General features: G+C 33.3%; 4 protein-coding genes across 4 annotated transcripts; 2 read left to right on the top strand and 2 right to left on the bottom strand.

Annotated features, from left to right (window-relative positions):
- Positions 1 to 7,858: 7,858 nt before the first annotated feature.
- Positions 7,859 to 12,531, top strand: LOC132609118 (inactive protein RESTRICTED TEV MOVEMENT 1-like). Its single transcript, XM_060322972.1, has 2 exons — positions 7,859 to 8,009; positions 11,792 to 12,531. The coding sequence occupies exon 2, from the start codon at positions 11,804 to 11,806 to the stop codon at positions 12,332 to 12,334; it is 531 nt and encodes a 176-aa protein (XP_060178955.1). The 5' UTR covers positions 7,859 to 8,009; positions 11,792 to 11,803; the 3' UTR covers positions 12,335 to 12,531.
- A 4,826-nt stretch (positions 12,532 to 17,357) lies between these two features.
- Positions 17,358 to 22,104, bottom strand: LOC132610252 (armadillo repeat-containing protein LFR-like). Its single transcript, XM_060324565.1, has 8 exons — positions 21,777 to 22,104; positions 19,692 to 19,861; positions 19,439 to 19,581; positions 19,049 to 19,305; positions 18,301 to 18,406; positions 18,080 to 18,218; positions 17,859 to 17,986; positions 17,358 to 17,775 (listed from the first exon to the last, which is right to left on the bottom strand). The coding sequence occupies exons 1-8, from the start codon at positions 21,973 to 21,975 to the stop codon at positions 17,520 to 17,522; spliced, it is 1,398 nt and encodes a 465-aa protein (XP_060180548.1). The 5' UTR covers positions 21,976 to 22,104; the 3' UTR covers positions 17,358 to 17,519.
- A 13,097-nt stretch (positions 22,105 to 35,201) lies between these two features.
- LOC132609320 (GDP-mannose 3,5-epimerase 2) lies at positions 35,202 to 39,941 on the top strand. Its single transcript, XM_060323232.1, has 7 exons — positions 35,202 to 35,389; positions 36,639 to 37,049; positions 38,105 to 38,198; positions 38,284 to 38,413; positions 38,499 to 38,631; positions 39,209 to 39,416; positions 39,506 to 39,941. The coding sequence occupies exons 2-7, from the start codon at positions 36,640 to 36,642 to the stop codon at positions 39,659 to 39,661; spliced, it is 1,131 nt and encodes a 376-aa protein (XP_060179215.1). The 5' UTR covers positions 35,202 to 35,389; position 36,639; the 3' UTR covers positions 39,662 to 39,941.
- A 17,067-nt stretch (positions 39,942 to 57,008) lies between these two features.
- Positions 57,009 to 59,416, bottom strand: LOC132610144 (uncharacterized). The gene is made up of 3 exons (XM_060324426.1): positions 58,465 to 59,416; positions 58,190 to 58,379; positions 57,009 to 57,873 (listed from the first exon to the last, which is right to left on the bottom strand). The coding sequence occupies exons 1-3, from the start codon at positions 58,918 to 58,920 to the stop codon at positions 57,293 to 57,295; spliced, it is 1,227 nt and encodes a 408-aa protein (XP_060180409.1). The 5' UTR covers positions 58,921 to 59,416; the 3' UTR covers positions 57,009 to 57,292.
- Between the last annotated feature and the right edge of the window lie 12,673 nt (positions 59,417 to 72,089).

Genomic DNA, 72,089 nt, shown 5'->3' with positions numbered 1-72,089 from the left:
CAGATTCAGTGTACTACATGCGTTGCTTGTTTATGCTTCATGATTTCAGCTTCAGCTTCAGCTTCAGTGTTTGTATATATTTAATATACTTGTATTGTTTAATTGCTTTTATGCCTTATCTGGGATTTCCAAGACTTGCCCCAGGGTAAGCTGAGAATGTGTCCATGATCTTGCTGGGTCTTTTAGTCTCACGCTTGTTGATGTTCGGCGACTAGGTGGCCGATACTCGATCATTCCATCTTTCTTCAGTTCAGTTCAGTCGAGATGAGCATGGCGGCTTCTTCTTCTTAAGGCGACTTAGTGGTATTCCGAGCGATGCCTCGTACTCTTGTATTCAGAATAGTAGTTCCATGACTTAGACATTTTATGAGGTTTATGGGCAGACTCAGTATTTGTATTTCGCTTCCGCACTTAACTTATATTATGAGACCTTGAGTATTATTCTTCTTTGTCCTTTCATTATTCGCATGCTTAGTTTAGAGGGTTCGTCTTATGGGTAGAAGCTCGTCAGATGCGTTATCGCGGCCTAAGTGTCAGATTTGGGTCATGACAACAATAATAACATATGATTCTTTACGGGTTCTCGAAACACTTTAACAATTGAACATCAATTATATTTTTCAACCGTTAATCGGCATATATAATCGTTTATTCATTTTAATTATGTATTTCTTCTCTTGTTTCTTCTTAATAACAATGCATATTTTATTTGTATTTGTTTCTTCTTTAGATAAAATGGATATTTATTTTAACTGTGATTTATTGCTTTTCGGACAAAATCTGTAAAAAAACAAAAAAAAAAAAAAAAAAAATAATAAGATTGGTTGAACTTCATTATTTTCAGGAAATAAAACTTATGCCAAAATAATAGAGTTTCAACCGTTTATCTAACTATGTTTTTTCCTTATATCTTGTGACTATTTAGTTTTGTTTATCTTTTAGGGTCAAATCGATAAAGGAATCTTTTTTTTTTCGCGGAACGTCCTTTAAAGGGAGTGGTCTTTAATATTTGTCCTTCGCTAAAAGTCCCTTAGTTTTGGGTTCGAAACCCCGCTCAGTCAAAAATTAAAACAATTGGACCCCAACTTATGCCTTAAGTTTCAAACTCTGTCTTAAAGCAAAAAAAAATTACTTCGCTGGAATTTTGTAAACCTCTGCCTTAAGGCCTAACTTTGGGCAAAAGTCATTTTTTTGTGCGGATTGCCCTTCAAAAGCACTGGTCTTTAATTTTTGTCCCTCTCTTGGTGGCCTTTAATTTATTCCCTCCTAATACCCAAAGGTTCTGGGTTCAAACCTCATATCAGTAAAAAAAAAAAAAAAAAAAAAACACACAAAGCAGATGTTTGGATTCACAAGGTAGAGTTTTGCAAGCAAAACTTTACCTCAGGTAGAATTTTGAATGCACAACTCTATCTGCAGGCCAAGTTTGCAAAACTCTGCCTGTAGGTGGAGTTCTTTTTTTTGTGCGGATTGCCCTTCATTTGGGGTGGTTTTAATTTTTGCCCTTCAAATTGGTGGTCTTTAAGTTTTTCCCTTCGCTTAATACCCCGAAGTTGTGTGTTCGAACCCCAGCTCAGTAAAAAAAAATACAGAAGGTAGAATTTTACAAATTTTGTCCATGTGCAAATTCTGCCTTAGCATGGGTAAATTCTGCCTGAAGGGAAAAAGTTTAAGACCACCATTTTGAGGGACAAAATTAAAGACCACCCCCAGCGAAAGCCAATCCTGCAAATTGCCCTTAGAGTTTTGCAATGAAAGTTTTGGGCTAAAGCTTTGCAATGAAAGTTTTGGGCTGTTCTTTTGTAATGTAAGGGAGCAAATTGTATATTTGTGAAATTTTCCCAACTCAAGTCATCTTTCTCTCCTATGTCACCCCTTCCTCGTTTTCCAGGCGATCATTGGTGGAGTAGCAGAAGCAGCCCCAACTGAGGAGAAGAAGGAAGAGAGTGATGATGCTACGGGATTCTCAGTACGCTCTGACTAGATTGGCATTACATTAGGGGGTCGTTTGGTTCAAAGACAAGTTATACAGAGATTAATAACGCAGGGATTAATAATACATGAATTAATAATACAAGGATTATTTTTGTCCGGTGTTTAGTTCATTGCACTAAAATTGGACACAAAAGATACCATTTGAATATTTGTTTATTTTTAAAACATAAAAAATAATTTGTTATAATTATACCCTTATATAGTTGGCCTTTATAGGTTTCTTGGAACAAAATAAGGTCAATTTTGTCATTTTAGTTTTTTATCCATGGATAAGTTATCCCATGATGGTGGTGGGATAAGGTAATACACCCTTTGGTGTACTAAATAATCCATGTATTAGTTATACATGCCCTAAAATGTCAAATCAAACATGATATATAATAATACCACATCTAATATCATAACTGTTTTAGCTAAGGCCTCCTACCAACGAGTTGTAGTAGTTCATTTTTGTGTTGCTGCATTATCTTTTGTTAGTGTCACTTTGTTGGCGTAAAGTTTTGATAGCATCTGTTTATCAGTTGCTGTTTGACGATCTACTCAACATTTTGTTCTATGGTCTCTTTGACTTGCTTTGCTCTTGTTTGCTTTTTAATTTAACGAATGGTTATAACAACGAAACCCACAAAAAAGAAAATCATATCGTCACATCTGATCTGGTTTTGATAAAAGTTACTACATGCCAGACAATCAACACTCTCTACCAAAAGTAATTAAACTAAAATTTTCCAAAGACGCGAGCAATATTGACAGTCAGCTTTGGAGACTATATTTGATCATCTCTTGTCGAAAAACACAGAAAAAATGGACAAGTAATATGGGGCGGAGGGAGTACAACTTAAGCTACATCCTTGTAGTATCACTGTGAATGATATACATACTTGTTATGTCTCAAAAGTAACAAGTTCCATGCTTTCGTTAGTAAAAGCCACAGAAATAACAGAATGAAGTAATTCACATGAGTTGCATGTGAGATACCAAGCCTCACCCAAAACATTCCTTCTTCAATCACCGCTAAACATGGCCTTCTTACCATTTCAAAGCCTTCTCAGCTAACTGGGTCCAACTCTTTTAACAACTTGTGCATGTTCAGAATTAATCCACCACGTCAAAAAGAAATGATCTCCTATGATAAATACTGTATGTCAAACCAAGGAATAATATTACATATGATGAAAGTAATATGTTGAACAAACTCAATCACATTGTTCGATAAGCTGATGGACAAGGTTGATTTAGAGTCATACTCATACGTCTTAAAGTGTTCTAGTAATCTTTCTGACTTTCAATCGAATGAAATTAACTGTCACCATGTCGTTTATTTTTGTTTGCTCGACAAAATGTCGCTCAGCCCTCTTCAATTCTTTTGCCCTCACATTTGGTTCAACACCTGGAATATTTTAGCATATAGGAAATTACATATAGACAAGGCACATTACAGGAATTTCAACAGTTTGATCCTTTAAGTTTGTCAAAAAATTAATAGGTTGTCTTTGCCAAATATTTAACAATTTATGTTCTGTTAGGTTTAATAGAAACAATGAAAAAGAGATTTTAATCATAATTATCAAAAAAGTCCAATCAAATTCTAAGATATACAATATAAAAGAATTAAAATGGATACTAAAATGATATATATAAAAAGGGGAAGGGGGGGAAGAGTCAAAAATGCCCTTAACGTATTAGAAATGGTTTAAAATTGTCTTCTTTCTACCTATTGGATAAATTTGTCCTTCCTTCCTCCTATTTAGATTTAAAAAGTGTCCTTAAAGCCTAAATTTAAGCTTAAAATTGTCCCTCCCTTTAACAAAAGTTGATGTGCAATATATGATTTTTTAAATTAAATATGTGTCATTATTTTTATTGGTCCGCATATAGTTATACCCAAATTCATTCGCAATCCAACTCATTAACCAAAATCTATTTCTAAATATGTGGTTCTTAAGCTCGAAAGAACTCGTTTAATCTTATGAAAATTTATGGGGCTTTACTCCGACGATTATAAAAACATATTTATGTATTTTCCCTAACACAGTATAAAAGTTTTCAGTCCATAGATTACAATGATATTCATAGACCATGATAGCTGAAACAACAAAGCAGGTCAATTCTTCATTTGTTTCTTCCGATGTTTGAGTGATTAGGTCATATGTTGAATGAAAGAGGAAGAAGTGTTGGTCTTTTAAAAATGAAGTTTGGATTAATGGGTTGAATTGTGAATGAATTTGGGTCTAATTACACAATGGACCAATAAAAATATTGATATGTATTTAATTAAAAAATTTATGTATTCCACATAAGCTTTTGTTAAAAGGAAGGACAATTTTAGGCTTAGATTTTAACGTTGAGGGTATTTTTAATCCAAATAGGTGGAATGAAGGGCAATTTTAGGCTTAAATTTAACGTTGAGGGCATTTTTTATCCTAATAGGTGGAAGGAAGGGCATTCTGATCCAATAGGTGGAAGAAGCATATTTTTTAACCATTTCTAATACGTTAAGGATATTTTTTATCCTTTTTTGTAAAAGAAATAGCAAAAATTGCATCTCAAAAAGCTGGATCACAATCGATAAATAAATATAAAATAGCAAAAACTATAAAAATTGTACTTCTAAATATAGATTTCCACTATGATTATTTTTTATATAGTCCCATCAAATCTATCGAGCAAAGTTCGATAAGTATTTAAGAAGGAATAAAAATGTTAACTCTTTACAAACATAAAGGTCCAAAATTATTCAATGCATATTTAAGGGAGTATTTTGAACCTTTGCTCAAACTAGTCTCTCCCCCCATAAAAGAGAAAGCCTTGCCGCGCTCCACTTTCAGGCTTACTTCCACTACAGACCTTTAGTCCTTCACTGTAATTGTAAATCTATTAATGCTTTATTTTTATTAGGGTGAAGATGGTTTTGTTGAATCACTGATATGATTATGAGCCCGTTTGGATTGGCTTATAAGTTGGCTTATAAGCTGTTTTTAACTTTTTTGAGTGTTTGGCTGACCAGTTTAAAGTCATTTTATGCTTAAAATAAGCTCAAAAAAATAATTGGACCCATTTAACTTAATTTATCTAAAGCAGTTTATAAGCTGAAAACAGCTTATAAATAAAAAAAAATAAGTTGAACTACCCCAACTTATTTTTTTCAGCTTATAAGCTGCAAACAGCTTTAAGCTGTAAGCCAATCCAAACGGGCTCTATATTTGAGAACCTCCAACAATAAAGTAAGTAATTTACATCACTTTTGCACCAGGAGTAAAAGAGGGGGCCAATTTTTCTCTCCTTTTTATGATAAAAAGAACAGAAATAAAGATATCTGACATACCAAAGTTTCAAAAAGCATTCGTGACTCCTTATCTAACTTTTTCAGCTGATTAGATGTTGGTTTAAAATAATATTAACATGTGTTCTCAATACGTTTCATTATGGTCCACGAGACGACAAGAGAAGAGCAACATCATTCATTGCAAGTAAAAAATATAGGCAAAAAGCAGTGGAAAACCTCATAAAATATTGGGAAAAGGGCCTGATTTACCTCTCTATCAATAGTTTATATTTATTCCATTATACTATAAGTATAAATTTATCCTATCATTATATAACTTATAATATTTGCCCCGATTTTTAACTATGCTTAAGCATGGCTATTAGAATTTCATGTGGCCTAACATTTGAATAAGATGACGCCATATGACATGTCACCTCACCACTCTCTCCCTCTTCATTTCTTTCTTCCACCTCCAATCAAAGCCACCTCAAACCACCAGTGAAATTGTAAGCCCTTTTCTTATTGATGTTAAGATCTGTTTCTTTCTAATTTTATTTTCTAGAGGAAATGTCAAGAAAAATTCAGTCTTAAATTACCACCACCACAACAATCTCAAATCTCTGCCCACAAAAACCCCATCAAGAAATTAAAAAAAAAAAAAAAACATCATGGCTTCTTCTAGTCCAGCTTTCTTCTCAATCATTATCAATTCTTAACATACCCAAATCCAAGAACATCTTTAACTCCTAACTCATTTACCCAAATCAAGATTAATAAATCAAGAACCCCTAAAAAAAGAAGTGGGCATTTCATTTCAAGGTCCATTACAGTTGATAACCCTTTAGATGAAGGAGTAGATGAAAAAGATACTGTGACAATTGGGAAAGTTGTTTAAGGTTAAGGTTACAGCTCCATTGAAAGTGTATCATGTGCCAAAATTCAAGAATTGAATTTAAATAGAAAAATTGGGACTTTAAAACAGTATGTGGCTATTCATAAAGGCAAACAAATATCAGCTAATTTGCCTTATAAGGTGGAGTTTGTGGTAGATGATTTGGATCAGAAGCGGATGGAGCACTATAATTTGGGGTTCAATTGAATCCCAAACTTTCGATGCGGGGTATAAATTTATGTATAAAAATTTATTAAAATAACAATAAATAGTAGATATGAACTCATAACTTTAGAAATATAATGGTTTAGCGCTAAAAATTTAAGATATGAAACCCCTAAAATTTAAATCCTAGATCCCCTCTGATTTGGAAGGCCGAAATGGTCCAGTTAAGTTCACCATTGACGTTATGTAACGGTGGGAAGGTGGATTTGGTTGGAGGTGGAAGAAAGAAATGAAGAGGGGAGGGTGGTGACATGGCATGTCATGTGGAGCCCACCTCATCCAAATGTTAGGCCACGTGGAATTCTAGTAGCCATGCTGGAGCATAGTTAAAAATAGGGATAAATATTACAAGTTATGTAACGACAGGAATAAATTTATGCTAATAGTATAACGGGGATAAATATAAACTATTTTCAATAGTAGTGGAGTAAATCAGGCCCTTTCCCTAAAGTAATTAATCAGTTGTGGTGGAGCCAACCTTTTTTAGTGACAGGACATATTTTATGTTAACATTCATGATAGACTACGGCATTATAGATAGTGGATTAATAGCGCGTACGCGTAATTCCTGCATCATATGGTAAACACTATGATAAACTATAAAAAGCACTCATGAATAAGCGATTTTTTGTTTTTCTTAAAAAAAGAAACAACTTTGAGGGAACTTTTATAAATACAAGATATATAAGAGTTAATTATATAATCTACAATTAATTTAGATATTATAAATTGTGTAACTTAAAGCTAAAAACAAGGAGATTATTGCTATGAATAAAAATCTAAAAATAAGGAGATTCCCTATATTAGTGATAACATAATTAAATGCGTATAAAACACAATAATTAATGCTTACCTAAACAAACTCCAGCACAATCTACTAGCAAGCTAATTCATGAATTTTAACCAAAAAAAAAAAAACTAATTCATGAACAAGTATATTACTGTAGTATCTATTATATATATTATTCTATCTATATATCGTATATTGTTACTATATATGTTATTGTAGAAAACAATTGGTTGGCACGTAGAGTAATATATTCATATATTAAGCATATTGTAATATTATATACTATAATATACAAACTTAGATATACTAATTTCTACGGTTATATCCACATATATTTTGTTATTATCTTTTTAGTTAAATTTACCAATTTGAATATACCATCTACTTTTTTAGGTATGTTTCAATGTACTTTTGTGATACAATATAAAATATCTTTTCATGTACTTTTCTTAATATTAATATTTGTATATTCAAATAATTTATTTTAGTCATAAAAAAATAATGGCATCAGTAATCAAGTAAAAATAAAAAAATAAAGAAAAATAAAGAGGAGGAAACGAAAGAAAAAAATAAAATAGAATGGAGCCTTTTTATTTTTTATTAATTATATATGAGGTAGAAGAAGAGAAAATGGAAAGAAAATTACAATTTAGAGATTCAAACTTCATTAATAAGATAAAAGTTCGTCCAGTCAACTGATTTATTAAATCCCTATCGAATGGAGCCTCGTAAAAAAAATCCCTATTAGCTTACATTAAATAAGCACTAGCTTTCTTTCTTTTCCCAAAATCTTCTCTCTCCGCTGCTACCCCGCTAGGCTTCACTTTCGATCCTTCACTGTAAGTGTCTCTCCTAATTATTTTCTGGTGCTATTTCTGTCTCTCTTTTTCTAGAGAAACCCAAAAATTTCTGCAGGTTTAGTATAGACTTATAGTACTCTTTTCATTACTAGAATAGAGATAGATTAGATAGAATGAACTAACTAGCTTAGGCAGATCCACCTGGTGGGGAGTCTTAAGGCTAGTTAGTCATTGAGTTGTATATACTGCTTGAGTTGGTGATTAATAATGGAGTATTTTTTTTTTCTTTAACCAAAAAAAATATAGTAGTGCCCTTTTTACTTTCTCCATTATTTTCCTTTTATTCAGTTCAGATTTTCCTTTGAGTTGATTGGTAAAAAATTAATGGAGATAGCAAAATATGCACCAATTAATATAGGTTGATTGATAAATTATGCGCTTCATTTATTATTTCTTAAGGTGTATGTAAAGTGAGAAGTAAAAATGAACGAGGGAGTAATTTTTTAAAGAAATAAGGAGTCTATTGAAATTTCAAAGTGGTACGTGAATATGTTCCCATCAACATACAGAGAAGAACTCACATGAACTGAAGGTGTTCAGGCTATCAGTAGTGACAGTGTTTGTACAATGCCAAATTCTACCTGCAAATAATCATTTTTCAACATAAAAAATAATTTAAATCTAAGCATAGGCAAAATACTGATCTCCACTAAAGCAACCACAACGAAACAATTACATAAATTCATCAAATATACGGTATGAATGGACATATAAAAAATAAAAAATAAAAGCGGATGCTGATACCAAAATATACAAGCATAAACCAAATTATCTTCCAAAGGTGCTGCCGGAACTGTAATACTTCCCCTTGTTTCTTAATAATTCTTCACGACTTTGCTTTACATGTAGTTTCTTTAGTAAATACAAATGTTGGGCAGGCGCGGAGCTAGGTAGGCTCCGATGAACCACCTCGGCGAAAAATTACAGTGTATATACAAGATTAAAATTATTTTTTTAAGTATATATAGTAAATGTTGAACCTCCTTGGTCTCTTCGTGTATTTACTTGTAGACACGTGATTTTTGACCCTCCCAGAACCTTTTTATGGGTTTAGTGTCTGATTTTTCTTTTAGTCTAATCTTTGAGATTTTAACTTTTATTTTTATTTTAGTAGGTTTTGTTCGTGGAAATGAAAAAAGGACAAAAATATTGATCATTTTTAAATTACAAATTTTGTGTTTCAAAGAAAGAAAACTTACAAAAATAGGTTTCTTTAAATCGAGATTTTAGTTAATTACTTTTGAGTTTTTCCTTAGTATAATCATTTATGTTTTATTATTTTTGGTTTAAAAGTAGTTGATTAATATATTTATTGTAGTATTTTTATTTTATACCCTTCATGAAAAAAAGAAAATAAAAAAGGGGGAAAGGAGAACAAATACCATATTGCCACATGATAAATTTCATCTCTACCCAATCCATGACATATTTCATTTTAGGAATAAGAATATTCTAGTATTAGGACTTTTTATAAAATTTATCAAAATTAGACACTCTATAAAAAGAAAGTTAGACATAATTTTCTAATCTAGACAAAATCATCCTAACACACTAACATCAACAATCAGCAGCCACTCTCATTTTTTTTTTACAAAGGACATCACAATCTTTTCTTCCATATAGAAAAACCAGAGACTGCACCAATAGACACATACACACACTAATCAGTGGCCTATACAAAAAGAGGGTTTAGTAATCTTATTGAGATAAAAAAAAATATTTGATGTAGAGTTTGGCTAGTTTCATTAGTTAGTTTGAATGAAAAGTATTGCCGTCGAAGGTTCGCACCGCCCCTGTCTTCTTTAATTCTATTATGCATATAAATGTATGGTCTTTATTAATGGAATTTGTGAGAAATAAACTACTCCCTTTTAGTGATTACTTTCAATTTTATTGAACTTAGTTAGGCTAAATGGTTTACTACAGTTTACTATTAGATTAATTTAAGTTGAGCTTTAGTTTTTTTTAATTGGTCAGGTTGATGTGACCTACTTGGTTATTGTCAATATGAAATGGGCTGTTTTGATTAATTGTTTTAGAAGTTTTTTTTTTTTTTTAGTCTAATGCAGTAAAGTAATATGCATCTTGTTGTGTCTAAAAATGATGTATTTGCTTTGACTTTTAACTTAAAAGGATAGCTTTAATACTAGTTCATTCAATCGTTCACTGCATGGTGTGGTTTGTTATTTTGAGCTTGGCACCGTTCTTTCATTTTTGTCCTTTTAATCAATTAAACCTGAAGGCATTATTTTGTTTTTCTCATTGCTTTAATTTTAGCCGTTACAAGCACGTCTATATTCGTCAATATTTTAGACAAACGTTGGGCCATGATCGAGGCCTAACTAACTTAATTATTAATTTTGAGATGAGCGAGATGAGGTGCGATTTATTTCAAACCCTGTTGTCAAGTAAAAAAAAAAAAAAAGGAGTGGTAAAACCAATTGTAAGGGAGCGAGATGGGTTGCGAATTTATTCAAAACCCGTTGTCGAAAGAGTGAAAATTAATAATAACCTAACAATATTAAGTCTCGGATTTTAGAGACAAATAATTGCTTTTAACGCTAGATGAGCTTTAGGCACGTTTCAAGATGTTTGTTTCGATTAAGAATGCGGTTACGCATCTTATTTCGAGACGCTTTAAACAACTCAAGGATGCGGTTACGCACCTTGGCCAAACTCATTTTAATAACCAATCTTGTTTCGATTAAGAATGCGGTTATGCATCTTATTTTGAGAAGCTTAAAAGGTCCGGAATGCGGTTACGCATTCGGGTTAAGGCTAATAAAAGTTCAACAAATAAAAATACGAGCAAATCAAGGCTCGAGAACATAATTTATTCAAATTTGGTTTAAGCTAAGTATTAGTCGATTAAGCGACCATGCTAGAACTACGAGACTCGAGGAATGCCAAACACCTTCTCCTCGGTCTTCTGTTTTCGCTAAACAATAATAAAAGAGTCATTTTCTTTTAATTAGGGGTTCATAAGGTGCCTTGGAACACTAAAACTCAATTCCAAGTGGCGGCTCTGAATTAATAAATAATCTCTTTTCAAAATGTCACCTCAAATGGGAAAACCCTTTGACAATAAAAACCGATGCGTTCAGTCGCGTGGGGCCCAAAAAGGGGTGTGACAATGAGTCGTGTTTTTCCCAATTGAGAGGACTATTACTTGAGAACTCTTATCATTGTATACTTACGAAAAAAACATATGAGATGCTTCTATTTGGAATTTATTTTTCATTAATTTGTATCATTTCTCTTATATATTAATTTTTCTAAAGAAATGCATATGTATATTTCTACTATTAATAAGTGAAAGTTTGTGGATACTACGAAGGGTATTTATGTAAATTTATCATTTCCTAATTGGTGTTTGACCCATTTCACCTTTACACTGCTTTAAGAATCTTTCATATATTTGTTACTTTCAATGTTTCGTTTGCATTTATTAGAAGAAGTTTCACGACCGCGTGAAGCGCGATTGAATTTACTAGTATTAATATAATAGCGTAAAGCTTTTTGTATTATGAAAAAAAAAAAGTAGCTTCATAACAAACTTTATATAACGAAAAATGTTTAATTCAAACTCAGATTTTACTTTATAAATCAGGAGGGAATTTAATGCTAATCATTTTTCTATTCCAAATTTTATGAGCAAAAGAAAGTGGCTTAGGGCTCCGAGTACTGAAACGTAGGTTTAGGGTTAAAGAAATGCCTATTTATATTAAGTTGGTCTTTCAACTAATACTCCAATTGATCAGAAACGATAAAATATGGATATGATCAAAGTTGGTCCAGCGAAAGGACAAGGATGTAGTGGAAGCTTTTGGGACGAAAAGGGACGAGGAGAATTAGCCCAGTTTTTTGTTGCATACAATGGTATCGGAGTTTCTTCACTGCAGTTCTTGTTCTACGAGAATAGCACATTAGTGTTGTCAGACAAACATGGTAGTGACAATTGTAATAAGTTCAATGCAATTGTCTTGGATTATCCGTCAGAGTTTCTTACTTCGATCAGTGGTCAATTCGGGTTGACGTACGGATATAGTTATTTGAAAACAATATCATTTTGCACCAACAAGGGTTCCTATGGACCATTTGGGAGTACTGCAACTGATGGCAGCGACTTCTTCAACTTTGAGATAGGAAATTATCGTTCTTTTTGTGGTTTTCACGGCACCGGACATGGGCATGGCATTGGGAGTATTGGAGTCTATGTGAAGCCCATCACAACCTCCATGATTCATTTTAGAAATCCACTAGTAAAGGTTAAAAGGGAAGAAGATCAAGAGAAGAAGGTGTAACTCAAGCTGCATCCCTCTTTTACAAATTTCTGAATGATACAGTTCGTAGTAGCTTACAGGTCGTATTAGTTTTCTCTATTGCTTATGGTTGTTTCTACTTTTCATATCAATTTCAGTTGGTGTTACTTGTTATGTGAGAATAGTTTTCCTACTCTAAAAAATGAATGTAAAGAAGATGACTAACGCCCTATTCTCTATGATCAATGACATTTTCTGACTCTTACTGATAAATAAATTAGCTTCTGTAAAGTGCGTGGTAAAGGAATCGGATATTACACCGTCTTATTAAAGAGAAAACCCTGTGCCATTCATGTACTTAGATGGATAGTCCCATGGGTCTGGCAAATAAATTTATATCTTGTACCAAACATGGTATAAAAATTAGTGCTGGGATAACCCAACTTATACCTTCTTATCCCACTTATACTGGGATTATTTTATACCATCTTTTAGATGGTATAAAATAATGTCAATAGATGGGATAAATTAGTCCTGAGATTATAATCTCGGGACTATTTCGACTATCTACCAAACGACCCCTAATTATAATAAAATACTCTCTTACACACTATGTCATATTTATGCCTCACTCACTGTAAAGTTTTTCGACATGAATGCTACTTGTTTACATTATCAACTTATACTATGATTTAAACCTGTGTCAAATTACTTGGCTGTAAATAATTGTTGACTGCTTTGGGTGGACCAGAATTAATATCTGGTCAATTTATACTATGATTTAAACGTGTGCCAAATTACTTGGCTGTAAATAATTGTTGACTGCTTTGGGTGGACCAGAATTAATATCTGAGCAATTCTGGTCCACCCAAACTATTCCTAATGTAAATTGATTAAATTATTTTTAATTAAATAGGCATTAAAATTTGATCACATAACACATAATAGAAGCAAATCTAAAAAGATAAAGTTAATTTAATAAATAGACACTTTTTTTTATTAAAAAAAAAAGATTAAGTTGACACTTTTTTTTATCTAGAGGGAGTAGTTGTTGAGTCTCTCTCCTCTATTAACTCCATCTAATTAAAAAGAAAAATAATAATCCATCCAAGGATGTGTTCTACCGGTCACTAAAGTCAGTGAAAATCATACATGCGTTCACATTTGTCTAAGTTTGGGTAGGCAGAGTTGCTATCTGTACATGTCCAGGTGAGAGGTGGTAGGCACAGTTGCCATCTGTACATGTTATCAAGTTGGTTTTGACACCACTCAATACTGTGTTCAACAATAGACAATTGTTCTTCGCTAGCTTCTAATAAGCGTTCAGCTTCCTGTATAGAAATTAATACTTCTTCTAAAGTAATATTTCTATTAGGATCTCCTTTGTTATATGCATCAAGAACTCTAGGGTTCTTTAAGGAATTTTGAAAAAAAAAAAAAAATTCAAAGAATCTGATATAAAATACTAGATTTCTTTTTTGAAAATAGAATTCCCATTTGAAAGTATTGTAAAATCTTAATCTTTCAAAAGATTGAATGGTTTTCATAAATCTTTTTCTCAGAGGAGAGTTGTAGTTTGGGATACTATCCTATGTAGGTACGTCTACCATCTCTGTTATGTTTATCCTGTTAGTTCTTGTGTTGTAAATAGTAAGGAATTATTGTTTATCTTTCTTAATTCTTAATAACTTGTTTCTCTAATGTCCCACTGTGTCGGTTTCTTTCTTTCTATGTGGTCTTGGGGACGGAAACACCAAACCTAGGCTCCTAGCGGCACTCCTAGCCTTTGAGCAACAACGGTCTATTCAAGCTTGCCAACGTCTTAGCCGGATATTAATCGGCGACCTCACACTAAGACTCGAAAGAGTTTGACGGTGCTGGATTAAGAGAATAAAGTTACTAGGCTTTAAGGAAGATGAACAGTAAATCTTACCTTTTAACAATATAAGAACATGACTGGATTATAACAGGATTTCGACAGAACCCTAGGATAGTGTGAGAACTTAGCCACTCATACTTGGCTTTGATATAAAATAATAGATCTCTTTTTTGAAAATAGAATTCCCATTTGAAAGTATTGTAAAATCTTAATCTTTCAAAAGATTGGATGGATTTCATAAATTCTTTCTTTCAGAAGAGAGTTATAGTTTGGGATACTATCCTATGTGGGTACGTCTACTATCTCTGTTATGTTTATCCTACTTGTTCTGATATTGTAATTAGTAAGAGTTTACTGTTTATCTTTCTTAATTCTTAATAACTTGTTTCTCTAATGTCCTACTGTGTCGGTTTCTTTCTTTCTATGTGGTCGTGAGGACGGGAACACCAAACCTAGGCTCCTAGCGGCACTCCTAGCCTTTGAGCACAACGTCTATTCAGGCTTGCCAACATCTTAGCCGGATATTAATCGGCGACCTCACACTAAGACTCGAAAGAGTTTGACGATGTTAGACCAAGAGAATAAAGTTACTAAGCTCTAAGGAAGATGAACAGTAAACCTTCCTTCTTAACAATATAAGAACATGACTGGATTATAACAGGATTTCGACTGAACCCTAGGATAGTATGAGAACTTAGCCACTCATACTTAGCTCTGATACCATTTTAAGATTCTTTTTATGGCTAAAAATAGTAAGTAAAATAATTGCAGAATTTTAAAGAGCATTTTCGTATATTACATACATCTTTAGTTTACTATCACAAGATTTAAAAATCTTTCTTAATTTCTTCAATTACATGTCAAGTAAGTATAATGAGGGGGAATATTTGAACCTTTTCTCATAGTACAGTGGTATATTTGGCTCTTTTTCATTTTAAAAAAGTAAGGTATTTAGTCAAGCTTTTGAGAGAAAATAAGTGCTTCTAGGAAGCAGCAGAAGCTGATATTTCAGAAGCTAAATAAAAGTAGTTTTTCCTCAAAAGCACTTTTGGGAAAATACACTTAGAGACACTTTTTAAAAGTTTGGTCAAATTTTAATTGCTACTCAAAAGTGTTATTTAAACTAATTGGCCAAACAGTTTTCACCAAAAAATATTTTTCAAAATAAGCTGATTTCAGTAATTTTGTCAAACATGCCATAAGAATTTATTATTTGTGAAAATTAACAGTCAGGCACCATGTGATGAGCTATGTAGTCAAGGGACAATATAGCACATCTTCTATTAATTTGATTGAAACATATACTAGTATATCAAGTAAGTATAACGAGGGGGAATATTTGAACCTTTTCTCATAATACGGGGGTATATTTGGCTCTTTTCCATTTTAAAAAAGTAAGGTGTTTAGCCAAGCTTTTGGGAGAAAATAAGTGTTTCTAAGAAGCAGCAGAAGCTGATATTTCAGAAGCTAAAAAAAGTAGTTTTTCCTCAATAGTACTTTTGAGAAAATACACTTAGAGACACTTTTTAAAAGTTTGGTCAAACTTTAATTGCTACTCAAAAGTGTTATTTAAACTAATTGGCCAAACAATTTTCACCAAAAAATATTTTTCAAAATAAACTGATTTCAGTAGTTTTGCCAAACATGCCATAAGAATTTATTATTTGTGGAAATTAACAGTGGGGCACCATGTGATGAGTTATGTAGTCAAGGGACAATATAGCACATCTTCCATTAATTTGATTGAAACATATACTAGTATATCTTATACTTTTCTTTTCTATGGTCACTTTAAGTCGTTATCTGACAATAAAACAATTCCTCATTTCAGTTTATGTGTATTCCTTTTATTTATTTTTTATTTTTATAAGTGTTAAAAAATAATGTTAAGATCACAAGATTTAAAGAGTATTTTCGTATATTACATATATCTTTAGTTTACTATCACAAGATTTAAAAATCTTTCTTAATTTCTTCAATTAAATGTCAAGTAAGTATAACGAGGGGAAATATTTGAACTTTTTCTCATAGTATAGGGGTATGTTTGGCTCTTTTCCATTTTAAAAAAATAAGGTGTTTAGTCAAGTTTTTGAGAGAAAAGTGCTTTTAGGAAGCAGCAAAAGCTGATATTTCAGAAGCTAAAAAAAAGTAGTTTTTCCTCAAAAGCACTTTTGGAAAAATACACTTAGAGACACTTTTTAAAAGCTTGGTCAAACTTTAATTGCAACTCAAAAGTGTTATTTAAACTAATTGGCCAAACAGTTTTCACCAAAAAATATTTTTCAAAATAAGTTGATTTCAGTAGTTTTGCCAAACATGCCATAAGAATTTATTATTTGTGAAAATTAACAGTCAGGCACCATGTGATGAGTTATTAATCAAGGGACAATAAAGCACATTTTCCATTAATTTGATTGAAACATATACTAGTATATCTTATACTTTTCTTTTCTATGGTCATAAAACAATTCTTCATTTCAGTTTATGTGTATTCCTTTTTTTTTTTTAATAAGTGTTAAAAGATAATGTTAAGACCACAAGATTTAAAGAGCATTTTCGTATATTACATACATCTTTACTTTACTATCACTAGATTTAAAAATCTTTGGGGAAAATGAGAAAAATAGGAAAGAGGAGAGAGAAATAACAAAAAAACATGGAAGAAGAAAAGAAGAGTAGGAAGAGCATAAAGTGGTGGCCCACAATATAATTGTAATAAAATATCCTCTTACACATCATGTCATATTTATGCCTCACTCGTTGTAAAATTTTTTGATTTATTATGCAAACTTGAGTTTGAAGAGGACAATTATATGATAATGATTTGACAGTAGTAGTACAATGATGATATTGTGGTACTGTGAGACTAATTTCCACTATAGATTTTGTCCCCTGCTGTTTGAGTCAATTAGAAATGTACTTTAATAAAATAATACCCTGTTGCCACAAGAAAAAATCATTCATTCTTTTGATTTTATTATGCAAAATAGCTCATCAGTCCTGACCTTGTTGGTTGAAGGGTTAAAATACCAGAAAGTTTGAAGCACCAAGCAAAAGAAAACTTAATGAGTGCATTATATCTAGATATATGCAAATTGCAATGGAGAAGGAATAGTAATGCAAGAATGTTTTTTTTTTTTTCATTTGTATAAGCAGCAGTAATGAGAGTTCTAACAGCTTCGAATAAAATGAAGGCCGTAAATGGCAAACCTATAGTAATATATATTTTGCACTTCTGAGGTGAAATAACGTTAGGTTTACAACAAAAGCATATGCTCGACTAATCACATTTAAATCTATGTACAACAACATATGTAACCCAAATAAGGTACCTTGTGTGTTTTGATATTACATGCCCCAGATCCCTCGAGCTGATGCCATTTTGTTGCTTGGCCTTGATGTTAGTTCGTAAAGTATCCTGGCAAATATGTCTGAGTATCTTGGGTCACCGAAAAGCATTTCCGCAAATGCATTTTCATGCACTAGCAGGAGGGGCTTGTTCTGTGGCTCTGATACAAGGTTTTCCAAAATCGTTGCTGCTTTCCTGCACACTTCTGGCACTGGATGTGGCATCTTAATCACTTTCAACAGTCTATCAATAGCCCTGAAGTTTTATGTGAGAGGATAAGTCATTCAGATACAAAATAATTAAAACGTTGTGACTAGGTCCAAAATTCCCCGTCTCACCATCGTTCACTAGCCAGCTTCAAACGGCAGTCCATATTTATTTCTGAAAGGTTATATAATGCACCAATAGCAGCTGCTTGAGCATCAGTAGCCGGTTGACTCATGATATCAACTAAACGTTTATAAATCTGCAACGCCACAAATTAAAGTCAACAGGTTTTCTAAATATTCATACATATAGGAACTCTAGAATAGAGGCTGTCAAAAGAAAGAACATCAACCTGCGAAGCAAAAGGAAGTAAGAAAGGTTCATTATCAGGATTTATTATAAGACGACCAATTAATTCAGCAGCAGCACAATGCCAGGCCTTAACAGCAGATCCTAGCACTCCCATGAGAGCTTGGACTGCACGTTTCTCCCTGGATAAGGATCAAGAACTCAATTATGGTGTTGACATACAATGATATAAGAGAAATAACAACTAAAAAGTCTCACACTTACGTCATTTTGATAAAAGAAGGTTTTGAGGAACTGAAGATCCGGAGATCTATCAATGGCCCTATATTCACTACAGTCTCGAGTGCATTTGTGACAAGTTCTTCATCCTCTGTTAACATAAAATCCCAAAGATGAGAAAGTATAAGAAACGTGCTTAAAAGAATACAGAAAACACTTAACATTCAGGCATAGAAAACTGCATATTCTAACATATTCCAATTGCCTTTTCTCTGTTCAGAATAGGACCTATCTAATTTAATTTTCTTTCTTTTTTTCCTTTTAAGGTGTTCTTTAACGGGCAGGAGGCGCAATGGGATGCAGGGTGAATGTAAACAAGTCTATCGAGATTATGAAATAGGGCAAGACATAAGTACCGAGACTAGGAACAATAAACAATAGCCGGCAGGTACACTAAAATCAATGTGTTACACCATGGATTGGGCACGTCGAATAGATTCCAACCATTTCTTTAGACTTTACAAAGCTAGTAGAGCAACATAAGATTCAAGTTTTCTATTGAAGCATCAACTAGAACAGCATAACCATGAAGACAACTAAAGAAAAAGGGGTAGTAAATGTATTAGACGAGGGGACCATAATACAAGCAATCATATCACAGATGCCAAGCTTGTAAGCACAAGATAGAAACCATATATATCAATAACTTTCCATAGAATAGCGCCACGTCATAGATGGCAAGCTTGTAAGCACAACACAGATATCATAAGATCAAACTAAAACTATTTCCCACCTGTAACATAATCTGCCAGACACTGGAATAGAGTTTCTAAGCAATGTCTATGCTGGCCCATGATGACTTCATTCTCTGGCATAAAAGAGAAGTTGCGAACAATGTTTGAAGCAGCAACAGCACACTGCTGTTTTTCAATCCGCCCCTCCTCATCCAAATTAAATAGGCCATCTTCCTCAAACCACAAACCCGCGGGGCGAGACTTGGTAATACTCTTCCGAACAGACGACTCTCTGTTGGCAGCTCCAGAACCCGTGCTGTCATCAAGGATTACAAATCATTACAGAGATCTCATGCACTGGAATACAAAAATTCAAGTAATACTGACGTCTAAAAGAAAGAGACCGGAGGGGGGGGGGGGGGGGGGGGGTTGAAACTATCCAGCATTACCTAGGATTGGGAACAGATTCATTCGAGTTTAATGCGTCATATTCAAGTCCAAATCCAGTAACTGCAGAATTTGCACCCAAAAGCCGGAGACGAGGTGTCTTTACAAGTACCCTTGGTAAGGCTATATCACGCCAATCATCTATCTGTTTAACAGAATATTGTCATCATTGGCATGATAGTAAAATAAATAGTAAAGAACAAATAGAAGCTGCATGGGAGTCACACGCTGTGTGATAGATATCAAGAAACGTACAACTTGAAGCAGAGCATCAAGCAATCCAGGAATTTTGGCAAGAGGAGTCGCATCCTTGCGGACTTCATCTTTCTCCTTGAATGATAGCAAAGTGAGGGCATTTAATGCCCATGTCAGCTCACTCTTTAATCCACTTTGAAGAGCTAGAACAATCCTTTTATTATTCTGTTCTGGTGAAAGTAATTTAAAAAAAAAAAAAAAAAAAACCTTCAAGATAACCAAATAATAAACATGCAAAGAATAAAGGGGCTGGCATCATCCTATTTCTAAAGCCTTACAGCCCTTATCAGAAATAAATGTCACTATTTTTTTCTCAAATTCAACACGTAAGTCAATCTTTCAGTAAGTATCCTCTTACATAACTCAAGCTCATTTCAAGGCGAATATTAGCTTTATAGTTAGTTGAGATCAGAAACAATCCGGTTCACTTGGCTTGGGTTGACCATATAAAAAGCAAATACCTCCCTGCCTATGCTAGCAAATCCTATGCATAATTCTTTCGTTTAGTTCTAGACCTAGTTAGGTGATCATAGAATCATAGATCAGTGGACGATGTCACTCTATTCAACTCCCAAATTGAATCTACGTGGGTACATAGTGCATCACTCAAATCATGTGCATCAAGATTTATAGCAAGTAAAACGAGTTCTGCATTACATCTTCAGCTCAAATAGGCTGGTTGTCGGAATTTGGCTTTCCATGTCTTCAAATTTGAGGAACTTAATTAATACCCTTTATTCTTTAGTAAATAAAAACAAGTAATAGAAACTTTTTATTTCGGAAAACAAATATTAAGGAGGCAAAGCAAATAAAAGGAAGTCATTTCCAAGATCCAAACTACAATGAAGCAGTGAGTTTGCCCCTTGGTGACTATTGATTTTGTAAAAACTCTAGGAAGTAAAGAGGGGATAAAAATTGTTGGAGAGACAATGATGAGATTCTTTCTATCACACTCGACTAGGGGGCTATCTAGATCACATCCCAGTCAAGAAGATGATCTTGTGAGTTGTGTCATAACATGTGGCTTCAAAAAATTAGTCGGTGATCATCTGTCGTCATGGCTTCTTTAGACCTTTGGAAAAAAAAGAAAAAAACACACTTACTTCACCCATTGGTTGTGGGGATGGGTTGTAGGCTTCTACCTCCTCCTTATATGGTCTTTAGTATCTTCACATCTTGATCCATTTTCTTTACAGATAAAACACCTTGATCCATTTAGCACCCAAGGGCGTGGCCTAGTGGTCAATGAAGTGGGTTAAGAACCATGAGGTCTCAGGTTCAAATCCCAACAGAGTCAAAAAACACTAGGTGATTTCTTCTTATATGTTCTAGCCTTGGTTGACAGAGTTACCTGGTAGCTATTGCTTGGTAGCTATTGCTGATGGGAGGTGGCAGGTATCCGTGGAATTAGTCTAGGTGCCCGCAAGCTAGCACGGATGCACGGTTATTAAAAAACACCTTGATCCATTTTCTTTATGGATACGTTCCTATCAAACAAAGTCACACCCTAAACCATTTTATTTCATATCCCCAGGCTTAACATGTCTATTTTGCTCTTTACTTATCAGCCTACTTGTCACGACCTAATATTGGAACATGACCACTGCATAAAGGCTGATAATGATGTGCAATTCACAGCAAGAAAGCTCAGAACTTTATACTCCCTCCGGTCCTTTCACTTGTCATGTTTTGTTTTCCACGCACCTTAAGAAAACATTAACTAAAAGAGTAATTTGACTAAATTATGCTTATTTATTCTTTGATCTCAATTTAATACTACTCTCTTTTTCACTACATTAATAATAATCTCTATCCACATTTATTGAGTAAGGTGGAAACTAATAGTTAATTATATCTTGATATTCTAAAATAACAACTACTTTGGACCATCTATTATTTTTAGTAAGGACGACAAGTAAAGTGGACCGAAGGGAGTATTGTCAATTGAAAAAACACCAATCCCAAGATAGAATATTCACAAAACCCCGATCGCTTCTACAACTACTTTTTACACCAATGATACGTTGCCACGTATTAAAAATTAAGTATATTCTATCTATTTATGAGCAAAGATCTTGGACTAACCAGCGAATGCAGAGTGAACTTGCAGTGAAGGGCCGAGTAGTGTTGACGGAGCTGCTGAGTCAGCTGCTGCTGCGGCGGCGGCGGCGGCTGCAGCGGCGGCGTTGCTATTTCCGCTACCAAATGGGCGGCCTCTTTTAGCCGGCGGTGCGGCTGAGCCACCAGTGAATCCGGTTAGTTTTGATTGCTCTCTTTTCTGCATCTCTTTTTCGAGAGACTGACTATGGTGATTGTTGTTATTGTGAGACTGAAAGTCAAGAACTGGTCCGAAGAGAGTCGGGTTATGGATCGGAGTAAATTGATGGGCTGAGTATTTGACTTGGCCCAATGTAGAGCCCATGGATGTAACTGATATGGGCCTATTTCAAAGGGGGGGAATTTATAGGAAAATTTACATGACATAACTAACTACTAGTATATATTTATATTTAGTAATTATAGTTTAGATTAATTACATCTTATAGCTAAAAGTAATATGTTAAATACAATTAATAGTTATATATATATATATATATTTAAAGTAGAATATTTTCTTTTTTTTATTTGTAATTTTTTTTTATCTTTACTGCTTCTGCTCTCAGTCGACGGACCGCCTCCAGAGCTCCCGCCACCAACCAACAACAACACACCACTGCTCCCTCCATTCCCTTCTCCTTCTACTTCCTCCGTCATCCGCGCCCCACTGCCGTCAACCACCATCACTGCCAGCCTCGCCGGAGACGCCATCTCCGGCGAACCACAAAAACAAAAAATTTGAAACCAGATCTACATTTCAAGTCTTGACCCACCATCTTTAACCTTAGTTCCCTATTTTTATGTTTTCATTTGCAAAGAAGAAGCTCAGTTCCCTAGTTTTTGGTTTTCATTTGCAAAGGAGAAAGTTGGGTGTGTGGATTTCGCAAATTTATGCTACGGAAATACTTTGCTGCAATGTTAGATCTACACTTCTATTCATCCAGATCTGCACGTCAACAAGATCTGCACTTCTCCGCCGCCATCGGCGCAATGGACTGAGAAGTGCAGCTGAGGGATAGTTCAGATCTGAGCTTCTTCCAGTCACGTTCCGATGACAAATGCGGCGGCGAAGGGATTGTATTCATTTTGTTATTTTTTAGATTGTATTCAATTTTGTTATTTTTTTGTCTTCAGTTTTTTAGTGTATTGGTAATTTTTTAGTGTATTTTTTTTTATTCAGTTTTTGATTGTATTGGTTAATTTTTTAGTGTATCTATTCTTTTGCATTTAGTATTTTAGTGTATATATTACGGCTGAATCTATTTTTTTGTATTTATGTTATTCGAATACAATCGAATTTAAAATACATTAAGCTGAATACAATGTAAAATTAGCTACAAATGAATATAATTGAGTTGAATACATTTGACGTGAATACAACTGAGTTGAATACATCTGACTTGAATACAGCGAAAAGAAATTTTTAATACAATTTTACTCGTTGTATTCATGAATACAGCGAGACAGTTTTATGAATACAGCGAGTCATTTTATGAATACAGTGAAAAGAAATTTTTAATACAATTTTACTCGTTGTATCCATGAATACAGCGAGACAGTTTTATGAATACAGCGAGCCATTTTATGAATACAGCGGAAAAAACAGTAGCTATGCCATGTAAATATTGAAACTTTAGCTATGGTAAATTTTAAACCCTCAAAGTGTAGTCATTTATGTAAAATCCCCGGATTTATAAGGGGATAACTACATGGCATAACTAAGTCTAGTACCTATTTAGATTTAGTAGCTATAGTTTAGATTAATTACATCCTATAGCTAAAAATAATATGTTAAATACAATTAATAGCTACATATATATTTAAGGTAGAATACCCATCATCACATTATTCACTTCCAACCCAACCCTCCCATCTCTCTATCTCCGCTCTTCCCCTACTCCTCTGGCGAGGAGCTTCCAGCTCCGGTCACCGGAGCAACCGTCTTCTCCGGCGAACTGTACAAATCCACACCACTGCCAAACCACACCACCGCCACTGCCTAGCCGTCTTCTCCATCTAGATCTGACTGGCGTTAGTCGTCTTCTCCGTTTTACTACAGATCTGACCGAAAAAAAAGCAAGTTTTGAAGAAATTGCAAGGTTTGCCCTCCAAATGATTTGGTCTTTAATATATTCCGTTCAAATTGGATGGTCTTTAACTTTAGGCAGAACTTACATGTTTTTGCCGGTGTCAGTGTATTCAGAAGATCAATGAATACACCATAATTGAAGGCCTTTAATCCGGTGCACGGTTTGCCCTCCAAATGATTTGGTCTTTAGTATTTGAAGACTTTCTACAGTACTTGAAAGGGCCACAACTTCAAAATACAGTGTATCCATATCAGAAGGTCTTTAATACGGTGTATTCATTAATTTTTGTCGGATCTGGAAATATTTTCTGGTGCCGGATCTGGAAAATAATGTTTTTTAATGAGTGTATTCAATAACTTTTTAGCATACAATCCAGTGTATTCATTAATTTTTTAGCGTACAATGCAGTGTTTGGGATGTATTTTATTTCTTGTATTTAGTATTTGAGTGTATCCATTAAATTTTAGTGCAAAACTGTGTTTGCGGTGTATTTTATTTCTTGTATTTTGAAGGATATTTTTTTGTATACAACCGATTTTAAATATAATAAAGTGAATACAGTGTAAAAGTAGCTACAAATGAATACAGTTGAGTTGAATACATTTGACTTGAATACAACTTAGTTGAATACATCTGACTTGAATACAGCAAAATCTGAATTGAATACAGCGAAATCTGACTCAACCGAATTTGAATACAATCCGATTTTTGAATACAATTTACTGTAGCAAGCTACTGTAGCGCGCAACTGTAGTTACGAAATGTAATTAGCTAAAATGTAGCTATGCCCAATTTAAAACCCCTAAATGTCATTTATGTAAAATTCCCATTTATAAGAATAATTTTGAAGGTGAATGATTTTGTACTTTTACCGCCGCTTATCCCACGGATAAAACTTTAAGTTTAATACGGTAAATTTTATCGAACGGCCAACACTTTTGACTTCTCATCTTGCCCACGAGGGAAGTAGGGGATGAAGGTGAATGATTTTGTACTTTTAACGCCGTTTATCCCATGGATAAAACTTTAAGTTTAATACAGTAAATTTTATCGAACGGCCAACGCTTTTGACTTCTCATCTTGCCCACGAGGGAAGTAGGGGTTGAAAATTTATGACTACCTATTTCCAATCATTGGGGGTAGTCTCCTCCATTTGAGGTTGGAGTTGGAAAAACTATTTGAAATTGAAGTTAGGAAAGAGGCAAGAAATGGGCAAGTAGCCACCTTTTTATTGCTTATTAACTTTAAGCTGCTACTACAAAATTATTCAACATTTAGCCGCATTTTCGTCGAAAATAGAATTTGAATAACAATACCCTGGCTAAACTACGAAAATCTCCATGAATTTTTCCTAGAGTTTGAAATGTGTAGTTTAAACTTCAAGGAATTTTTTTAGAGTTTAAATGGTAAATGTTCAATCTCCAATAATATTTTCTGATGTTTTTTTCAATGTTTAGCTAGGGATATTACTATAAAAACTTTGTTTCTGCATTATTTTTTAATTACATTTCAAACAGTAGCTAAATTTATGTTTGGGGAGTGATAGTTCTTTCTTTTCAAAAAAGAATTGTTAAAGTTTTAAATTTTGTGAGTGGAAGTTGAAGATTTGAAACACTTCACTTGAAAAACACCTTCAAACTAATATTTCTACTTGAAAAAATAAATTCAAGCTCAAGTTAAAATTGTGTTCTAAATACAACACACACCAATTTGCAAATTGAAACACCATTGCAGACTATCAAGCCCCGAATACAAACAAATATGGGCTATGAAGGATTTAATACGTGTTATTTAAGTACATTCAATTTCTATCGTGTTTAACTTATTGTAATTATTGTTGGCAAACTATAAATCCCGATTTTCAACTTCATTCATGTAAATCTAAAGTCGATTAAAAAATGACCAAACGTTAAATTTTTTATATTTTTCAACTACGGCCAGTATAACTACGAGGATGGCAAGGTACTGGTGGAGGACGCTCTCATTAGACAGAGATGGCAGTCATACTTCCACAAACTCTTGAACGACGAAGGGGACAGAGACATTGTGTTGGGAGATTTGGAGTACTCCGAGAGGTGTCGTGATTTTGGATATTGTAGGAGTATAAAGATTGAGGAAGTTAAGGGTGCTATTCGTAGGATGAGTAGGGGAAGAGCGACCGGGCCCAACGAGATCCCTGGGGAATTTTGGAAGACTGCAGGCAGGGCAGGTCTGGAGTGGTTGACTCGGTTATTTAATGTCATCTTTAAGACAGCTAAGATGCCCGATGAATGGCGATGCAGTACAATGATTCCATTGTACAAGAACAAGGACGACATTCAAAGTTGCAACAACTACAGAGGGATCAAGCTGCTAAGCCACACTATGAAAGTGTGGGAAAGGGTGGTAGAGATGAGGGTGCGGAGAGACGTGTCTATTTTAGAGAACCAGTTCGGATTCATGCCAGGACGCTCTACTATAGAAGCTATCCATCTTGTACGAAGACTAGTGAAGCAGTATAGGGAGAGGAAGAGGGACTTACACATGGTGTTCATCAACTTAGAAAAGGCATACGACAAAGTGCCGAGAGAGGTTCCATGAAGATGCTTGGAGGCTAGAGGTGTACCTGTGGCGTACAGTAGGGCGATCACGGACATGTATGATGGGGCCAAGACCAAGGTAAGGACTATGGGAGGAGACTCGGAGCACTTCCCAGTTATGATGGTGTCACACCCTAGCAATGGTAGGGCATGACGGGCACCCGACTCTCATCAGAGTCGAGCGAACCCTTAGACATTCACTCTATTAAAACCTGTCATTTCAAAAACTTTTAAGAACATAAATTTTTTCCAAATTGAAATCATTATCTCTATAACGATTATGAAAACTTTCAATCAATAAGTACTTTAGACCAATCTAAATCATCTAAAATACATACTCTTTTAAAATCCACAAAGGACTCAACTGACATCACTTTGTCGACACCTCGACAAACGTACTACAAGACACTGTCTGCAAAAGTCTCTAAGAAATGAACTGAACATTATGAGTCGGGACAGGGCCCTGACATAACCGTAATCATACATATCTATACATGACTCAGCACAGTTCCAGAATGAGGTGGAACTTGCCAATCCCAGTTGACGTCCAAGCATCCTAGCTATACACTTAACCTGCCAAACAATCTGGGGATGCGGGCATGAACGCAGCGTCCCCAGGCAAAAGGACGTCAGTATGGACAATGTACTGAGTATGTAAGGTGGTAACAAATCATAATCATAATTTGATTTAGGAGAGAAGAAATCACAATCTAACTCAATACCTGCAGCCTTCGCTGGAAGAAACATAAATATATACACGAAGTCTCCAAAACAATCTTTAAGTAAATAATGCAATCTCACACACATGTCGCTTCCGACATGTTAACAAAATGGTCCCTTCGGACAGCCGCTTCCGGCTAGTATCACAAAAGTCCCTTCGGACGGCCGCTTCCGGCATAAAAATGATGGCCCCTTCGGGCAGCCGCTTCTGGCTTAATAATGATGGCCCCTTCGGGCAGCCGCTTCCGGCTTAATAATGATGGCCCCTTTGGGCAGCCGCTTCCGGCTTAATATCACAAACATGTCAACACAAACTTAATCCACAAATATCAATACAAAGAGATGATGCTATGGAATGTAAACATAAATCGTAAATGAAATGAAATAGTAAAATCTCGCACCCCCTTTTCGGAGCGGTTTTGAAAATCTAAATAGTAAAATCTCGCACCCCCTTCGGAGTGGTTTTGAAAATCTAAATAGTAAAATCTCGCACCCCCTTCGGAGTGATTTTGAAAATCTAACTTTGTGTTTCCTTTAGTATAAAATTAATTTCCTCGAAATCATTAGTAAAACCATATACACAACTCAACTGGCACCTTATGGGTGTTCCCTTCGGAACAGAATAGGAGTACAATATCCATAAACCATCACAAGAAACATTTAGACCTTACTCGTCTAAGAATGGAATCATATGGAGTACATATAGAATGAATAGCACAAGAATCATGAATTACATTCGGAACCTATGAATAGAGTTACCCAAAAGTTCATATCATTCACCACTTACATCTAAGACATGCCAAAAGAAAGAAGGGTTAGCCGTACATACCTTTAGCGCTTATCCGCCACACAATATATATACGCTGCCCAATAATGTCTCAACCTATATTAAGACGTCAAGAGCTACGGTTAAACTACGGGGAGATTCAAAACGTATTCTAACGTTAGTAACTCCTTTCTAGATGTTTAGACGTCGTTTTACTTATATCCAAACCAACTACATACAACCAATCCAACATCAATAATCATACGTTCAATACCAACCCGGACAGCCCACATAACATTCCAAACAACCCACATTCACAACATTCAATAACGATTCACATACGGCTACTACATTCTCAAGTTACTCCTAATAGTCCGTAGTCTTAACGTTTTCATGTAACAACTTTACAACAGCCCAAACAACATAAATACAGTATATATTCTTAGCTATCATTAATTTTTCAAGCGCAACAAGATCAATAACAACGTATCAAAACAGCCCGTACCTTACAACACTCGATAATAGTTTACATGCGATTATGACACATCCAATTCATTCTTCTTAGTCTATAGTCATAATATTTCGTCAAAACGATTCTATAACAGCCCAACCAACATTCAATACAATGCATAATCTCAATTATCATCAATCTCTCAAGCTCAATAAGAACAACAACGACACACCCAAAACAGTCCCTAACCGATCAACATAGAAGTGCCTGAAATTCTTGCAAACGTTTACGAACATACCAAGCAAACCACATATGATTCTTACACATTATTTCATATCTTATTTTCATATAATTTCAGAAAAATACGACCAGCAGTCACACGACAACTATATCACCAAATTCGTACGCAATAACCTACATTGTCATCACTATAACCTTACAACAACCCACAAACAATTTTAGTTCCAACTCTAACCATTAAATACCTTCATTTCCATCATAAAATTCATGACAACAACCATCAAAATACCAAGTAAAATCAGTTCACTATCTTCCACACAAAACAGTCCACTACACGGCCACAACTCAACAAAATAACAACAAGTTCATATCAACACAACTTCACCTTTAACCTTCCAATTCTTTTCATTTTTTTTTACCATGCAATCTATGATAGCAACAACCATAATTACTAAATAAAATCAGTCCATTATTCCACACCAAACAGTCCCCTACGGGTTCCACAATGCATCAACACCAACATCCATAATTTCATACATGCAATGTACATTTACATATTCACAACACCTCCAAATTCATCCTAAAACAGCCCCTACGGCTTCAACAACATTCCAACACCAATATTCATAATTTCATACAAGCAACTTATATTTACACATCTACCACACGTTTTAGGCCACCCATAATACATGCAAAAGAAGGTTAAACCTTACCTTAAACACTTGACTTCTCAACTTGACTAGAGTTTGATGACTTGAACTAATACTTGTTCTTGTTGCTCCAATGGCTACTCCACGTTGCTATGCACCTTCCCAAGGGTTGAAACACCTTGGAATTTTATTTTATTTTTAATCAAAATGGAGAGCTCAAATCTGGCCGTGAGCTATAAGAGCTTGCATGGCATGTTTATGGTTTCTCCTTCACTTGAAACATAATGGTGATTGTGTAGAACACTTTAAGGGTTTAATGGTGAGAAAGAAATGGAAGAGCTGGTCGTGTTTGGTGGTGGAATAGCCATGGATGGTCGTGGCTCTCTTTCCTCTTCACTTGGTGAAGATGAGAGCCTCTCTCTCTAAGTTCACTTTGTGGGATTGGGAAGTGAGTTGGCATGCAACTTTGGTCAACAAAGTAGACCATTTTGCTGCCCAAGAGGGTTTTACACGTCCCCCCAACTCAAGCATGGGCAAAAATCTGATTTGGTCATGTGGGGTGGGGCCCACACGGCCACTAGTGCATAATTAGTGAATGTTTAAGTTTTAATCCCCACTTAGCCCGACTTGCATCGTCCATATCTCCTTATCCCGATATCATTTTGACGAGCGGTTTGTTGCGTTGCAAACTAGACTCGATGAAATTCATTTTAGGCTTTTGAAACACCTTAAAACTCCTCATATACTAGGAGATATGCCTCCTACAATATAGGCTAAAATCGGGTCTGAGATTTTACTGAAGTTGTTCCGTTTCATTTCGTTTAACTTCTAATCCTCTTCCAACCTCATGTAACCTCTTATACATATATATACACACTCATATACATCTATAACAATCCATATACGCGTCTCGCAGGGTCCGGAGAATCACAATAACCTTAAACATAACTAGAGAACTCACAAGGCTTCGACGAAACTCCAATCGCAAAAGTATATTCATATCTTTTGTCCATCTTCTATATCATTACTAATAATCTCAAATACTTTAAAAGGTCACTCACATTACCTCATATACATACTCATAACGCGATTTCAAATCCTTTAGGTTACCATGTCACCTCGGGATACTTAAGGCAACTATATATATAACGATATCTTACTAACTCGATTAACTTTCCTTGAACCTTCTTAACTCATTCTTTCTTGTTTTAATTCAAGTAGCACAGATTATTATGGAGTGTAACAGATGGGGTTGCACCAAGGATCAACTCTTAGCCCATTTTTATTTTCCTTGGTGATTCAAGGTGAGGTGCTATAGTGTATGTTATTCGCGGATGACACAGTCCTAATTGACGAGACTCGCAGCGGAGTTAACACTAAGCTGGAGGTTTGGAGACAAACTCTAGAGTCTAAAGGGTTCAAGTTGAGTAGGACCAAGACAAAGTACTTGGAGTGCAAGTTCAGCGATATAGTGTATGAGGCTGACGTGGAAGTGAAGCTTGGCACCCAGGTCATACAGAATATAGATAGTTTCAAGTATCTTGGGTCTATTATATAAGAAAATGGGGAGATTGATGATGACGTCACACACCGTATTGATGCAGATTGGATGAAATGGAGGCTTGCCTCCGGAGTGTTATGCGACAAAAATGTGCCACCAAAACTCAAAGGCAAGTTCTACAAACTGGTAATTAGGCCGACTATGTTGTATGGGGCGGAGTGTTAGCCAATAAAGAAGTCTCACGTTCAGAAGATGAAAGTGGCGAAAATGAGAATGTTGCGATTGATGTGTGGGAACACTAAGAGCAATAGGATTAGGAATGAAGTTATCCAAGACAAGGTAGGAGTAGCCTCGGTAGAGGACAAGATGCGTGAAGCGAGACTGAGATGGTTTGGGCATGTGATGCGGATAGACACAAATGCCCCAGTGCGAAGGTGCGAGAGGCTGGCTATGGACGATTTCAGAAGAGGTAGAGGTAGGCCGAAGAAATATTGGAGAGAGGTGATTAGACAGGACATGGCGCATCTCCAGCTTACCGAGGACATGACCTTAGATAGTAGGGTATGAAAGACTCAGATCAGGGTAGAAGGCTAGTAGGTAGTCGCGTTTATCCTTTCTTGCGAGTAGTTGCATTGATCTTTAGTTTCTTGTCCCTTGATTTCTGCGAGTATCTGTTTGCACAGAATGGTTTATCATGGCTTATTCACTTTCGTTGTTTTCATTTTCATAATTGCTTTGAATTGTTTACCCGTATCTAACCTTTCCTATGTTTTTTCTTGAGCCGAGGGTCTTCCGGAAACAGCCTCCCTACCTAAGGTAAGGATAAGGTCTGCGTATAATGTACCTTCCCCAGACCTCACATTGTGGGATTCACTGGGTATGTTGTTGTTATTGGCCCGTATAACGGTCCGACAGGCGGCTTTCTTTGTACTTCGGAAAATATCAATGCTAGTAATATTTTTATTTTTATTGACTATATTTAATTTCATATGATCCTTGATTCCTTTCCAACACCTTTTGCAATTCTTTTCCAAAATAGTAGTCCTTGCTTTTTGTCTCCAATTATTGGAGGAATCAAATCATGATTCCATTATTCCGTACGAATTACGACAAAAGGAAAAAAATTAAATAAACAAACTAAATAAAAAATAGCTGAAAAACACACAGAAGAATCAGAATCAGCTCTGTATCTAATGGCTACCCTACCATGAGCTCTTTTCTACTTGCAACTCTAATTTGTAAATTTTTTAGAACACTTTACCCTTTTTGGTTTAAACAATCATATTACAGAGTTATTAAATAATAGCTAATTAATTATTGTTGCAAAAGAAAAGTGTTCGCACCAATAGAGTTATTAAATAATTTTATTAAAATGCATCTTAAAGTATCTGATCCAAGTCGACAGATAGTAGTTTAACTATGATTTACAATTCATAAAGCAAATCAAATTTATTGGATTAATGTAATATTTTGTCAAAAAGTCAAGTAAATAGTACATAATGACTTTGTCTATAATTTTAGGGAAAAGGGTCAAATTTACCCTTCACGTATGGTTTATAGTTTAAATTTGCCCTCCGTCAAAGTTTGGGATCAAATTTGCCCTCTCCGTCAAAGTTTGGGATCAAATTTGTCCCTCCAAGTATGACTTATAGTTTAAATTTTCCCTCCGTCAAAGTTTGGGATCAAATTTGCCCTCTCTGTCGAAGTTTGGGATCAAATTTGCCCTCCCCGTTAAGATACTTGATAAATTTGCCCTTATATGGATGAAAGTCTGACTTAGAGTCCACAACACAAAAAGTTAACTACGCTGGATCCACATAGGCTCCACGTAGTCTCCCCATCCCAATTCTCTTAATCCAATTCTCTTAATCCAATTCTCTTTTAGAAAAGAAAGTGCCCCTGCAATATTTGTTTTGTCATATTGAAGGTTTCTTCATGAATTCTTCAGAGCATTTCTAAACAGAGAAAAATATTTTTTCTCATAATACATTCCTAAACGTATACCGAAAGTAAGATCAAAAAAGTTATGATCCTGCAAAAGTGATAACAAGACAACAAAATAAATTTGTGCGGTTTAGCTTTGAAAATCCGTTTTTCAGTTCTCTTCAACGAAAATCCATTTTCAGTTCTCTTGAATAGTTTTTGAGAGATTCTGATAGGGAGATGACAACAATGAGTTAAGTTAGCTCCATCGAAGTTCACATAAGATAGATGTCATGTTCAAGAAAGTTTTGCTGGTCAGATAAATTCTATGTTTCTGGAGAGAATAACGAATCCTTGGTCATATTAAACATTTGTTGTTGCTGTTGCAGAATTTTTCTTACATGCCTCCTATTTTATGCATTACGTGTGTACCTCGATGCGATTAAAACTCCGGCTTTTCACATTACTACATGGGCCTTAGTGTCAGCAATAGTCTAGTCGGGTTAAGAGAATTGGGATTGGAAAACGGGTTAAAAAGAGAATTGGGTTTGGGAGTCTACTTGGAGCCTATACGGATCCGTCGTGACTAATTTTTTTGGGTTGTGGAGTCCAAGTCAGACTTCTATCCATATAAGGGCAAATTATCAAGTATCCTAATGGGGAGGGCAAATTTGATCCCAAACTTTGACGGAGGGCAAATTTAAACTATAAGCCATACTTGGAGGGCAAATTTGATCCCAAACTTTAACAGAGAGGGTAAATTTAATCTCAAACTTTGACGAAGGACAAATTTAAACTATAAACTATACTTGGAGGGTAAATTTGACCATTTCGCCATAATTTTACGTCCCAAGTTCATATGAGATCTCCACTACATGAAGAGTTAAATAGGTTCTCTTTGCTGATGTCTTTTTTTTTTTTTTGGCAGATTTTATGTCTAATACTTTTAATTATTAAGTGATTTGTAAACATTTTTATGCAAGTATTATATTTAGGGCTCCACATGCAAACTGAGACAAAAAGTTAAATGCATAATGCATTACCTTATACACCAACTCCCACTATCATTTAAAAAGTACAATAATTTCTATTTTACTATGGTGATTTAGAACATTGGATATAACAACTTTCAAGAATTCAATTACTTATGTAAAAAATTTCCACAACAACTATGAAACAAGTCAAATCAATATGCTACCAGCTTGATCAGTCAAATATTATTAGGAGAGATGACGTGATTGATTATATTTTATTTGGTCACCAACTCACCAATCATATAATATTACTCCTAATATACATGACAAATTAATTTTTGTTTTATGCCAAGAGCTTTGTTAACGTAACTCTAACATCGGAAGAAACTTAAAGCTTGCTAAGAAAGTTCTGTTTTTCTTCTTCAATTCAAAAAAATGGATAGGGTTCATATCTTTTTATTATTATTGTTATATTTACCTTTTTCCCTTTGTAATGTGTTTATTAGTATTATTTTAGAAAGATTGTGTCCTGTAGAAACAGAGATAGTTGTCAAAAGATGCTAATCGGTTAATCTTACAGCCCATTAGTGACTTTTAAACATAAGTGCTTAAAGTACTTTTAAGTGCGGAAAATTATTTTATAAATAAGCAGTTACGTGTTTGGATAAAAGTATTTAAAGGATTTTTAGAAGTAAGGGTAATATTAAAATTAGCAGAAAATATAAGGGATAAAAGGGTAAAGTTGTTGGTCAAATAAAATGGCTTTTAAGCCAAAAAAATAAGTTGAGTTTGAGCAACTTCTTAATTTTGACTTATTTTAAGCATTTTTTAACTTGATTTAAGCTGTATTCTATTTTACTAACCACCCAAATAAGTTACAAAATGACTTATAAGCTGGTTAAGTCAATCCAAATGGGCTCTTAATCATTTGAACTAAACATGTTTCAATCTACTCCATCTCTTTCAGTTTTATGGTACCATTACTGCTTGGAATAATTTATTTATTTTTAAATAATATTTTGTTACATTCATTTCATGCATTTTAAAAATTATAATTACTTATACATAGTATTTTTATATAATTTTAGAATATGTAATTTTATTTTTAAGAAATTAAAGAATAAATACTAATTTAAGTTTAACGTAAATTGTTTCCGCGTAGTTCTCTTTTACTTAACGAATAAAAAAATCACGTTGGAGTATGGCGAGATGATGAAACTTTTTCTACTATAACTCTAGAATACTCCCATTCCGCGAATTACTATGTTTATTCGGGTAATCCATGAAAAAAATTACACAATACGAATTCGAATTAGTCATACTAATAAATCTTGATTATCATTTTTTTTTTTTTGCAAAAAGGAAATCTCTCTAGGGGTGGTACATGATGAAAGGGACCATTTGGAAATGGGCAAGTGAAGGAAAGTTTTCAAGGCCTAATATTATTACAGAGAACAGACCAATCAAAATGGATTACAATGATGATTGTTCAAACCGACTCTGTTTATGTGTTATAAATTCCAGATCAGACACAGCCCTTTAATGTTTCCATAAATTCTGTCCACATAAATATATTGCCTACTATGCCAATCCTATAAAGTACAGGTCTATTATCACAACAAAAGAAGAAAAAAAATACATAGCCCCTTATCATTATTCAGTTTTGCCATATCCTTCAAGACCCTCAAAAAATCCAATTTTTTCAAGGTATTTTCTCTCTTTTTTTTTTCCTCTTTGAATCTGTAATTTCCATTTCTTGGTTTTAAGTTGCTGTTAATATGATTTGATTCATTAATAACTTGTGTGGGTCGCTTTTCTTCTTTTGGATTTGAGGTTTTAGTATGCTTTTTATTCTCTTTTTTTCTTGGTTGGGAAAAAAATTCAATCTTTTTTGGTTGTTTTTGTTAGCTGCACGTTTTCAATATAATTTTCTGTTTAAGTTGGGTGTTTTATGTGGACTTGTTGTCTTGTTTAATGCTTAATTTATCAAGGGATTGAACTAAGGTATTAGTTTTAGTTATGTTTATTGATTTCCCTGCTCTTTCTGCATACATATCTTAATGCTGTGATGTGAATATGTCTTTGTTAAGTGAATTTTTTGTTTTCCTTATGAAAAGTGAATCTTTTAGTTTTGTTGTGTAGTTTTGTATTTTGTTTAAGTGGCTGAGATGGAGAGGTCTTACTAGTATCCATATTTCTTTCCCTGTTTGTGGGAGGTTCAAATTTGCCCATGTACTATTCACAATGACTCAATTTTGCCAAATGTGCATTCATGTCTTTGTTGTTAGCAAATTGTCTCGTATTTGTCATTTGGCATTAATGGAGCTCCAACGTGATTAGGGGTAAACTTCACGTGTTCAAATTATCCGAGAAAAAAGTTCCAGTTTACTCCTCAATGTTTGACTATGGTTTAAAATTGTCCTTATGTTGGAGCTCCAACAGTATTAGGGGTGAACTCCACGTGTTCAAATTATCCGAGAAAAAAGGTCTAATTTACTCCTCAATTTTTGACTATGGTTTAAAATTGTCCTTATGTTGGAGCTCCGTTAGGGGTCAAGGTTGATAACGAGTCTTTTTTCTGACGACAGGGTAGAATTAGATCGGAGTATAACGGATGACAAAGTTGAGCAATGTCGAATAGGACAGGGACAAATTTGCAATTTTTTTGATGTAATTCATAGTATATTAGATAAAAAATCATTCTTGATATTCCTTTCTGTGCTTTACACTTAGTTTGTCCTCATTCTTGATTCCAGTATGTCTTTAGACTTGTTATTTCTGTATTAACCACATGGAGATTCACTTATGTTGTCCCTTGTGTTACAAATATTTTGATGAGCTAGTGAGTTTTATTCTGGCATGTGGCTATTTAATGCATTTAGACTCGAGCTTCGCCTCTTTTTGGGCTAGTATAATTCCTCACATTTTCCTTTTAATGGTGGTATGCTATGCACAGAATGGGAACTTCTGTCGAAACCAAATATGGAGAATACACATATGAAAACCTTGAGCGGGAACCCTACTGGCCTTCAGAGAAGCTTCGAATCTCTATTACGGGAGCTGGTGGATTCATTGCCTCACACATTGCAAGGCGTCTGAAGACGGAGGGGCATTACGTTATTGCTTCCGACTGGAAGAAGAATGAGCACATGTCTGAGGACATGTTCTGTCATGAGTTCCATCTTGTTGATCTTAGGGTTATGGATAACTGTTTGAAAGTCACAAAAGGAGTTGATCATGTGTTCAATCTCGCTGCTGATATGGGAGGTATGGGCTTCATTCAGTCCAACCACTCAGTGATCATGTATAACAACACTATGATCAGCTTTAACATGATGGAGGCTTCAAGAATCAACGGTATTAAGAGGTTAGCCAATCTCTCCTGCTTTACAAAGGAGTATTGTTTAGTGTTTAGACTTGTGTTCTAATGCAAGGCAGCTATGCAATACTCAAGGGCTACTGGTTTTACTCAGTGGCGGATTTAGAACACGGCATACGGGTTCACGGGGACCCAATGACTCATGCGTAGACCATGTAAATATATTTAAAAATTTACTAAATATGTACAACCATGAGGTCGCTGTAGGAACCCACAAACTTCAAATCCTGGATCCGTCTCTGGTTTTATTTGATATATTCTTTTATTTTTAGGATGAAAGGGTTACATTAACTTATGGATATTTCACTTGCAACACTTTTTATGGAAAACCATCATTTGGCGTTCCTTCATTCTTAAATGATGAAGTGCTTACCTTAAATAGGTGGGAAGATGCGGAGATAATGTTGCCATCTAAATTCAGTGCTTAAAACACGCTGAAATGACCTGAGAGGAAAAGAAAATAATAATATTTACACACACAAATATAATTAGTTGTTCATAATTCTAGATGAGTCTACTGATATCAATTTGCTGTGGGTAGATCTCATGTACAGAAAGATGACAAAGTTGTTACTATTTGTCGTTCTCCTTTCCTTCTGTGGGAGTTCTATCTCTTCCTTCTGCACTTACTGCCAACTTTTGTACGTCCGTAAGCCTTTTCTAATATATAGTAAAATAAAGCAAAATGTTATGACAAGTCTCTCTAGGAGCATCACAATCTGCAGTTATGGTCCTTTATGACGCAAAAACAAGATGTTGTGGAGACGGAATTTCAACCTGTGACCTCAAGGTCTTGGGCCTTGCAGGAATAGACTGAAATATCTGGCTAAACAAGCACATTTTTCATTTTGTTGATTCCTCCAGCTCTTGATCTCCTAATATAATATATCAAGTATATTTATTCCGTCAATGAATGCCGCCATAGAGCTGTCTTCTTCCTTTTAGCTGTTTTTGATTTTCTGTATTCATCCCTTTTGTTGAGTTATAGCAGCCAAGAAATAGTACTGTTTCCAGAAATTGACCTTTCAAATGTTTGGTTACAGGTTCTTTTATGCATCCAGTGCATGCATCTACCCTGAATTTAAGCAGTTGGAAACCAACGTGAGCTTAAAGGAGGCTGATGCTTGGCCTGCTGAGGTTTGTACCTTAAATTGATAAGCCTTAGCTGTATTTGGAATTTGATTATCTGCAGCATTGATGACAATTTCTATTTTTGTCTTAGCCTCAAGATGCTTATGGCTTAGAGAAGCTGGCAACAGAGGAGTTATGTAAGCACTACAACAAGGACTTTGGAATTGAATGTCGCATTGGACGTTTCCATAACATTTACGGTCCATTTGGAACATGGAAAGGTAATATCACTCAAGCATATTACATGTTCCATTGTCATTGATTATTTTTTTATGAAGTGAGCAACTTTTTGTTTAAAAACTATAGGTGGACGCGAGAAAGCACCAGCAGCTTTTTGTAGAAAAGCCCTCACTTCCACTGACAAATTCGAAATGTGGGGAGATGGAAAGCAAACTCGATCTTTCACCTTCATTGATGAATGTGTTGAAGGTGTTTTGAGGTACGTGGAACTCTAAACTTAATAAGATTTCTCAACTGGAGTTTTAGTTGAGAATGCTTATGACTCAAAGTTTTAATCTATATGGATTTGACCACCCCACGACACTTTGCTCGGAGGCACTTCCTTCCCCTAGAAAACCTCAGGCCGAGAAAGAAAAGTGAAATACAATACTAGTTCTTTTCAGGCAATGTATCCTTGATGGAAGGTATGCATATGCAATACGAATGGCGCCCAATAAAGAAAACCCTCATGTGAACCAAATTTTGTAAAAGTATTGAGAAGAGAACAGAAAGGAATCTGAGTGCCTCTTATCTGTTGTGGGCTTGGACTTGTGACACTGCAGAGATCATGGATATTAAAAAAAAAAAAAAGGATTTTGGTATAGTTTGGCCAACGGTCTGTTAAAATAAAAATATTCATCTAATACACCTTCGCTTGGCTCCGATGCTTCACTAGAAAGAAATGGGCCTTCAGGACATCATTAGTCCTGCTTGGTGTAGGTTTAGCAGACGGAAATTGGCTATACTTTGTTTTGGAGATGCACTTTCGTTGCTCAAACAAATTTATTCCTATTCAGGTTAACAAAATCAGACTTTAGAGAGCCTGTGAACATCGGAAGTGATGAGATGGTAAGCATGAATGAGATGGCAGAGATAGTCCTCAGCTTTGATGGCAAGAACCTTCCTATCCATCACATCCCTGGACCAGAGGGTGTGCGTGGTCGAAACTCTGACAACACTCTCATCAAGGAAAAGCTTGGGTGGGCCCCTAGTATGAGATTAAAGGTACCAAGTTATAACATTTAATCATCCTTTGGTGTTTGTTATTGTATATGTCACGCATTTCTAATGTCTGTGTTCCAAATGATTTTCAGGATGGGTTGAGAATTACATATTTCTGGATCAAGGAACAAATTGAGAAAGAGAAGTTGAAGGGTGGCGATGTGTCCGCTTATGGGTCATCCAAAGTTGTGGGAACACAAGCTCCGGTTGAATTGGGCTCCCTTCGGGCTGCCGATGGCAAAGAGTGAAGTTGATGAAGCCAAGCTATCATTTGGTATGCATGACTGCCGTCTTTAGTTCCACCATGTTTTGTTCGCGTGGAACGTCTACCTATTGAAATATTTATATTATGTACCGAAGCTGTTCCTTTTTTTTTTTTTTTCCATTTCGCCTCCTTGCAGACCTACCAAATAATGCTTGCATTCAGTGATTTCTTTTTACTTCCTCAATGCCTTTACGGTATTCTGGGTTTGTATGAGACATAGCTATTTGCTATCAATCTATCATTTTTTTTGCTCCTTTCTGAAATTTACATGACTCCTTATGCTTTGTCTCCGTATGACATCTTTGTTGTGCCTAAGGGCGTGACATAGCATTCAATAAAGTGCGATAAAATTGTGGGAGACTAAGGTTCAAATCCAGCTGAGACATGCTAGGTGATTACTTTCATATGCCTAAGTTTTGGTAGATAAAGAGTACTTAGGATCTATGTTAATGGGAGGAAGCTGGTATACATTAGAATAATTGAGGTGCGTGCAAGCTGGTCTGGGCACCACCATTATCAGGAAAAGTAAAAAATGAAAGACCAGTATGTTGTGTGGGCTGTGTTATGATCCTGAGATGCTACTTTGTTGAACCCCGGTTTAGAAATGGCTTGGAAGGTCCTTGCACATTATTAAGCTGAAGTTAGCTGATTGTTTGTTTACAGTACTCCTAGAACTTTTGGAATAGAGGCTTCATTTTCTCCTTTTGATCAAAGAAACAATTGCAGCACCTTACAGAAGATTTCACGAAGTTGAAAGGGAAGAGCTATGCTGTCAGTATGGTACTTTGCAATTAGCTTTCGTGCTTGGCGTAAGCACTTGCTGAAAAATTCAATGTTTGGTATTCATAAAGCCAAAAAATGTATGATGTAAGTCTATAACGAACTGCATGATCGTAAACAGTTCGATACTTTGAGGTACTGGAAGGTTTTAGGTGCTTGACCGAAGCATAGTTGTTCAAACAATCTGTCTATAAAACTTCATATTTTCTTTTCTTGATGACCAACCATGTTAGAACTTCTATGGTTGTGTTGTTTTTTGTCATATCATCGACATATTGTTTGATCTCTCAACATTCTGAACCAAGGCTTTTAGGTCATAAATACACTACTTCTTCCACGTTGTTGAACAGGATTTTTGAATTACAAGGCAAAATTTGCGTGTGAGGGATTGTTCCACCAAAGCTACAATCACGTGAAAGGAAAGAAAGAGAACTTGAACAATTATCTGAATCCGTGCGTGTTCGTATTTTTGTTGTGGAATCTAACAATCCAGCTCTGTGGTAAAGGCCACTGCAATTTAAATTTTGACATTAAAATTCGAGTTGTGACATCTAACTACTAAACTATCCGTTGAAAACAATAGCCCGAGTAGTAATAGTGAGGGCTAGTTGTTTTTCAGATTTATAATTGAAAGATAGTCATTGTCAAGGAGTTTGAAATTTTACAGTTGAAACTCCAAGACAATATTCTGGAGTTTTGCCTGTGATTTTAACTTCATGATAATATGATTATTTCTCGGGGCTGAAAAGTGGCTATTTGTGAATTTTATTCCGAAACTAAAGGACACAGTAGAGGGTCAACAACAAATGGACTTGATTTTTTTGGTTTGTAACAAAAGAGTCAATTTTTACCCTCTACTGATCAATGTAGTAGATAGAACATCTTAAACGGAGGATTATTTTTCTCCTGCTCATTCTCCAATAATTGAAGTTCCAAACATCTAAAATCAAATGGCTTATTTTCGGGGTTATTTGATTTTCAAGGCATTTGGCTATAAATTCACAAGCACATTACAAATTATCTTGCTTATCCTGTTTTACTAAAATAAAAGGTTTTACTACACTCTGTAAAAGAGTCCCCATCTATGTGTAGTTTCTTGATTAAGCATTATGTCAATATTTTGTTGTTTTTTCTTGATTAAGCATATGTCAATACTTATTACCGCTTTGGGGTGGGTATTAGTGACGAGTCGTTTTAATCTACCCACTCTTTCTAATCTAGTATCATTTTTTGCCCTATTACAACCTAAAGTAATGTTATAATTTCATTCTCAATCTATGTTTTCTTAGTCCATGTATACCAATGCACTTGATGTTAGGATTCTATTTGCAAAAGTACATCACGGATGAGGTTTTACTCCTTTTAGACAAAAATAATTAAATAGATTTCTTTGTAGTTTGGATACAGTTTCTTTGGTCAATTTTGTGTGTATGGGTCTAGAGATAGATGATGCCTTATTTGGTAAGTTTTCCCATTGAAACCACTCAACTTGCCAACGTTAAATTCAAGAAATGTCACCAAGAATGTGTATTAAACTGAAACTACAACTAACTTCAATTTATGTTTTAAATGCTTTTCAATTGAAATTATAAGTTGCTGAGACTAAAAGAGAGTGAGATTCCATTTAAGAAATGACTATTGGTTAGAAACAGGGATAAATTTATCTGTTTAGCTATCTTAAAAGTTGAAAGTGGTTGAAATCTCTAGACCATAATATCATATGCTCTTTACTTATTTTCTCAACAACCCAACTAACCTTAAGAGAAAACATTCACTAATAAATTCGTATTCTTGTTTTTAACTTTTCTTTTTAACTTTTTGTCAAACCCTAACTTGGTGTTATCTCTATTTCCCTACATTACAATTGAAATTAGGCGTACAACCAAACTTTGCTCAATTTCATATGCTGTGGTTGTCAAGGATTTTTCTTTAGCTGGAGGAAGCATCTGCCCAAATCGGATTTTGAGGAACATATCGAGTATAATAAGGTTCAGTGGTGAAGTCAAGATTTCATTAAGAATGTTTAAGGTTTAGAATATATGCGTATTTTTTTTAACCTATATATACATTATAATTTTTCGATAAATAATGTTTAACTGCCCACCATTCACTCTATGTGACTACGCCAACATTCAAACCATTTAAGTTTATATAGATTAATTTGCTGTAATTATTACCCAATTATATGGAATTACTAATACAATGCTTAGAGTACGGGAGTGTATACTTGGTTCCATTGATGGGCTAGTCATGGTTTAAAAACGATCAAACCTAATAGACTGAGCAGTCAATAATGTTATATAAAAAGGATCAAGGAGGATACATTCCGGAAGAATAGGCAATAGCTCGAGTGGTATTTAAGTATTTCTCTTAGAGTAACCTTGAGAAAGAAATTAATATCGTTGTAACTTAATCAAGTTGGTATTTATTTTGCAGTTAGAGGATCATAGTCAAGTTCATTTGTTGATTAACTTAAACAGCAAGATTAATTGCAAGTTTTGAATTTCCTACTTGCTCCTTTACTTGTGCTTGATTTTTGGCAAGGGAAATGGACTGCTGATGCAAAGTTGATTTAGTGGTTACTGTAAAAAAATGCACCGAAGTTGATAACATAAATTAAAGAATTGATTTTAAATATATAAAGTTGGATATTTAATTGATGAACCAACTAACCAAATTAAAGACCAATCAATTTGAAGGATTAGTGAAACGAACACTCAACTGTTGCTTTTCTCAATCTTACATTATCTTCTTGGTGACTGCCAATGTAGGTACAAAGTAGTACCAAATTGTCAACCAAATGGCATTAATTCAACAAATATTGTTCAGTTTCTTTCTCTAGATAGTTTGTACTTTCTAGTTGTACAATCTTAATTCTTAAGGGAACTTAGTACCATGATCATATCCATGCTACTAAATTTTGCTCGTTTGGAGTCAAATTATAAATATGATATTGGAAATTTAGAAACACGTAATCACTAAGACCAATTTAGATTGTAAAAGTTTAATGGATCTTGAGCAACTGATAGTTACCCTTGGACAATATTGTAGCTTATCGACTTAACTAAAGAATATGAAAAACGAAAGACAACTAATGAAATTTAAGGAATCCAGTACAAGTTAACTATCTGAATGTTTTATTGCTTGTGTTACTCCATATCGATCCCAAAATATCGTTTGTACTATGTAAATTTTGTTGTTATGCCTTTTGACATTTCATGACTTTTCCCTCTCTTCGTTAGGAGGAATTTGCCTAAGATGTCATATGTATCTCTTAACTACGAAAAAAAAAAAAGATAATTTGTGGAGGTTGAAAATTGTAATTTGCAGGGGTTTTAGCCTCCTCAAGCAATTAGTGGAGGCTAGAACCCCCGCGAATTGCAACTTTCAACCTCCGCAATTTTATTTTCTTTTTCTTTTCTGTAGTGTTAATTCTTCGATTGTTTGTTAGCCTATCTAAAGAGTATGCCAATAATGTTCTCGACCCTATCTCATCACTTTGTCTTCCGTCATGGCCCTCACAGTAACATTAAGCTACAAGCTCATATCACGGTAACATGTAGATTGAGTGATCAATAAATAATAAATTCTGAAGAAAAGTTTATGTGTATCTGCAGCTCTCATGAGACTCTACTTGGAAATGTCAAAGAAGGTGATGAGATATTGTTAGATGTGCTAACAAAGTTCCATATTGTTAGTAGAAAGGTTAAGAAGCTACATATAGATCTTCTTGACAATGGGATGGTTGACATTTAGTCACCCTTAACCAGACATCCTGATATTCTGATATTCGGGACCTGAAAAAATATTTCTTCTTGATCGGAACACTTTGCTCCTTTAGTGATCTTACCAACACAAATTCAAATTAATCGAAGTGAATTGCGAGTACAAAATGCATAACGGCCAAAAACAAAAAGGTCCAAATTGACAGAAACCGAGCATAATGGGTAATTTGGTACTACAGAGGAGAGATTTAAGTCTAATCCTGTTTTAGCAAAAATAACATAAACGATCCATATAAACTGGTTTTAAGTCTAATCCTAATACTAGAAAAACATTAACTAGGATTTAAAGATTAGGAAATAACCTAACTCTAATAAGTACTAATTAACTACCTTTTTAAAGACTTCTCTGACTTGTTGAGCATGCAATTTCCCAACAAAACAACCTCACCTCCTCTTTTTTTCCGAATTAAGAAAATGAAATTGAAAGGTCAGATATTTCATAAATACATGCCTATTTACTTAATTAATCTACGACTAGGCACACGTTTAGCAACTAATTATCTCGATCACATTGCCTTTTCGTTTATTTTCTTTTCTTTGGTTGTTGAGGAAATTAAAGTCGTGTGTGAGAAAATTGGTAACAGATGAAGACCACAACTATATAACTGACGTATGTCTATAGAAGTGCTTTACTATATTGTCAACTGCTTCTTAGTGACCAAAATTGTTCAAGACCCAAAAAAAAAAAAAAGTTTTTGTTGACATATTTTCCCTGGGACGGACTTATAGTGTACAAGTTATAGATCTATCTGGATATGTAAATTTGTTTCGCACCAGTATATGTGTAATGATTTTACTTTAATAAATATATTTCTTACTCAAACTGATAAAGTTCGAATCTTGAATCCGCCTTTAGTCTATTCCAAGTTGTAGTTCTTACTTTGAGGACATAGCCAATGACGGATTAGTTAATCGTATCATATTTTGTTTAAAATTGATCTGATACGATATCATTTTCTTTCTTCGTCCACCTTCCTATTATTCCACATATTTTTCCTCTAATTTCGTCCAATCCAAGCATACATTAATGAGTAAAAGACATTTCTAAATAAATTCAAAAATCAAACTATAAAGGGCAGAATTGATGTTTCTTGTTGAAAATAGATATTAAAATACTGAATAATTTAAATTAAAAAGAAAAAAAAAACATAGGGAGTGGAGAAGTGGGGTTGGCAGTTGAAGAAAGGACTATATTTGAACTTTGGACTCAGAGGACCACACTAACACTGGAGTTCCATTATTGTAAACGGATAAATACAAAAGGTTCAACTTTTTAAGTAGTTATTCCTAAAATGGAAATTATTTTAGATTTATCTAAATTTTCAAGAAAGAATTCAAACTGTATATGCTGAAAGTGCACAAAGTTAAAAACGTACTGGAATCATTTGATCGATTATAACGGATATTAATTTATCTTCTTTTACTGCAACCTATTGAGTCCAAGCATTTTGGTGTAGTTAGTTATTAATAAAGTCTTTTTATTCTTCATTAAATGCAAATTTATTTTTCACAGCTACGAATTTAAGGTGGCATATACTTGGGAAGTTTTGAAAGAAAGTTTGCAGTTTGCAGTTTTCTATCCAATTTTTGCAAATTCTATTGGTTTGAGTTGTTTTTGCCAAAAAAATTTTTTGCAGTATATCCAGAAACTAACTTTATATTTTTTGAAAATTTCAAAAGCTGATAGGAGTCATGAAAATAATTTACGTTTCTTCCAAAAAAACGAACATTTCAACAAACACTGTTTAAGAAAAATAAAAGAGCTTTACGATCTCAAATTTTGTAAAATATCAACCAAATGAGTTAGGGTTCTTCAACTTCTGTTTCTTTTTCTTCTTTATGTATCTGTTTTGGGACTTAATTTATTAGAATTCACGTTCGAAAATTTTATATTGGGGTTAAGAATTTCTATTTAAGACGATTTCATTTTTCAGGATCCAATACCTCAAAATTAAGAATGAAGAAAAATTTACCATTCTCACCACAATGTTTGGTTTTCTATTTTTCCAATGCTCCCTTACGGTACAATTTTGGAATATGTGCATTCAAATTTTTTACCCAAATCTAACGAATATTCCAAATTCTCAACAGAGTATTACAAGTAGTGTTATAGATTTGACCCCACTTCACAGTTTACATCCCATGTGCTTGTGACCATCCATGTCATTGGATGGATTATTAAAAATGTCATTACAACTATTATTACATTCCCTAATGAATAGTGCAAACTAATCATACAAAAGCACTCTCTAATGACATGTACAGTTAATACTGCTCATTTTCTGTGTTTGTTGAAACAATATTCTTTCTTATTGATAGGACTAATGGACTAGGTAAAAGAATTGGGACCTCAATGAGATAAAGTTTGAAGTTCATAAAGTGAAATAAGTATTTAGGTACTACTAGTCTACTGCTCATTTATACAGTCTATTTTAGAGGAGACCTTTTTTTTCTCATCAACTAAGTGTCTATTATATTTAGCTATACACGGCGTCTGATACTCATTTTGGGACTTGATTAAGCTGGATTCACACTGAGTGAGAGAAGTTTCACTTCGAGAAGAGAGCAATTAGCTTTATTAAAGACGATTTCATTCTCATAGCTTGAATTCAAATCCTGTAATTAATTCTTCTTAATATTCAAACAATTGCACCTTAGTAATTTTCACAAATCTTTACTTTCTAATATTATTTCTTTTTAATCAGAATTAGAAAAAGAACACTTTTCGTCTCGGCCTCTATTATTTGACATTTTGTCCTAAACATTTCTCCGAGTGTAGCAAAATTTCCCAATTAGTTGATCTAAAGTTTAGTATAAAGATGTGCTTATTATAAATACGGAAAAGGGCCAAAATTATCCTTGAACTTTGGAAAATAGTTCATCCATACCCTTCGTTCTACTTTAGGGTCAATTATACCCTTACCGTTATACTATGGGGTCAATTATACTCTTATGTCTAACAGCTGCCACGCGGCATCATCCCAGCCCTTCAAAATTATTTTCCCCTCAAAGAATTTTTTACTCACTAAAATAACCCAACCCGACCCCTTTTTTTTTCCAGCCAAACTGATACGGACCCAACCCATTACCCCTTGGCTGGAAAAAAAAAATCCGAATCGGGTTGGATTATTTTAGTGGGTAAAAAATTATTTGAGGGGAAAATAATTTTGAAGGGCTGGGATGATGCCACGTGGCAGCTGTTAGACATAAGGGTATAATTGACCCCATAGTATAATTGTAAGGGTATTCCCAAAGTTCAGGGGTAATTTTGGCCCTTTTCCGTTATAAATAATTGGGATGCCTATGATGGAGGGCAAGTTGAAGAGGACGGGTCATCGAAAATAACTGATAGGCTTTTAAACTGGCAAACTTCTGAAGAAGGGTGCACATGATATCCTAGGCAATCCCATCTCAAAATGAGAAAGAAAAAATAATAAGCTTTATAATGCATAATACAAGTTCACATAGTACTCATGCTTTAGACTCGATTGGTGGTATAGCCCGAGTGACAAATTTGTGAGGTCTATTGGGCCAAAATGAACAATATGTACCATGAGCTTGGATCATGACAAATATGATATCAAAGTTGGTCTCCCTTAGTATGTGGTGGGGAAACCTCAGCGAGTATGTTGCATCCCTAAATGAGCGTGTATGTGATGTCCAGAATGGAGAACGAGTTACAAAGAAGAACTAACAGGCTTCTAGGCTAGTAAACTTCTGAAGAAAGCATGCATATAATATCTTAGGTGAATTCCACAGTAAAATGTAAGAAAAAAGACGAATAGTTTTATAAGGCATAACACAAGTTTACATGATACGCGTGCTTTTGAGTCTGATGATTGTGTAATCCGAGCGACAAATTCGCGAGGTCTGTTACGAACAATATGTGTCATAGGCTTGGATAATTCATGATACCCTAGACCAGTTGCGAGAAAATTTACTCACATGTGGTGTTGACATCAAATTGCATTGATGTGTCAATTAAGCAATAAAAGTGAAATACATGTTAATTTAATTATAGTTAAGTGATGAAAGTGTATATAAAAAATACAATCATATTAAATTTTTAATATAATAATATCATATGCGAATATTTTTCTATCCACTTATACCCCAGAAGACATCTTCTCTGGCAAGACACCACAAAAAACAATTGAAAAAATTAACAGGAACTTTTAACCAATTCTTTGAAATAAGTTCAATAACCAAAAATCATTTTTTTAAAGAAAATCAAAATGTAATAGATGGAGTTTTGAAACGTCAAGCTCAATATGGTATCTTTTCCTTGTGTGGCCTTTGGCAAAAAGTTAATTTCACCCTCTCCTAAGGTCTGTGAAAACATAAATTTTTACAATAGACAAGACTTTGCAAATCTCAATTCCAATGCTACAATTGAGGAAAAGAGAGAAATATAAATAAAGTAGACAAAGGAGAGTAGGTGGAGGGTTGCTTTCACAAAGCTATTATTATTGTCAAAGCTTTGGGCAATAGCTTTTTCTTATTTTGCTTTGTACAGATATCTGGACCCTACTGCCACTCATAAAAATATTTAAAAAATGACTATTTATAATAAACAATGTGACCCCACAAACTCCTCTTCTCATCTAAATTTGGTTCTCAGATTTTCTAACTGTTATTGGACCCTACTACTTTATTTATGCAGATAAAATAAGGTTAAATAAAATTGCTTATTATAGGATATACACTCCAATGGATTGCCAAAAGCCCCCACCACAATCATTGTATACATATATATATACTATTAAATAAAGAGAAATACTAATAGTATTACTTTAGAATATTTAAAGATGAAATAATATGATGAATTATTTATATGATAGTACTGATAAGTTATTATATCCGTGATCAAATATGACAGGCAGATTAGGTCTTTGCCAGAGTGGGTTTAATCAGATAAAAGACGTCTGATTGACCTACGTGGTATTACACAATTGGTTGTCAGAAATTAAGAGTTAAATCTTTTAATTTATTAATCTTTATGGGCTAATCTGGGGGAAAAAAGAAGATAGTCAGTGCCTCCAAGCTGGTTTCAATAAGAACACAAATTGATCTTTGCTAATGATTTCATTAAAAACATATTCATGGAATATGCCCAAAAGTTTTAATCCATCCTTTTAATGTTTTTAAAATTCTTTTGATGGCTAGCCTATATGTTAAAACTTTGTTAATGTGCTTGCAATAATTAATTGGTATTTTACATTAAAGTCTTGGAGTTCACTACATTGAAGTGGTTCAATTGAATTCCTTTATCGTAAAAGTATACAATATATAGGTGGAAAATATTATTATTTGTATGCATATAAGTTGTTGAGTTTTTTAAATTCTACGTCTGTCACTGTTCATTGAGAATAGCCTGATGACTATTATTATTCATTATTGAATATTATAAAAGAGATAAATTAAGTCTATATGTTGTTAATATTTATACTTATCAATTTGATTTATTAAACCTTTGAAACCTCTGTATTTGAAAGAAGAGAAAGCAAATTGGGCAACTATTTACCATTTCTACAAGTTATCGATTTCTAGAAAAAAAAAACCTTATCTTCTTTCTGTTGCAAGACTAAATTGTGGTCTCATATGTGTAATTCATAAACTTAAAACTCTAAAGTGGGAAATTATCCCGGGATTATAATCCCGGGACTAATTTATCTCATCTATTGGGATTATTTTATACTATCTTTTAGATGATATAAAATAATCCCAGTATAAGTGGGATAAGAAGGTATAAGCTGGGATATCCAGCACTAATTTTTGTACCATGTTTGGTACAAGGTATAAATTTATTCCGGGACTAATTTATACCTTCTACCAAACATAGTATAAAAATTAGTGTTGCGATATCCCGGCTTATACCTTCTACCAAACGACCCCTAATATATAAATACTCCCCAAAAAGAAATAGAAAAACCTTCGTATTTTGCGAGTATATAGTTTGTTTTATGTTATTTGACTCTAAACTTGTCAGGTAGACAGTCATAAATTTCCACTTTGAATTTGTTGACCTACTCTATTTTGATTTTTTTTGCATTAACCCTTTAAAGTTTCAGACTAATCAATTGGCAACATCACAGTACTAAATTAGTTAAGTCGTGTATATGCGGCGACGGATTTAAAAATCAAATATAATGAACTCGACTTCAGTATTAAATTGAGTCCGGAGTCAAAATAGCTTATTTTTACCGTCATTAGCTCAAAATAGTATGTTTTTTTTTTTAGACCAAAATGGGAACCAACGAAATACTCACACACACTGTTCCGGTGCCGAATGAATTCTTGCATTTCGCTACAAATGTAGCGAAATGCAACATTTTTTTTTTTTTGCATTTCGTTGTGCAATTCACGAAATATATTTTTTTTTTTTTGCAATTCGTGAAACTGATGATTTTTTTTTTTTTTTTGCATTTCGTTGTGCAATTCACGAAATATGTTTTTTTTTTTTTTTTTTGCAATTCATGAAACTAATGAAATTTTTTTTTTTTTCCATTTCGTGAATTGATCAACAAAATAGACTTTTTTTTTTGCATTTCGTGAAATTAATGAAAGAAACTATTTTTTTTGTGTATTTCGTGAATCAATGAACGAAATAGTTTTTTTTTTTATTTCGTTCATCTAAAAACGAAATTGGAAAATATATATATATATATATATATATATATATATATATATATATATATTATCCTATTTTGTTGATCTACCAACGAAATAGGAAATTATAATTATTTTTTTTGCATTTCGTGTATTAAAAAACGAAATAGGATAAAAAAAATTAGTTTTATCCTATATATCGAGAAAATTAGTCAGCTTTATTTTCAAAAATTAAACCACATAAGTGAAATTGACATTCACAGCTACATTACTCCGAAATTTTTATGTTGAAGTCTATTGTGCATCATCATATTATAAGTAAAGAAAACTGAAAATTTCCCGCCAATTTGGGGGGAAATTAAAATTGGAAGGGAAAAAAGAGGTTTTCTAGAAAATCGGCCCGGCCATGGCAATTTGCGCTGCTAGATCTCGAAAAAATATGCAAAATCAAATTTTTTTTTGCATAAATCGGATATTCGAGCGCAAAGTTATGACTGTTTAAAGTTTCACTAATTTACAACTACTCTTTCTCCTATATTTTTTAACTATATTTTTGTCTAATTGAATTAGATTTATATTCAAAATAAAGTTATGTTTTGATTAAAAAATAAAATACTTAAACCTAAAGTTTTCAAACAAAAGAAGCGTGTTATTTTTTAATCAAAACATAACTTTATTTTAGAATTTTTTTTTTAAACACGCTTGTTTTAAAAAAATCCACTTTATAAATTATCATAACTTTTTATAAAGTTAAAAAAATTATATTTTCATAATTTTATTTTAGGAAACTTAAAAAAAAAAACACGAAAAAGTGGATTTAAAAAAAGAGGAAAAAATATATTATTTTTGAATTTTGTGATTTTAATTGGTGTAATTAGGAGTTGATATTTTTTCTTGTACATGCAAATAGGTATGTTATTTATATAAATGAAATACAAAATATATATATATATATATATATATATATATATATATATATATATATATTTAAACTATTTCATTGATATATGAATGAAATATAAAAAATAAAAAAATATTCCAATTATTTTCCTATTTCGTTTTTATATAAACAAAATACAAAAATAAAATAAAATGTTTATCCTATTTCATTGAAATATAAACGAAATGCAAAATATATATATATATATATATATATATATATATATATATATATATATATATTTTCCAATTTCGTTTTTATATGAACGAAATAATTTTTTTTATCCTATTTCGTTTTTTAATACACGAAATGCAAAAAAAAAATAATTATAATTTCCTATTTCGTTGGTATATCAACGAAATACAAATATATATATATATATATATATTCCAATTTCGTTTTTAGATGAACGAAATAAGATAAAAAAAATTATTTCGAAAAAACTATTTCGTTCATTGATTCAAGAAATGCAAACAAAAAAAAAACAGTTGCTTTCATTAATTTCACGAAATGCCAAAAAAAAAAAAAAAAAATTGTTGCATTTCGCTACATGTGTAGCGAAATGCAAGAATTCATTCGACACCGAAACAGTGTGTGTGTGGGTATTTCATTGCTTATCCAACGAAATACCCATTTTGGTCTAAAAAAAAAAGTATACTATTTTGGGCTAATGGCTGCAAAAATAAGCTATTTTGGCTCCGGACTCGTATTAAATTCATTATAATTTTTAGATTACGAATTCAAATCTAATATATCTTATGAAATTTCAGTTGATTTTCATATTTACATTCATTAGTTTTTCAGCACGTGCATTACACGTGTATGTCTGGTTGAATAGCACATGATTAGTGTAAAATAATATCAATGATATTAAAATAAAGGTTTGACTAATAAGTTTTTGTGAGTGATAAAGAATATAAATTGACAATTCAATATTGGGAAATTGATTTACTTATTATTTATCTTCATTGTACATTAATATAAATGTACAAAAAATTATTTCGGATGAATATTCATATTTACTAAGTCGTTCATAAGCAGAAATGGATTTAAAATTTGAATTGAATGGATTTGACTTTACCATTAAATTCATTATAATCTAGATTACAAATTCAAATTTAATGCATCTGATGAAATTTTAGTTGATTTTCATATTTACATTAATTAAGTCGCGTATTAAAATTTGAAATGACTTCGACTTCAATATTAAATTCATTATAATTTTCAGATTACAAATTCAAATTTAATATATTAAATGAAATTTTGATTGATTTTTATATTTATATTAATTAGTTTTTCGGCACGTGTGTTGTAACAGCCGAGCCCACTAGTGATATTGTCCGCTTTGGACCTAGGCCCGCACGACTTTAAAACGCGTCACTAGGAGGTAAGGCATGCTTACTTATATACCCAGCACCTCTCCTGTGTTATGTCGATGTGGGACTTTCCTCCTAAGCTGGGGTGTCACATACACCCCCTCTTATGGACTCAGCGTCTTCGCTGAGGTTTGTCCCACCGCATGGGATTTGCCTAGACTCAATACTGAGGTTTGCCCCGCCTACCCGGGATTTGCCTAAACTCAGTTGAACTCTAGCCCCCCATCGACAAGGCTGACACAGGAGTGGCTTTGATACTATCTATAACAGCCCAGCCCACTAGTGATATTGTCCGCTTTGGGCCTAGGCCCGCACGGCTTTAAAACGCGTCACTAGGAGGTAAGGCATGCTTACTTATATACCCAGCACCTCTCCTGTGTTATGCCGATGTGGGACTTTTCCTCCTAAGCTAGGGTGTCACATGCGTTGCATGTGTATGTTGAGTCGAGTAGCACATGATTAGTGTAAAATAATGTCAATGTTATTAAAATAATGGGTTGACTAATAATTAATACATGAAATAATAAAATGCAAGCTTTTAGGAATGATCAAGAATATAGATGGTAATGTAGTGACTTATTTATCGAAGCAAAGATGATCAAATGGTGTCTAAATCTATGAAGATTATCAATCAACGTTTAATAAGTTATACTTATGTTTTTTCCTTCTTGTGTTTATTTTGATTTTACGATATACAAATATGTAATTAAACGTATCTTACCTAATGTTAGTTCTTGGTGTATGTTATTTCGTTCGTTTTGGTTGCTCTGTCATAGCAAAAATTCAAGTGGTCGACATTGGTCTCCCTCTTGAACGTATAACGTAAAGTTGATCCTGTGAGAAAACATGTTATGATAAACTACACAATCCAACGTTGAAAATTTGCTTTACTTCCCACGTGCAATTCATCCTAACAATAATCGATTAGGTTAAAAAATTGCCTCCTAATCTTGTGTTGGCTTTGCCAACTTGTTGGGTTGCGGGCGGAGAAAAGCGGACGTGGGGACTCTGGTAGGGGCGCAGCGTAACTAAGAGAGCCATTCCATTTAGGGTGAGACAAAATGGGCGGGCACGGGCGGTCTGGTGTCCGAGCCGATTGGTCAAACGACATGATTTATTATTTATCGTAATTGTAAAACATATATGTACTAGAAATTATTTAGGACGAATATTTACATTAATTACATTGTCCATATGCAAAGACGGATTTAAAGTTTGAATTTAATAGGTTCGACTTCAGCATTAAATTCGTTATAATTTTAGATTATGAATTCAAATTTAATATATGTGAAGAAATTTTAATTGGAATTTCATAATTACATTCATTAAGTCGCACATGTTGATTTATAATTTGAATTTAATGGATTCGACTTCAGCATTAAATTTTAGATTACGAATTCAAATTTAATATATCTGATGAAATTTTAGTTGATTTGCATATTTTCATCAATTAAATATATGGATGGATTTAAAATTTAAATTTAATGAATTCAACTTTAGCATTAAATTCATTATTATTTTAGATTGCGAATTCAAATTTAATACATTTGCTGAAACTTTATTTGATTTTCTTATTTACATTAACTAGTTTCTCGACACGTGTATGTCAACTCAAGTAGCACATCATTAGTGTAAAATAATATCGAATGGTTTCAGTTATTAAATGAATCATATTTATCACTGAATCATTATTGAATAATTTTTGTATCCTTACTTTATTTTTAGCTAACTGATAAGGCGATTGGTTAAGTGTAAACACTCAATGTAAATAAACATTTATTACTACTATAACATATTTAAAATTGAAAAGACTTAAATATGTCATCGAACTATAGAAAATGACTCATTTATGCCACTTGTCAATAGTTTGGCTCATTTATGCTATCGTCGTTACCAAAATGGCTCATTTATGCATTGTCGTTACCAAATTGACTCATTCATGCCATTTTTCATTAACGCTGGTTTTACAATACTAGATATGACACGTGACCTCCAACTAGATTATGGTTGTGGGTGAGTTGGGTGTATGGGTCGGATTTTTTATTAATTTGAGATTTAAAATTGAGCTAGTTTATAAACAACGTAGGCCTCTAATTGGAGGCTACGTGTCATTTCTGGTATTGTAAAATTGACATTAATGAAAAATGGCATGGATAAGTCATTTTGGTAACGACAATGGTATAAATGAGCCAAACTATTGTCGAGTGACATAAATGATTCATTTCCGATAGTTCAATGACATATTTGACCCTTTTTTGTATTTAAATTACTGACCCTTTTTCGTATTTAAAATTACATAGTTTTAAAAATCTTTATTTCTCCCTTAAATTTCGCGCTCAAATCAAATAAGTTCATAATAATTAAATAAGTTTTAAGCAAAAATACCAAGGAGTAATTGAAGATTAAATTACCCAACTGGTTGGGAGGTAAAACCCAACAAACAGTCAATAAATGTGTAAATCCAAGAAAAGTATTCTTTGCTTGGGAGTTGAGACCTTCGAAATCATCATCCCTCAATCTCCATACCCCTAGAGAGAACCATTATTTTTACTATTCCCAATATATTTCAACCACGTGTTAAAGCTCACTAATTTTTGTAACTTTCACTTTTCTTTCTCCACCACTCCACTTGTCCCATCAAAGTAAAAAAGCTCTCACACAGTTAAAAAGGAGGTCAAGCTTGTTCACCCACACAATCTCACGTTTTTAAATATAATTGAGTAGTACTCCTACTTAATAGTTTAAGTATAAAATAATCGAGTAAAATTAAGAATTTACAGGCCGAGGAAGAGTAACGAGTAAGTTATAAAAAAATTCCTCTTTGTTTATTCATCATCGTCAAACTGATCTTCAATTAAAGTAGTTCCTTGAGAGTAAAAATACTATTGAGGTGAAGAAACTGATCTTCAATAAAGTGACATTTGCTTGACGTTTTTTGCCTCTCGTAAATTTGAACTTATCCGATTAACGTCCCAATTTATTGTCTCTCGTAAATTTAAACTTATTCGATTAACGTCCCAATTTTGTTGCCTCACATATCCGATTTACGTCTCACTTTACTGACTTCTAGATCACCCACTAATACAATTTCAGATTAAACACTTAAATCTCCTAAAAATGCAAAACTAAGAAAACACCTAAAAAGTTTTAAAAAATTAGTCACGAATTTGTATTTGACTATTCCTAGAAAATCAAAAGAAGAAAAGAATCGAGAACTTAAAAAAGGTTGGGAAAAAAGAAAAAGTTTTATTACTCCATTTGACAACACACACGAAAAGAGAATATCACGTTATTTTAATGAGTACTTCCTTGGCAAAAACCCTCCTTACCGCTTTGCCTCCTCTTCACGCTGTTCAAGATAGCACGAGTTCCTGCCGTCATCCCCATCACACGTCCCTTCTTCCCAAAATTTAATTTTCTCATTTCAAACAAAATATAATAAAGCAGAAAATACAGATTGTTCCCTACTTAGGAAACATATGGATATGCATTATTTCTGAGTTCTGATGAAATTTAACCATAGACAAAAGAGTGAAAAGACCAACGATACTATTAATAATTTCAACATACAACGGATGGGTTTGAAAAGGATTGAATGTTGTAAGCAACTCTTATTTTTACCTTGAAAGGTAAAAGTCTTGAAAGATAAAAAATCTTGTTTTCGACAGACTCTCTACTCAAGCAAAATATATCAAACAAATTCAAATAAGAAATGGAAAAGATGCAATCATGACAACAAATTATAAAAGCGAGAAAAAGCATTTTGAGAAAAAGAAAAAAGTTTAAAACAGAATAATATAATAATAGAAGTACGAAAAATACAATCAAAGGGCAGAATACTACTAGTAATAATTTGTTCTCTATTTTTTTCTTTGCAAAATTATTACAGCAAGGATAGTTCTAGATTCTTATTACAGACCCTCGCTAGACAAAATTAAAAGGACATAACAACGGAGAACGGAAAAAGGAAAAAAAAAGGGTTTCCGATCTACTATATCTGAAACTCCGATCCTTCTCTCTCTATATTTTTATATATTTATATATTTTTGTACTAGAATTTTTCCCCCAAAAAGTTAGAAAATTCATCAGAAAAAAAAAAGAAGAAAAAAAAGAAACAAAATTTCTTAGGGCTTTTCCCTGAGAAGAGAAGCCAATCCGGTAACGACGACCTTGTTTCCTCTCGGTTTCAATGCTGGAGGTTGCCACGTCATCATTACCGGCTTTACCGGCTTCTCTTCCTCGCTGCCGGAAACTTTCTCCGGCGGCGGCGGTGAAATCAACGGTGAAGATTTCTCCCCAAAAATCAGCTCTAATTCTCCATATTCAGAATCAGATATCTCTTTGCTCTCCGCTAACTCATCATCCTTCACCTCACTCTCAGCTTCGGCTTCGGCTTCAACTTCAGGTGCGGTATCATTTTGTTTGGTTCGAGTGTGTGGACTGAACCATTTGGCTTTGATGTACTCGGCTTTACGCCAAGGAGCGATATGCATACCTTTCTTCTTTAAACTAAGCCGAGCCGCTTCAGAGACGATGGAAACTAATTGCAGAAGCCGATCGGATTTACCTACGAAGATGAATGGAAGCAATTGAAGAGCCGCTTTGTAACTACTAGTTGATCGAGCAATCTCAAATTCTGAGCGGAAATCTACATCAATCAATACTCTTTCACCTTCCACAATCACATCGATGTACTCATATTCACCTGAACAGTTCCCCAAAAAAAAATCAGAATACAAAAGTTTGACCAAAATTTGACACATCAACGAGTTAGAAAAATCTATTTTCAAATATTGTTTAACCGTGAAATTAATCAGATTTTAAAAATTTATCTTTAAAAATATTTCAAAAATTGGCTCAAATCAGTTTTTTTGAGAAATTTCATTTCCACTAAAAAACTTCAATTTTTTTTCCAAGTCAATCAAGTTTCAAAAACTCAAATTTTCGAGTTTCAAGTTTCGATTTCAAAATCTACGGGGAAACGAGAGCTAAAGCACATAAAAAATAAAAAAATTATGTACCTGCAGGTATAGAAGAAGCCTTTTCCCATTTGGATTTGCAAATGGAAGCATTGTAGCCAAGTTTCGATAGTTCATCGGTGACGATTTTTCTCAAATCGTCTTTACGCTTACAAGCTTTGTTTTTCTCAACAATTTTCGAAGTATCAGCTAACAGATTTCTCTCAACAACCGTTGCACACTGAATTAAGCTCTGAATTAGAAAGAAAAAAAAAACGATGAGATTAATTTGAAACGAAAATTAAAACAAAATTGCTTGAGTTGTGATTTTTAATTACCTTGAGAACATCGATAGAATCGCCAAAAGAGGAATTTGGCGTTATAAGTGAGTCACCAAAATCAAACTCATCATCAGAGCTATCATTATTGTTTCCATTGAAACAATTACAACGATTTCGACCACATTTAGCAGCAACAGATGGCTTTTCATTGTTCTCTTCGATGAAATTCTGAACCATTTTAGCTAAACAAACTGAGCTCGGCTCAAACTCAGTCACTACCGGCGCTGGCGCTGGCGCCGGCAGCAATTCAGTACCGGCGCCGGAGCATACATTCGGCTTCTCTGTCGCAGCCGATGAAATCCGTAAGACGCTAGGGAACGGCCGATCGAAGAACCTTTTAAGTCGTGATTTCACCACTGGCGGCTTTGCAGCGGTGTCGTTTTGGATCGATGATGATGATGATGATTCTCTGTATGTTGAAGAATCAATCGGTTGAATTTTCATCGGAGGCATCTTATAAAATTAATGCTCTAAAGCTAAATTTTTTGCATCTAAAACCAGCCTAAATCCTCACACTCACAAAAAAGCTCACAAATACAAGAAAATTAATTATCAAAATTCACCTACTCCATTTTCTTTATCCAATGAACATCAGCACCATTTACTCATGGAATCGATCAAAGCTTTCACATATGTAGTTTAACTCAAAAAAATAAAAAAAAACTGATGGACTTTTGGATACCTTAACTCTCTTTAGAGCTGAGAAAAAGAAAAGAATGAGTGTTCTTTTGGTGAAGATTTTTCATGGAAAACGTGACTATAATGAGCTGAAACACAAGCATTGCATTTATGAAGAAAGGAATATGTCGCCGGAATATTCATTTTCCGGCAAGGAAAAAAAAATGAACTATGTGAAGGAGAAAAATAAATGACTTCTTATTTTCTCTTTCTTTTCTTTTCTTTTCTTTTCTTTTCGGTCTTTGTTTTTTTGTGAAGTTGAAGTTAAAATGATAGAATTTGAGGTGCTTTATATAGAGGGAAGTGGGGTAAAAAAGAGTGAGGGGGGTGGATTGCTGACTAGGATATTAATTTCCACGTCATAAATTACGTGCACGGATAATTGTAAAATTATGGGGTTAAGGAGTGGAGTGAATTTGAGAGTGTTAAGATTATGACACGTAGTGAAGATCTTAAGTGGACGGTAGAGATTGGCGGAATGGCCTATGTGAAGAGCGTGACCCTGGTTTTGCGGAGATACTCGGAAAGGGGGATCGTGGCACTGTGTGAGTGACTGGGAAATAGAAACGGAAACATAAAATGGGGAAGCAATTTGGTGAGAATTTTGGGCTTTTATGGGGGTTATGGCCTTATTGGGGTAGAGTTAAGGGTAAAAGGTCCTATAGTAAATAATTTGCCTTTACCCCTAATAAACGACGATAACAACATACCCATTATATTTTTATAAAGTGAGTTATGAGGAGGATAGAGTATACGCTGACTTTATCCTTACTTTAGGAGATAGGGAGACTGTTTCAGATAGACTTTCGGCTCAAGAAAAAACATTTCAAAAAAAGTTAGATAATAATTAACAGAAGTAACGAAACCATCACAAAATACAATAAAAAGCATAACACATCATAATGTCAAAAAGGAACAGTTACGACAGCAAATCATATCCTTACCGTTAATTAAAAAAATTATATTTACCCGCAGTCTTAACGGTGTCCACTGTATCGTTGCCACGTCATTAAATTAGTCCATATAGGATTCACCGTTTCCCATTAATTTTCCATTGAAGTACAAGGGTAAATCTGACTCTTTTCCCTAGAATTAATTTATTGGTCAAAATTGAAAATTTGTATTAACGAAGTATAATTTGTACAAAGCATGCCCTATTGGACTATAGAGGGGGTAAAATTAATTTGAGTTTCGCCAAATCTTTTTTTCTTTTCTTATTTTGTGTCCAATCTTTTTACTTATTTGTTTAAAATTTCTCTTCTTCCCAAAAATATTTAAGAGACAATTTCAATTGATTTGCTTTAAGTTTCTTTCATAATTTTATTCGATTTTTACACGTAAGAATTTTTTTAAAAAACCGCACAAGAGATTTTTGTAAGGTAATTTTATTCAATTTAAATTGTAAAGGCTATGTTAACCCATTTCATTTTAATCTGAATCGCAATGTTACGTGATCGGATCAGCTCTTTACAAATTTTTTTTCAATAGATGTTTAATGTTACACATAAGTAACACGAGAATAGCACGTGAGAGATCTTTGCAGTGTCATCTCTCCCGATTTAAATTATAACGGATTTTGTTCACCTTTTTCTCAATTTGTAATTTTTTGTTGATATTTTTCAACCATTATATTAAAGGATGTAATTTTTTTATCTGTCACTTACAATTTTGGCATAGTCGTCTAGAAAAGATTTAGCAGCATTAATCGTAAGTACGACTTTTTAGTTAAGATTATCTATTGAAGCGAGCATATATTTGTTAAAAAATAATTAATATATTTTTTAATACGCTAATTTTATCTATTGAAGCGAGCATATATTTGTTAAAAAATAATTAATATATTTCTTAATATGCTATTTTTTTTGGGACGAAATTTGTTTATTTAATACAACAACAAGGACCATAGGGAATAATAATTCACTCTAGTTAATGTTGTGTAGATATTGTACCTGTTTTTGTAGATCACACAACATGTTTTTTGTAGGTCATTTTCCTCAATTAAAATTGTTAGGCTATTTTCACTCATTTCATCTATTTAAATCGCAATGTCGTGATAGTTTCTCTAGTAAATCAATTAGTTTGGTAACTCTCTGCTAACTTCTATTTAGTTTATGTTATTTTCTGCAATAGATATTCAGTGTTACACATAAGTGACACGAGAATAGCACACAAGAAATCTTTGTAATGTCGTTTTTTTCTATTTAAATTGTAAATAATTTTTTCCGCCCTTTTCTTCTAACAAAATTCGTGTGCAATTTTATGTTGATATGTTTTCAACCAATATGTTTAAGCAGATATGTTTTCAACCAATATGTTTAAGGAGGTAATCTCCTCGATTCTTCTTGCATGTCGTGTAAGGTTTGACACAATCATCAAGAAAAATACTTAGTGACATTAATCATAAGTTTTTCGTGAAGATGATTTATTGAAGTAAAGATAGATTTGTAATAAATAACTAATGTATATGGCATCTACTTTGGACCAAATTCATTCGTTTCATTTTATTTTTAAAAAGACCGGATTTTCACCTAGTAAAGGCGGTATAGATAATATAAATAGTTTCTTGGATTGTAACAAAAATAAATACAATAGACGACTTCAATATGATTAATATGAGTTTTTTGTGAAGATTATTTATTGAAGTAAGGATAGATTTGTAATAAATAACTAATGTATACATCACCTATTTTGAACCAAGTTCATTAGTTTAAAAAAAGGACAGGATTTTACCCTAGTTAATGCGGTATAGATATTGTAAATAGTTTCTTGGATTGCAACAAAAGTAATTACAATTGACGACTTCAATATGATTAATACGAGTTTTTCATGAAGACTATTTATTGAAGCAAGGATAGATTTATAGTAAATACCTAATGTATACGGCGCCTATTTTGCACCAAGTTCGTTAGTTTTAAAAAAGGACTGGACTTTATCCTAGTTAATGCGGTATAGATATTGTAAATAGTTTCTTGAATTGCAAAAATAATAATTACAATAGACTACTTCAGATTTATGAAACCATTCAACCACGACGATATGAACAACATGAGTTGTCTCGTATAAAATTTGTTATTGCTGATACTTTTTTTTTTTTTGTTCCTTCTTTCATAACCATAGCTCAGAGAAGGAAGATATAAGAGGACCCTATGGAAAATCTAGTCAGAAGATATCAGCAGACAAATTAGCAGAAATTAAAGAAGGAAAAAGGGTGAGAACACAAATAATTATCCTTTGTGCTCTTGATTTAGTTGCATTAAACTCAGCCCAATCTTTTACTAAAAGGATTGAGCCGAAGACAACACACTGTTATTATCTTATTTAATTTTATTCTGATAAACTAACTAATTTTGTGTATACTCTTCTAAATTTGAACTTGAAAGCTGATTCTCGTCCCATCTATTGACCTCTATACTTGGCATTTTTTGCCTTCCCTAAATTTGAACTTGAAATTCGATTTCGTCCCAGTTTATTGACCTATAAATCACAACTCATTAATGCAATTTCAGATAAATACTTAATCTTGTAAAACATTCTTCAATCCAAATTGTAAAGTTATGTTCACCAATTTCATAGCAATGTTGCTTGATGTTCCTCTAGCGGATTAATTATTCTCGTGTCCTCAGTTTATGTGTAATTTTATGTTAACATTTTTTCGATCAATATGTGGAAGGATGTAATCTCTTCGATTTGTTTTATTCGTCATATATGATTTTCGCACAGCCATCAAGAAAAATAGTTAATAACATTAATCATAAGTGCAATTTTTTTTTTTTGTGAAGATTGTCTATCGAAACGAAGAAAGATTTGTTAAAAAATAATTAATGTATTTCTCAATGTCATAATTTTTGAGCCTCAATTTGTTAGTTTAAAACAACAAGGACACAAGAGAATATTAATTTACCCTAGTTAATGTTGTGCAGATATCGTAAATGTTCCATTAATTGTAACATACAAGAGGTACTTTTGTAAGGTAATGTTCCTTAATTCAAATTGTATTGCTATGTTCACTAAAATATGTTGACCAATATGGCTAACATTGAAATTGGTAAACTGAAATAGTTGATAATTGAAAATGAGAGTATTCATGAATACAGACTGAATGTGGATATTACGCATTGAATTTCTGATAATAGGTCCATAATCAAGAAATTGTTTGTGATTGTTTCAGAAGAAATAAAAAAAGTATGATAGAGCTAGGACATTTATTTTATGGGTCTACTCAATGCTAGATGCAGAGACGCATGATAGATCGATATGAACCATGATTTGTCCCGTAATAAAATTTGTTGTTGTTGATACCTAGATTCTTCTCGGTTCCTTCTTCCATAACCAAAGCTCGATTGGAAAAGAACGAGAGAGGAGGGCCCCATGAAAAATGAGGTCAAAAGACATTAACAAATAAATTAGCAGGAAATAAAGAAGGGTAAAGAGAAAGAACTCAAATAATTATCCTCGTGCTCTTGATTGAATTGCATTAAACTCGGCCCGATCTTTTACTAATAGAATTGAGCCGAATACAATATGTCATTATTATCTTATTTATTTTAATTCCGATGACCTTACTAGTTTTTTGCTACAAACATAAATAAAATAATTGAACTTAGTGCTCTTATTTGATTTTACTTGACTTTTTGATTCAAAGGAAAAATGGTGTCGAGCTTAATAAATTACTCGAAACATTTTTATAAACAATTCTGTTCTATGTTAGTTGTTTGCAATAGTTGTTTATTGTTACACATAAATGACACAAGAATAGCACACAATTAATTTCTGCATTATCATTTTTTTTTTCTATTCAAATTGTAAACAATTTTGTTCGTCCTTTTCCTAAACGAAATTTATGTGTAATTTTGTGCTGACATATTTTCAAGAAATATGCTTAAGGAGGTAATTTCCTCAATTCTTTTTATATGTCGTTTATGCTTTGGCACAATTACAAAAAAAATACTATTGAATAGCATTAATCATAAGATTGATACGACTTTTTGTGAAGATTATTTGTTGGAATTAAACCAAGATTACTACTCCAAAGTTGTTTATGATTGGTATTTGGTATTTATTTTATTCATATTTAGTTAGGATTTATTTGTCTAGTTCATATTGGAATGAGTTTTCTAGTCCTAGTCTATTTTGGTTTCTAGTATTATAAATAGGGATGGTATGTCACATATTTTAGTTGTAGTGAGATTCAAGAGTTTTGAGTTATTAAGTAAAGTCTCTTATCTTTTCTCTCTAGTTTGATAAATTTCTTCTATATAGCCATTGTTGAGTCTTCCACTTGAGATTATATTATTCCTTTGAGTATTTTTATTTCCTTCATTATTTGTTGAAGCGAGGATAGATTTTTAATGTCCATGGACGGTTGAAAAAGGCCTAAAATGCCCTCCATCCACCTATTTTGCTAAAAATACCCCTTTGTTCACCTTTTTGGCTCACTTATGCCTTTTGACTAACAATTAACACAAAAAAAAAAAAAAAAAAAAAAAAAAAAAATCATGTGGCATTTTATTACTAGTCCAATTTTAAACTCTGACTCAATTAAATAAATTCATTCAGCCGATTCTCTCACGTACCCGACCTGTTCAGAACCAGCCCGGGAAATATAAAATCTCACCGAAAAAATTATTTTCGGCCATTTTTGTTGTACTTCCTCATCTTCATCAAGCAAGGTAAAAAACCTAAGAATGATACTTTGAGATTATTTGCTTAAGTCAATGAGCCATGTCTGGATTTTCCTAAGGTTCAAAATCTTAAAAATATTACAAGCATTTTAGACAATATTATATATTGTCTTTCTACATTATTGCCAAGTACCTTTCAAATCTCTGAAATTTATTGATTTGTTAGAGAATCTATTCTCTTTCTAAAGAAAAATGAATAAGAGATGTGTTTAGGTATTTTTCTATTGACGCTCTCTGTGTCTTTCTTCTATATGAAACAGTGAATTAATAAAATGTAGTAAACAAAACAAAAGAATTTAAAAACTCAACCAATTGGATGGTTTTCCATTTTGAATTATTGTTGAAAGTGAGTTGTAGTAGTTATTGCACGGCGACCTGGAATTGGATTAGGAATTTGTTTCCCTTGGCATCTTCTCGGCAAATGCAGCGTGTATGCATGAAGTTTGACAATAGCGTGGTATCCCCCAACATATTAAAACTAGTCAACATTTTGTAAATGTCATAAATATTTTCTTGGATTGTAACATAAAATAAATTTTTGTAAGGTCTTGTTCTTAAATTCAAATTGTAAAGGAATATATCACCCATTTGATCTATTTTGAATTGCAATCTTACGTGACAGTCCCTCGAGTTGATCAATTTATTTGGTAGCTTCAAAAAATTGTTGTGTGCTACTCTCATGTTACTTATGTGTAACAATAAACATCTATTGCAAATGTAAATTATTTTGTTCGGCCTTTTGCCTGAAACGAAATCTCTGTGTAATTTTTTGTTGACATTTTTTCATCCAATATGTTTAAGGGGTTAAGCTCCTTAATTTTTTTTATATGTCTTTTATGTTTTAGCACTGGCATTTTTTGCCTCTCCGAAATTTGAACCTGAAATCTGATTCTCGTCCCATTTTATTTACCTCTGCTTGGGTTTTTTTTGTCTCCTAAATTTGGACTTGAAATATGATTCTCATCCCATATTATTGACCTCTATACTTGGCATTTTTTGCCTCCCCAATTTGAGCTTGAAATTCAATTTTCATCCCACTTTATTGTCCTGTAGATCACGACCCATTAATGCAATTTCAGGTAAATACTTAATCTTCTAAAACACACTTTAATCCAAATTGTAAGGTTATGTTCACCCATTTCTCAGCAATGTTACCTGATGTTCCTCTAGCAGATTAATTACTTTTTTGTAGCTAGTTTTTTTTATAAAAATTAATTTTTTAGCTTTATTTTCCTTTTTATGATAGATCTTTATTTTTATACACAAGAGACATGATAATAACCTACGAGAACTTTTTGCATTGTTATTTTATTCTATTTAAATTATGAAGGAGTTTTATCACCCTTTTCCTCAGTTTATGTGTAATTTTATGTTGACATTTTTCAACCAATATATTCAAGGATGTAATCTCTTCGATTTTTTCTCATTCTTCATTTAATATTTTGACACAGTCATCAAGAAAAATAGTTAATAGCATTAATCATAAGTGCTACTATTTTTGTGAGGATTATCTACCGAAGCGAGGATAGTTATGTTAAAAAATAATTAAAGCATTTCTCAATACGATAATTTTTTGTGGACTAAATTTGTTAGCTTAAAAAACAACAATGACACGAGAGAATACTAATTTACCCTGGTTAATGTTGTGTAGATATTGTAAATGTTTAGTAAATTTTAACACACAAGATGTTTTTTTTTTTTTGTAAGGTTTTGTTTTTCAATTCAAATTGTATTGCTATATTCACTAAAAAATGTTGATCAATGTGGCTAATATTGAATTAGTAAAATGAAATGGTTGAATATTTGAAAAAGAGATTATTCAGTAATACACATTGAATGCAGATATTACACATTGAATTTCTGATAGTAGGTCCATAATCAAAAAACTGCTTGTGATTATTTCGGAAGAAATGAAAACAAACAGCAATAGCAACAAGAAGCAAGTCGGAAACTCAAAACAGAAATGACAAAAAGGAGAAGTCAGAGTTTTAGCAACACACTCGTTAGGGGAAGCATCAGCCGCAACAGGTCGAAGAATGAGGTAAATCCATCGAGACATCAGCATCCTTCAAATTCAAGTGTACACTGATCTGAGCTTATCGAGATGAATTAGACCCATAAAGTGGTCGGTTTCATGGATAGAAGCCGACAAATAGACTTTCAAAATGTGTGCAGATACCATCTCCGTCGGTACTTTAATTTGCTAATTTGGAAGTCTGTTTATTTCTATTTTTTGTTGAGACTATTTTTGTTTTGTTGAAATTTAATAAATCAATAAAATAGTCACTGGGTGGGAACCAATGACCTTGCCTTTAAAAAATAGAGATGAAAAAAAAATATGGTAGAGCTAGGACAGTTATTATATGATGTCTACCCATGCTAGATGTAGAGACACAGAGACGCATAATATATCGATATGAATCATGAGTTTTCCTGCAATAAAACTAGTTGTTTCTGATACCTAGCTTCTTCTCGATTCCTTCTTCCATAACCAGAGCTCGATTGAAAAAGAAAGAGATAGGAGGGCCTTATGAACAATCTGGTCAAAATAGGAGGGCCTTATGAACAATCTGGTCAAAAGACATTAACAGATAAATTAGTAAGAAATAAGAAGGATAAAGAGAAAGAACTCAAATAGTTATTCTTCTTGCTTTTGATTGAATTGCATTAAACTCGGCCCAATTTTTTTGCAGATACCATCTCCGTCGGTACTTTACTTTGCTAATTTGGAAGTCTGTTTATTTCTATTTTTTGTTGAGACTATTTTTGTTTTGTTGAAATTTAATAAATCAATAAAATAATCACTGGGTGGGACCCAGTGAAATATGGTAGAGCTAGGACAGTTATTGTATGAGGTCTACCCAATGCTAGATGTAGAGACACAGAGACGCATAATATATCGATATGAATCATGAGTTTTCCCGTAATAAAACCAGTTGTTTCTAATACCTAACTTCTTCTCGATTCCTTCTTCCATAACCAGAGCTCGATTGGAAAAGAAAGAGATAGGAGGGCCTTATGAACAATCTGGTCAAAATAGGAGGGCCTTATGAACAATCTGGTCAAAAGACATTAACAAATAAATTAGTAAGAAATAAGAAGGATAAAGAGAAAGAAATCAAATAGTTATTCTTCTTGCTTTTGATTGAATTGCATTAAACTCAACCCAATTTTTTTGCTAATAGGACGATTGAGCCAAATACAATATGCCATTATTATCTTATTTACTTTAATTCCAATGAACTAACTACTTTGTTGCTATAAACATAAATAAAACATTTGAACTTAGTGTTTTACTTGATTTTACTTGACTTCTTTATTCAACGGAAAAAATGTGCCGAGCTTAAATAACTCACTCGAAATGTTTTTTATAAGAGTGGTACAATTATGTTTTATGTTAGTTGTTTGCAATAGTTGTTTATTGTTACACATAAGTGACACAACAATAGCACACAATTAATTTCTGCATTATCATTTTTTTCTATTTAAATTGTAAAAGATTTTGTTCGTCCTTTTTCTGAACGAAACTTATGTGTAATTTTGGAGCTCGGAGCCAAAATGGGTATTTTTTGCATACATTGGACAAAAATGGTATGTTTTTTTTTTTATATACCAAAATGGGCAGTTCGTGCTTCAATCCACGAAATAGGTGATTTTTTTATTTTATTTTTTACTTTTTTGCAATTCGTGGTGAAATAAATGAAAGATTTTTTTTTTTTTTGGCATTTCGTTGGATGATTCACGAAATAGCCCTTTTTTTTTTTTTTTTTTTCAATTCTTGAAATTAAAGAAACAAACTGTTTTTTTTTATTTTGTTTTTTTTTGCATTTCGCACCACAATTCACGAAATGCCATTTTTTTTTTTTTATCTCCTGAATAAAAAAGAAAGTAATTTGTATTTTTTTTTTTTTGCATTTCGTGACACAAATCACGAAATAGGTTTTTTTAGTTTTTTTGAAACAAATGATTTTTTTTATCTCCTGAATAAAAAAGAAAGTAATTTGTATTTTTTTTTTCATTTCGTCACACAAATCACGAAATAGGTTTTTTAGTTTTTTTTTTTTTTTTTTTTTTTTTTTTTTGCAATTCGGGAAATAAATGATTTGGCATTTCGTTGGATGATTCACGAAATAACCCTTTTTTTTTTTGCCATTCTTGAAATTAAAGAAAGAAACTGTTTTTTTGTTCGTGAATTTTTTTTTATTTCGTTCAAATTGGAAAAAAAAATAAAAATATATATATATATATATATATATATATATATATTGCATTTCGTGTATTAATGAACGAAATAGGTTTATTTTTTTTTATTTTTTTTTTGTATTTCGTGTATTAACGAAGGAAACTGATTTGTTTTTTTTTCTTTGCATTTCGTAATCTAATGAACGACATAGGTTTTTTTTTTTTTGTATTTCGTGAATAAAAAAACGAAATAGGAAGAAATAGGATATATATATATATATATTTCATTCATAATTTTTTTTCTTTCATATACCAAGGAAATAGGTGGTTTTTTTTTATTTCGTGAATTAAATGAAGAAATTGATTTTTTTTTATTATTTTTTTGCAATTCGTGGTGAAATAAATGAAAGAAACATTTTATTTTTTGGCATTTCATTGGATGATTCACGAAATAGCCCTTTTTTTTTTTTCAATTCTTGAAATTAAAGAAACAAACTGTTTTTTTTTGCATTTCGCACCACAATTCACGAAATGCCATTTTTTTTTATCTCCTGCATTTCGTGACACAAATCACGAAATAGGTTTTTTTAGTTTTTTTTTTTTTGAAATAAATGATTTTTTTTATCTCCTGAATAAAAACGAAAGTAATTTGTATATTTTTTTTTTTGCATTTCGTGACACAAATCACGAAATAGGTTTTTTAGTTTTTTTTTTTTTGCAATTCGGGAAATAAATGATTTGGCATTTCGTTGGATGATTCACGAAATAGCCCCTTTTTTTTTTTTTTTTTTTTTTGCCATTCTTGAAATTAAAGAAAGAAACTGTTTTTTTTGTTCGTGATTTTTTTTTTATTTCGTTCAAATTGGAAAATATATATATATATATATATATATATATATATTGCATTTCGTGTATTAATGAACGAAATAGGTTTATTTTTTTTTTTGCATTTCGTAATCTAATGAACGAAATAGGGTTTTTTTTTTTGTATTTCGTGAATAAAAAAACGAAATAGGAAGAAATAGGAATATATATATATATTTCATTCATATAACAATGAAATATGATGAATATATATATATATATATTCGTATTTCATTTAAATAAAAACGAAATAGGAAAATAATTTTTTTTCTTTTATATACCAACGAAATGTTTTGTTCCATTTTGCAGGTATATAACGAACCCCCCCCCCCCCTGATGTGGCGTGATTTTACGCCACAATCGATGCTTTTTAACTATAAGTTTTACTTGTTTTTAAGCAAGTCTATGTCATTTTACGTAGTTTTTGTCATGTTTCAGGTAATACGAGGTCCCTAGAGCCTAAGTGTGGAAAACAAGCAAAAAAGTTGCAAAACTGGAATTTACTGGAGGTTCTGGAAAATATCGTGGAAAAATACTCTGCGCGATCGCGCCCACGCGGGAAATGTACTCCACGCGATCGCGCTGGAATTTAACGCGATCGCGCCTACGCGCGTTGTTAATTCCACGCGATCGCACAGTATCGACACGCGATAGCGATGAAGGGAGCAGTGGAAGCTGACGTCATCCACGCGATCGCGCAGACACATGGCGCGATCGCGATGAAGGATTTTCGGCAATTTCGACCAGAACTCGGATTTTGACGATTTCTTCCATTCCAGTACATATAAATAGAAAATTAGGGCAAAACATGAGACATCTTTGGCACAACACACAAGTTCTTGGAGGCTAGGGTTCATCACCAACACCTTGGAAGAGAAGATTTGGAGACACCAATGAGAAATTCTTTACCCATTTCTTCTACTCTTGCTATGTATTGAATATTTATGTGTGTAGTATTTCATTTCAATACTTGAATTTCGTTTATGGAAATATTCTTGATTAAAGTTTGGATTGAATCTCTTGTTTTGCTTATGTGTTCAATGATTTTATTCCTAATGAAGTGAGTTATTGTTTCTTTAATTAATCTCATTTTGAATGATTCTTAAGGGAGTAGCTAACCCTAAGACTTGCCCATTTATTTCGGTTTAAACTTGGAAGAGGCAAACTCGGGATTGGGAAAGATTAATTAACAAGAATTTGGGGCGTTAACCCTCATCTAATGGAAATCGACCTAGGAATAGGCGACACCACTTGTAGCCATATTCGGGTGTTCTTAATGCTCCTAATTGCTTTAGGGATATTCAATTAGGTAGTCTAGTTAGTCTTCGGAAGAAGCTAATTTAGAGTCATTATCCGAGGCTAAGTAATATAAACTCACCATTATTTGTAAATCATGAAGTACATTGGATCGTTACTTGAGCGTAGTTTCCCTTGTATCCATGCTTGTGGCCATTGATCATTTTACTTGCTTTCTAGGTTAGTTTACATTTTTGCATTAGTTATAATTCTCTCAAACAAAACCAAAACATTATCCATCGTTTGGCTTTAGCGTAGTTGGTGAAAATTCCTACTTTTCCTAATCGCCTATATATTGTTCTCTGTGGGATTCGACCCCGACTCATAGTTGGGTAAATTATATTTGCATACGACCGTGCCCATTCTAATTAATAGGGTGGATTTGGACGTTATCAAAAATGGCGCCGTTGCCGGGGAACAATTTGGCGTATTTGGGCTAATCTAGGAAATAAGCTAACTTGCTTTGATCCGAACCCGTAAATATTTGTATAATTGTTTTCTGTGTTTTATAATATATATAAAAAAAAAATAAAAAAAAAATGGCATCTTGGAATGAAAATGGCATCTTGGCATCTTGGCATTTTGATGACCCGTGTCCATATTGTGGAGGACCCCACTTTTGGCAAGATTGTGAATATGCTCCCGGGAGAGAGATGTGTGCACCGTCTCAATCCTATGATGAGAGTATTTGTAATATATGTGGTGGTCAAGGTGGACATTGGGGTGATTGTCCCAATTATTTCACTTCCCCTCCCCCTAGTTGTTCTAACGAAAATGCTAGTTGTGCTTTTGAGTTTGATAGGAACAATGATATGGCAAACGAAGGGCAAAGTACCGAATATGAAGGTATCATGGAATTGCTCCAAGCATACTTTGGCCGGGAAAGGGAGGAGGAGCGAGAACTCGTCGGGCAATCCATTT

Source organism: Lycium barbarum, chromosome 9 (assembly GCF_019175385.1).
Source record: "Lycium barbarum isolate Lr01 chromosome 9, ASM1917538v2, whole genome shotgun sequence".
NCBI lineage: Eukaryota > Viridiplantae > Streptophyta > Magnoliopsida > Solanales > Solanaceae > Lycium > Lycium barbarum.
The sequence above is the reverse complement of the archived record's forward strand: the minus strand, read 5'-3'. Positions and strand labels throughout refer to the sequence as shown.

Excerpts from the sequence above, each read along its gene's own strand:
- LOC132610144 (XM_060324426.1), bottom strand. The coding sequence starts at position 58,920 with ATGCCTCCGATGAAAATTCAACCGATTGATTCTTCAACATACAGAGAA. Across the intron at positions 58,380-58,464 it reads ATTCTATCGATGTTCTCAAG|AGCTTAATTCAGTGTGCAAC; the intron begins GTAATTAAAAAT and ends TTTCTAATTCAG. Across the intron at positions 57,874-58,189 it reads GGCTTCTTCTATACCTGCAG|GTGAATATGAGTACATCGAT; the intron begins GTACATAATTTT and ends GGAACTGTTCAG.
- LOC132609118 (XM_060322972.1), top strand. The coding sequence starts at position 11,804 with ATGGATATGATCAAAGTTGGTCCAGCGAAAGGACAAGGATGTAGTGGA.
- LOC132610252 (XM_060324565.1), bottom strand. The coding sequence starts at position 21,975 with ATGCAGAAAAGAGAGCAATCAAAACTAACCGGATTCACTGGTGGCTCA. Across the intron at positions 18,407-19,048 it reads TCTGGCAGATTATGTTACAG|AGGATGAAGAACTTGTCACA; the intron begins GTGGGAAATAGT and ends TTATGTTAACAG. Across the intron at positions 17,987-18,079 it reads TACTTCCTTTTGCTTCGCAG|ATTTATAAACGTTTAGTTGA; the intron begins GTTGATGTTCTT and ends GTGGCGTTGCAG.
- LOC132609320 (XM_060323232.1), top strand. The coding sequence starts at position 36,640 with ATGGGAACTTCTGTCGAAACCAAATATGGAGAATACACATATGAAAAC. Across the intron at positions 38,199-38,283 it reads CTGATGCTTGGCCTGCTGAG|CCTCAAGATGCTTATGGCTT; the intron begins GTTTGTACCTTA and ends TTTTTGTCTTAG. Across the intron at positions 39,417-39,505 it reads CCCCTAGTATGAGATTAAAG|GATGGGTTGAGAATTACATA; the intron begins GTACCAAGTTAT and ends AATGATTTTCAG.